General features: G+C 42.5%; 2 protein-coding genes across 2 annotated transcripts; one reads left to right on the top strand and one right to left on the bottom strand.

Annotated features, from left to right (window-relative positions):
* Nucleotides 1–25,480: 25,480 nt before the first annotated feature.
* LOC122236639 (programmed cell death protein 2-like) lies at nt 25,481–26,678 on the bottom strand. Its single transcript, XM_042978772.1, is given in 3 exon segments — nt 25,481–25,830; nt 25,833–26,231; nt 26,666–26,678. Coding segments are annotated over 3 exon segments (762 nt in total).
* A 4,786-nt stretch (nt 26,679–31,464) lies between these two features.
* Nucleotides 31,465–70,405, top strand: LOC102961163 (zinc finger protein 709). Its single transcript, XM_042977251.1, is given in 4 exon segments — nt 31,465–31,523; nt 66,855–66,963; nt 68,098–68,269; nt 68,659–70,405. A coding segment is annotated over 1 exon segment (645 nt). The 5' UTR covers nt 31,465–31,523; nt 66,855–66,963; nt 68,098–68,269; nt 68,659–69,173; the 3' UTR covers nt 69,819–70,405.
* The last annotated feature ends 1,684 nt before the right edge of the window (nt 70,406–72,089 follow it).

Below are 72,089 nucleotides of genomic sequence, written 5' to 3'. Positions count from 1 at the left end.
TTGGGGTCCCCGTGTCATTCAGATGACCCAAGTTGCTGGAAGCTGGGGCCTCCTCTGGGCTGGGGACCGGCCACCCCCAAAGCTGGGCCTGGTGGGAGGCGAGGGAAGGTGCGGTGGGGCCTCGCTCACTTGCAGGTGGCCTCCAGCCCCCGGGATCAGTGGGGACCAGTGGGGAAGGGGCTGGGGCCACCCTGGGGTGTCTCCCGAGGACCAGTGTTGGCATCGTCCAAGGAGTTGTGGGGTTAAGTGGGAACTGTGGAAACAGGAAGTCTGTGCAGGTCAGACTGAGGGAAGTCTCCTCGGGGTCAAGTGCCATTGGAAGGGTCATGAACACAGAGCGTGTAGGGGTCAGATCTTAAACTGGGAGGGTTTCCTCTCTGGTGAGAATTGTGGCCCCAGAGGAGGGGGTTCAGGGCGTGTGGAGCTCAGAGTTCAGTCCCCAGGGGTCTCTGGTCCCCTCCTTCCATCCCAGAGGACCGGTGTCAGCAGGGAGAGCTTGGCGCTCATGGGGGGACTGGGTGTCACCCTGTGCACTGGGGTGTCATGTGTGGTGTGGGCACCGTGGGTGACCAGTCTGAGCGGCTCCTGCTCTGGTGCTTGGCCCGTTGTTCCTGGAGAGGCTCTCGCTGCCCTGGGCATCCAGTGTGGGTGACACTTAGGACTTTTGTCCCTTGGCCATACCTCTTTGTGCTGGCAGCTTTCCGTGTCGTCACCCCCCAGCAGGCGTCACTCGACCTGATCTCTGTTGCGGGGCGAGAGGGGAATGTCAGCAGTGCCACCGGTGACGTGTGGCTGCCCAGGGCTCGTCTGTGTCTCTCGGGCGGGTGCTTGCGGCTCAGTGTGTCCGGTGAAGCCCTCCGTCCCGGGATGGTGGGGCGTGGGGTCTCCAGTTCATGTTTTCCTTTTGTGGGCTCTGCTGTTGCCGTCAGTGTGGTCTTGTCTCCAGGGTAAAAGCCTCGTAAGTCCTTCTGCGCTGGGGGGACATTGCATATTGTAGCTCATAAGTTACACGTTAGCAGGAAACGGGGTGCGGAGTGTGAACCACATGTCGGTTTTGGGTCCCGTTACTTGCGACTTCATGGCGTCCAGCTCGAGTGTGTGATGCGGGGTCTCCTGGACATCACACGTTGGTTTATCTGATTCCTCCAGGGCTGAGCATTTGTCACGTGTGGGTTTCCTCTTCCGTGGAAGCGTTTCCAGCGTGTTGTCTCCTGTATCTCACGTGTCTTCTTCCTGATGATCTGTTTCCTTCACGTCCTGGGGACATTCAGTCTGTTTCATTTCTGCCTGCTGTGTTTTCTCCAGGTCAGGGTGTAGCCTTTCTCTGGGTTGTCTGCGTGGATGCACCCTTCACGTTGTTAGTAGACTTGTCCTTCCCCGTCTCTTCCTGTGTAGACGACCGTCCTTTGTTCTGTGGGAAAACTCCTCCATCGCTCAGGTCTGATCACACGTGCTGGAACTTTCTGTCCGTGTGTTCCTCTTGTTTCCAGTTAAATCCACCAGACTCGGTTATTGCCCGTGAATCTGATGATCCCTTTTACCCTTTAGAAAACCAGTCTTCCCTGGCCCCCTGTGTCCTGGTGTCCCTGTCTCTGCCACCGCCCTGCGGCACTTGCCGTGTGGACATCCACTTGCCTAAATCAGGGGCGACTGATGTCTCCCCTTAACTATATCCTCATTACGGGAATCGATGGCAAGTGGGAGATACTTGTCCTGGGAGATAAGAGCATCCCCAAGTGCATCCTCCAGTCCAAGATAAGGAATGTGATCCCACCCGGTATTTCCACAAGTCCGTAGTTAAGCCTATGGAGTGGGGTACGCTGTGGTTTAAGGAGCGATTTTGAGATCCCAGTCACACAGGATTGGTTCAGGGTGATAGTTGAGTCATGCAGTTGTTGGGGAGTCCTTCCCATTTTCCGGTTGATCACAAAATCCTGTGTCCATGGGGTCCTGTCATTATCCCTCTAGAGACACAAGCATGGAGATTGTGTCTACATGAGCTGTATGGTGGTTTCTCTGAAGCTGACCTCAAGTTGTTCAGGATCGGTTTTCAGGACTTGAGGAAAAAGGGAAGATTGGTTTTTAATGACTTTAACTCAAGAGAATGGACGATGGGAACCCTAGTTTGGAGAACAGTAGCCAGAAATTTGAGGAAACCAGACGAATTCAGGACCTAGTCTGGTTTATAAGAAATAGTATCAAAGTCTAATACCTACAAAAATGTGTTACTGACACATAATTTTTTTTCTCTCTGCATTCACTCTTATTTCCAGAGATAGCCAAATCAAGAACAATTCATTTGTAAAACAAGTCCAGTTTTAACAAAATGGCCTACTTACTTACAAAAGTTCAGCAAGAACAGTGATTGCCCATTTCAGGGTTTGTTTGTTTGGTTCTTTCTTTCTTTTTTAGAGCTTGGTTTGCTTAAAATTTTTATAAGGAATTTCTAGATTGAACTTTTAATAGCCCCTTGAGGCCAGAAGACAAGTCAAATATTTTCTTATTAATATTAATAATTAATTAATATTAATATTAAAATATTAATATATTTTAATTTTTAAAAAATGTTTATTTGAGAGAGAGAGAGTCAGAGCATTAGCAGGGGAGGGGCAGAGAGAGAGGGAAACAGAATCTGAAACAGGCTCCAGGCTCTGAGCTGTCAGCACAGAGCCCGATATGAGGCTTGAACCCACAAACCGTGTGATCGTGACCTGAGTCAAGTCGGATGCTTAGCTGACTGAGCCACCCAGGTGCCCCTCAAATATTTTCATTAGACTTGTCTTCAAGACCTGTAGATTTATGTGATTTCCTCTTCTCAAGTTCCCCAAACTATCCTGAGGTTTCCTGCACCTGCCTGGTGTTGACTTTCTTTACTCACCTGGTAAGGCTGCTGGGAACTCTGTCAGCAAGGCATCAGGCAGTATTTCCAGGAGGCCTGATTGGTTCCAGTAAGTCTACCTTAATTCCTTCATGCTGTCTGCTTATTCTGAGTCTATGCAGGTCTCTGTCAAATCTAACATTCCAGTCAGAGCCTTAGTAAAATAACCAATGTGTCCAATGGTGTCCTGTTACAAGGAGAATACATTCTCATTGAACTTATGCAAAAGGAGGGAGGGAGTCAGCACTCAGATGTGTAGGAATGTGTTTGCTTGTAGATCAAGATGGCAGCTGGGTACATGGGAACTAAGGAGTTAAGGGGGGAATCTGACAGAAGCAAGGCTGCCGAGACTCAGCCAGCATCAGGAAAGGGTCCCAGCTGAGTCCTTCACATGTGCGGATTCACCACGGCCTAGCTGCCATTGCCATATTTGCCACTCGTTGGGAATAGACCTTGGGAACAGAGTGGAGAGGAGAGGAAAGGGGTCATCTGGCCTTACAGGTCCAAATGGTCCAGACTTGTTCACCCTCAGACCTACAGACCATACCGGGGAGCCCCTGAGATAGAGAAATTTGCTGCCTGGTGAGTAAATATGGTTGCACCTACCAAAGGGCAAAAAGAAAGTGGCGGGAGTCAGGGATCCCCCTGAAGGGCAAGAGGGGAAATCCCTCAGCCTGTTGGGCAAGGGCAGTGCCATAGACACCCCCTGGGACTGGGGATCCTCACCAAGGAGGAACCTCAGGTGGAGGTTGTCATCTGCCCAGAGAACACTAGAGTCAGTCCACCAAGGGAAACTCCCAGAAAATTCCTAGAAAATCCCAGGCGAGGCCCTGTACAGCAGAGGGTCCCTGTGAAGGCCATCAAATGTGGGGTGACCTGATCAGGGGGAGGCCCACAGGTCAGGTGGTGAGAGAATTCCCCCAAGGCAGAACAGAGGAGATGGAAGTTTACTGAATACCCTGCAAGGGAGCAGCAGGCAGGATGGCAAAGGAGAGACCGTCTGCCGGGAGGCGGTGCTGGGGGCTACAGTTATGGGGTCACGAGGGAGCATGGGAACCTTTGGAATGCTCCCTGTGTGGGACCTGTGCCCGGTTGTAAGTCGCAGGGGTTAGTTAGGGCCTGTGGCCATTTCGAGGCAGGTCACTCAGGAGCCCGTGTGCATTCAGCTGTGTGCTCACTGCGCCCTTTGCTGTGTATCTTTCCATCTCAGGCCTGTGCCTGAAAGCGGCCCATACACTGTGATTCTTCCTCCTGTGTTAACGTGAGCGGTGGCTGTGTCCCCATCAATCCCTCAGGGACTCTTCTCGTGCCCTTTTCCTTGAATTCTGGGCCCTGGGTTAAAAGTTTGAGCGGCCCTGCTGACTTCCAAGTTTCTTAAGGCCCCGGACTCGTCTTACACACCAGGTGTGCCAGGCGCCCGGGCCCTGGCCTGTGTCGGTGCCCAGAGCCCACCTAATCCGGGGAAAGGGTTGTGTCTGCCTCTGTCGGAAGAGAGGGGACTCCAGCAGGCTTCTTGCCCTTGTTCCTTCCAGGGCGAGAGCTGCTCACATCAAGCAGCCCTGGAATCTGAGTGTCCACAGCATCCTGACATTCTGGTCCCAGTTCTTGGAGCTGACGAGGCATAATCGTCTCAGAGCAAGCCAAGCGTGTGTCCTCCGGTCTGTGTGTGTTCCGAGTGAATATTTCAGTTTCTGTACAGTACTGGTCTGCTCAGATCTGTCTCAGTGTAAATATCCCAGTAAATTGGGTGTGTGTAAGTCTATGTTATCTGTTGTCCTCAGCCTCTGTTGTGACTCAGGGGTCCTAGGAATGGAGTGCAGCTCCCTGCCTGTCACCCTTCATCCTCCCACACACATGGGTGATGATGGAGCTTTGCAGCAATAGAATGTGTGGTATGTTTCAGGCCTCTGTGGTCTTTGAGGATGTGGCTGTGAACTTCACCCCGGAAGAGTGGGCTTTGCTGGATCATGGTCAGAGGAACCTCTTTAAAGATGTGATTCTGGAGACCTGCAGGAACCTGTCCTCCGTGGGTAAGGATGGCTCCATACCTTCCCTGGTCTTTTCAGGAAGAGGAAGAAAAGGTCAATATTTGCAAATTATATGAAACTGTACATAGAATATCATTAAGGCTTCACTAATTAGTATTAGAAGTAAGAAATGAATTTATAGAAGTTGCAGAACAGAAATATTGTAGAATCTGTGCATTTGTCTATTTACTACCAAGATAGCTGAGAAATTAAGAAATCAAACCCATGTTCGAGTAGTTCAAAAACAATAAAATATTATGTTAAAAAGTAACCAAGAAAGTTGAAAGATCCATACTCTTGTAGGTATAAAACATTTAATAAATACATTGAACATGACACAGTAAAGGGAAAGCTATACCATTATCATGGATTGTATGGACTAATTTTTTTGAAAATGCCTATACTATGAAAAGCACTGTATATATTCAGTGCAATCCCTATCAATCATTTCATGAATAGCATTTTTGAGAGGAGTAGAGCAAGAAATTCTAAAATTTGTATGAAAACAGAAAAGATTCCAAATAAAGCTATTTTGAGAAGGCATACCAAAGCTGAAGATATAACAATCCCAGATTTCAAACTACACTCAACAAAATAGTATAGTACTGGCACAAATCCAGACACTAACATCAAGGCAACAGAATAGAGAGTCCAGAAAGAAACCCAGGTTAAAAAAAAAGACTTTTTAACGTTTATTTATTTTTGAGACAGAGAGAGACAGAGCATGAACGGGGGAGGGTCAGAGAGACAGGGAGACACAGAATCTGAAACAGGCTCCAGGCTCCGAGCTGTCAGCACAGAGCCCTACGCGGGGCTCGAACTCACAGACTGTGAGATCATGACCTTAGCCGAAGCTGGTCGCTCAACCGACTGAGCCACCCAAGCGCCCCAAGAAACCCAAGTTTATATGGTAAAATAATCTACAAGGAAGGATCTGAGACTGTACAATGGGGAAAGGACTGTCTCTTCAATAAGTGGTGTTGGGAAAATGAGACAGCTACCTGCAAGGAGGTGAAACTGGGCAGCTTTGTACCCCTTACCTGAAAGGAAACTCAGTATGGATTAAACACCTCGGTGTAGGACTTGACCCCATACATGTCTTAAGACAAGATGGAGACGCTAAATTCATGGATATCAGCCATAGCATTATTTTTGTGGAATCATCCCTTCAGGTAAGGGAAACAAAAGGAAAAATAAAAAATTGAAAGAGGAACATAATACACATTTTCCCACAGAAAATATACAGATGGCCTCTTGGCACATGAAAAGCTGCTCAGTATCACTAATCCTCAAGGAAATGCAAATTAAAACCAGGTGAGCTAATGGCTAGTATGAAAGGAACAGGAAGTACAAGTGTTGGTGAGGATGTGGAGAAAGGGAAACGCCTCATTGGTGGGATTTCAATGGGTGCAGCCAGCTTGTCAAACAGTATGGAGTTTCCACAACAAAAGGAAACACAACAATACCGTATGGTCCGTAATTTCAGTTGTGGGTAGTTCACCAAAGGTAAAAACCAGGACAGTAAGATACGTGCACCCCCACGTTCACTGTGCTCAAGATACCTTAGCAACACAGGAGTCCTTCAACAGATGAATGGATAATGAAGATGTGGTATCTACATACAAGGGACTGTTCCTCAGTAATACAAAAGGGACGAATTCTTGATGTTTGTGACACCATGGATGGAGCTAGAGAGTATTACACCAAGTAAATAAGTCAGACAGAGAGACAAACAAAACAGGTTACTTATATGTGGAATCTAAATGACAAAATGAACAGACAACAGAAAATAGGAACAGACTTAAAACCGTAGACAACAAATTGGTGTTTGTGGGATTGGAATGGGATTGAGAGACAGGTGAAATCATGGAGGGGATTGAGAAGGACAGATTTGCACTTAATTGAATAAGTCATGGGAAGGAAAAGTAGAGCACAGGGAATATGGTCAATAATTTTGTAGTTTTGTATAGTGACAGCAATTACACTTCTTATGGTGAGCATTTTGTAATGTATGGAATCGTTGAATCCCCATGTTGCACACCTGACACGAATATATAGGTCAGTATGCTTCTACCAAAAATGAGTGAATGAATGAATGAATGAATGAATAATAAAAAGTCCCACAATTATCAGTCATCATGACTGTGAAGATGAAAATTGGGCCCATCTTCCAGATTGCTTGTTGTCCTTCAAACCCTCCCTCCTGCTGAGCTCTTCTCAGGGGCAGGGCAGCAAGCACACACACCATCTAATCTCCTAATGGCAGCTGAGCAGCTCAGGCAGGCTCCACCGAAGGCCTCTGTGCCCTCAGACTGGCCAACCCTCGGTTGGACCAGGTTCTGGAGAAGGGATTGGCGTTTGGATGCATCCATTAGAAATATGGCTCAGGCTTTGTATGAGCAGGGTGATGTTTGCCATTCACCTGTCCTCCCTGTTGGACTTTTTATCCATCGTAGCCCACGTGGCCAGTCTTTCTGTCTTCCTGTAGAGGTAGGGTGTGGATGTGTGTGTCTTGCCCAGTTCCTTCCTACTTGGCTCTTCTGATAATTCTTATCTCCACATTAGTCTGCATCTAGTTTGAAGTATTTCTGGATGAACGTGCTGCCATTTCAGACACTTTATTATCGTCAAAGTCCCAAGTCACAAGGGTCCTCAGAAATTTGGTCCATGACCATTCTTCCTCATGAAGTTCATTTCCATTTCGGGATCAGTATATGAATAGAAGCAGACATATGGCCTGTTTTTTAACCTTACGCATCAGGTCATTTCCACGAAATTCAACTAGGCTCCCAATTCTTGTAGTTTCTCCCAGTGAAGGTAAAATGAGTGGAATTCTTTGCAGAATGAGCCTCTGAGTGAAGAGAAAATACTAATGTTTACAAAAAATGATTCCCGTTCTGTGTTTGTAGAGAAGCAGAAATTTCACAGCAGTGGAGATCTGACCCAAATGCAGGAAGGGATTTTGAGGTGAGTGACACTTGTAAGGGAGGAATGGGGAATGTTGGCGATTGTGAGACTAGCCTGAAAGTAGAGAACAGGTGTAAACCTAGCGCAACAATCGTGTAGTCAAAACTTTCACAAAACGAAGTTTTTATAAATGCATTCTAGGTATTGATTATCTGAAAAACCATTGCGTTGTTAAAAATGGTCAGGGAAAACTATAGGTAAGAAACCCTGAATGTTATGACTCTGTTTGAGTCCTCAGGAGAACAGTAAGCTTGAACCATATTGCAAAACATGCAGACAGTGCCACAACCATACTCAGTCATTGAAAATGTCCATTATGTAGTCCAATAACAATTAATAAGCATCAATAGATCATTAATTATTAAAGAGATCACTTCTAATCACTATTCCCTTACCATGTATCTTCCTATTTTGAACAGCAGTCCTTTGTTGGAGAGTGTCTGTGAACGTTTTGAAGGAGATCAATGTGGAGAAACCCTGAACTCGATTACAAGTCTTACTGTGCATGAGGGGTGTCCTACTGGAGGCAAATCCTGTGAATGTGCTAAGTGTAGGGAAACCTTCACAGATGGTTTTTTCCTAGGGAATCTGCGAAGATCTCACCCAGGACTCAAACCTAGTCCCTGTGAGGAATGTTGCCCAGCCTGCAGCTCCATCACGAGCCTCAGCACTCATGTGCATGCAGACCTTGTAGAGAAATCCTATGAAGGTCAGGACACCGGGAGAGCATCGGAGACATACGCAAAGAGTCTGAGTAGTAAAAAATCTCTAGAGTGCAAGAAATGTGGAAAAGCTTTCACTTGCATTTCTTCTTTTCAGGGTCATGTGCAAAATGACCGTGTACAGAGGGTCCATGCATGTGACATGTGTGGGAAAACCTTCTTATATCACTCCTTCCTTACACGTCATATGAGAACTCACACTGGGGCTAGAACCTCTCAATGTCAGGAGTGTGGGAGAGCCTTTGGGTATAAGTCAAGCCTGCAAAAACATGTGAGGACCCACGCTCGGGAGAAACCCTATAAATATCAGCCGTGTGGGAAAGCCTTCCCTGGTCAGCACACCTTTCTTGTACCTGGGAGAAGACCTACAGGGGATGGATCCTGGGAATGTAAAGAATGTGGGACAACTTTCAAGATACGTCTACATTTTGAATGTCACATGACCACACACAATGTAGTGAAACCCTATGAATGTGGGGAGTGTGGCAAAGCTTTCAGGCATCACCCAAACCTGCGAGTACATATGAGGACACACACTGGGGAAAGACCCTATGAATGTAAGGAGTGTGGGAAATCTTTCCAGAGGTATGGTCATATTAAACGCCACATGACCACTCACAGTACATTGAAAACCTATGAATGTAAGGAGTGTGGCAGATCCTTTCGGGATCAATCATACCTGCGAGTACATATGAGGACGCACACTGGGGAAAGGCCCTTTGAATGTCAGCAGTGTGGAAGAGCCTTCCGGAATCACACAGACCTGCGAGTGCATATGAGGAGACACACTGGAGAAAGACCGTATGGATGTCAGCAATGTGGGAAAACCTTCAGATATCATTGGAATCTGCGAAATCATGTGAAGATACACACGGAGGAGAGACCCTATGAATGTCAGGAGTGTGGGAAAACGTTCAGGTATAAGTCATGCCTGCGAGAACATATGAGGACGCACACTGGGGAAAGACCGTATGAATGTCAGGTGTGTAGGAAAACCTTCAGATATCATTGGAATCTGCGAGAACATGTGACAATACACACAGGGGAGAGACCCTATGAATGTCAGGTGTGTGGGAAAACCTTCAGGTATAACTCATGCCTACGAGACCATGTGAGGACACACACTGGCGAGCAACGCTATAAATGTGTGCATTGTGGAAAAGCCTTCAGTCGTAAGTGCACCCTTGTACTACATACTGTGAGAAATCACGCAGGGGTAGAAACTTGGAATGTAAGGAGTGAGGGGAAGCTTTCAGGAAACATCGACCTCTGAACATTACAGGACCACACACAAGGCAGTGAAACCCTATTAGTGTCAGGAATGTATCAGAGCCTTCATGTATCACACTGATCTATGGATACATACGCAGAAACACACTGGGGGAAAACCCTGTAAATGTCAACACTGTGGGAAAGCCTTCACATCTCCTTGAAACTTGGGAGCACATATGAGGACACATGCTTGGGAGAGATCCAATGAGTGTCAGCAGTGTGGGAATACCTTCAGGTGCCCGTCACTGTGGAAGTACACATATGGACACATGTTGGGGAGAGACCTTTTGAGTATATAGAGTGTGGGAAAGTTGTCAGCTGCAAAATGTTCAAGGTCATTTGAAAACACACAGCGCAACTAAACCCTATGAATGCAAGAGGTGTGGGAAGGCATACAAGTTCTGCTCATCTCCTCAAGTGCATATGAAGAAACACCCTGGGGAGAGATCTTGACAAATCACCGATCCCTTCAAGAACACACCAGGCTGCACAGTGGACAGTAAGCCTTTGTATGTAAGGACTCTGGTAAGACCTTCGAGTGTCCCAGAGACCTGCATGTACATGTGATAACCCTGAGTGGGCAGAACCTTACGAATGACTGCTCTGTGGGAAAGCCTTCAGTTGTCCCTCTTCCCTTCGAGGACACACATAAACTTAAGCACCATGGAAAAGCCTTCAGGTGTCCCAGGAATCTGTGAGCACAGACACACTGTGGCATAGCATTTATCCTCCTTTAAATTCTTTTTTTTTTTAATTTATTTTTGAGACAGAGAGAGACAGAGCATGAACAGGGGAGGGGCAGGGAGAGAGGGAGACGCAGAATCTGAAGCAGGCTCCAGGTCCTGAGCTGTCAGCACAGAGCCCGACACGGGGCTCGAACTCACAGACTGTGAGATCATGACCTGAGCTGAAGTCGGATGCTTAACCCACTGAGCCACCCAGGCGCCCCTATCCTCCTTTAAATTCTTATTGAAAATGCGAGCCAGTACAATGGAGATGATCCTGAATGGACACAATTTTGGGAAAACTTCAGGTATAGAACTTCATGTATTTTGTTCATGAAAATTCAGGCGGGAGAGAAATATTTTCATTGTTGTGATTATGCTTTTGAGTTTCCAGATGCCTCTTCCTTGATCGGGACCCTAAGTGTATGAATTCCTAGTTCGTGTCACTGATATGAACACTGATGGTTTTAGGTGGCCTTCTTTGTTCTCTACATCTGTGTGACCTAGATGTTGTTACCTCAGGCTTGAAGTAATCACACGGTTATGTACCACATGTCTCTTTCCCATTACAATGTCTTTTGGACTGGATGTGATAAAAAGGTGTCTGTTGCTGGTGTGTACATACAACTTTATATACTTCTACAAAAAGTCTTGGATTATACATTCCAAAAAGTTCCTGTTAAATTATCATGACATGAGACCCCTCATTGTTTAAAGTTATTTTCTGTCCTCTGTTGTGATACCGGAATAATCTGGTTTTGTGTCTGCTCTTCTTTTCAGTCTTTATTAATGAAAGATACATTTTCACATCACTTCTCTTTTTCTTCAGCTTAAAAATATTTTTTAAATGTTTATTTTAGAGAGAGAGATAGAGTGAACAAGTGGGGGAGAGGCAGAAAGAGTGGGAGACCCAGAATCCAAAGCAGGCTCCAGGCTCTAAGCTGACAGCACAGAATCCAATGCAGGACTCAAATCTATGAACTGTGAGATCTTGATCTGACCCAAGTCAGACACTTAACCATCTGAGCCACCCAGGTACCCATTTTTCATGAAGTTTAAAATTATGATATTGGTTTAGCTTTACTGGGACTAATTATTGGTGTCTTTGGTTGATTTTGTTGCAAATTATGACTTTGAAGGACATCCCTTTGCACCATGACTCAGTTTCGCCTTTTTGTTTCCATGAGCAGTGACTGGAGTGGAAATACAAGTGGGGTTCTTTCCTCTTTCCCCCAGGAGGTAAAGTCTGTTGTGGGTTGGGGACGGGTGTCCATCCTCCTGTCAAATCCCTGTCTCCGGGTTTCCCTGTGATCAGCTGAATCCTACCTGGTGAAAGGAGGGAGGACCACCACGTCCAGGGGTAGTAAATCTTGGACTGGAGATCAGGGGGCTCACCATGGTCCCGGTAGGTAAACTCAAATCGAACTAGGCTGAGGACACTTTAGTGCAAAGAACCAGGTGCAGTCTCAGAGATCCTCCAGCATCTTCGGTGAAATGGAACCAGGCTTTGCTTTTTTGTGTGACAGAGATGGAGCAAGAAAGCCCACTGTCCGGATCCAGCCCCTGTGGTGAAGGACAGATTTGCTGGCTCAGTTCCCCATGGCCTTGTTCCTCAACTCATGGATGCTCAGAGTGTGGGCCACCCACAGTTGAGGGGCCTGTGGAGAGGACAGTGGCCTGGATAAAGTCTGGGTAGGAAAGGGGTGTTGTTGGACAGTGTCAAATGAAGAATCCGAATTGAGTAAGGAGAGCCCTGTATTGAGCAGAATGATTGCATAGCCTGGGTGGGGGGATAGGCACTGTTGCACTGGGGGCAGGGGCCTTGTAGTGGGAGCAGAGTTGCTGTTGTATTAGGGGCAGTGACTACATCAGTGGGAGAACACGATGAGCATAAGACCTGCAGGTGTCTGAAGGCAGGAAAGGAGTAAACAAACCAGGCATGAGCAGGTGTGGTGCTGACATGGTGGTTCCCTGAGGCCAGCCTGTCCTCCTGTCCCCCAGGAGGGGCTGTGTGTGGCTCAGCCTGAGAGCAAGCCCATGTTAAGGGTCTGGAGGAAGGAGAAAAGCCAAACCAAAGTGGGACTAGCCAGCTTTTGTGCCCCTGTTCAGTGGGACAAACAGCTGAGCTAATCATGGATGAGCCACAATGTGTGGACTTGGGAGGTCTACACCTGGTCCTATCATGGGTGAACAGGGGGACTTCCTGTGAGCCTTCTCCTGGTCTGATGGGGGAGGGGCCCTCGTACATCCTGCTGTTTTCCATACCCAAACAGGTGGGGGAGGGAGTGCCTTTCCCTTCCACTGAGGTTTTCCAGGGAGAACAGGGCTCAGGTAGGTGTCTGCATGTCACCTGTCACCTGTGAGTAGCACAGTCCCTGTCTAAGCACTGATGGCTTTCTTTTATGCCAGCCTCATGTTTAGCAGGTGTAAAGTTACTGAATTCTTTCTGCCTCCTTTCTTCCCCTTCAGGGCAGAGGGTAGTAAATGTGTCAGGTCTTTCCTGTTCTTGCTGACTCAGGTTAGTCTGAGACTTATCCAGAGAATGTTCACTGGGGAAAAGTGTCTCAGAACAAAAAATGCATGGATTTCCACACCTTCATGCCAAGTGGGTGTAGTCATGGATTAAAAGGATTGAACGAAACGCTAGTGACTGTTCCATGCAGAGTAGAGTTAAAAAAAACCCACTTCCTGTTCATTGCTGGTGGTTGGAGATACATGCAAATTCTGTGAAGTGGGATGTATTCAGTCTGTCTTCCAAATTGCTATCATGTGGATAAAATTAAAAAGTAAGTTCTGAAAAACATGGTTTCCTTTTTTTTTTTTTAACCATAACATGCCTGAGAATTTACCTTCTTTCTTTTATCTTGAACACAGGGAGAAGCAGTGATGCTGCATGTTTTTCTTCATACTCTGGGATGAGGTCTTTATGTCATTGAAATGACCCAGGGTGCTCAATTGCTCAATACAGGTCTCAAGTTCATCTTTTGCTTTTGTTGGCAGTCCTGCTTAGTGGTTTCGTGTCTCCAAAAGTAAATGCATGTAATTTTTACACATTGTGGTAATGGCATATTGTAGATTGAGGGAAAGTTAAAATTTATGAAGAAATGTGAATGCAGTGTGTGAATCACACATCAGTGCTGATTCCTTTCACTTGTGGCAATGGGTGTTAACTGGCTTTATTTTCTCCAGCTGAAGTATGTGACACGGGGTCTCCTTGATAGCACACATTTATTTTTCTAATTCCCCTGTGGCTCAGCATTTCTCATGTGTGGGGTTCCCTCTTCTGTGGAAGCATTTACAGTGTGTTGTCACCTGTAACTCACGTGTCTGCTTCCTGATGTCTTCTGTTTCCTTCACGTCCTGTGGACACTGATGCTGTTTCATTTCTAAGTGTTGAAAATGTTTTCTCCAGGCCATGGTGTATGATTTCTCTCTGTTGTCTGTGTGGATGGGCCTTTCACATTGTTAGTAGACTTGAAATTCCCCAACTATTCCTGTGTAGGGTACCTCCTTTTTAAAATATTTATTTTAGAGGGAGAGAGAGAAGAACATGTGCATGCCCTTGTACATGCCAACACCAGAGATGGACAGAGAGAGAGGGGGACAGAGAATCCAAAGTAGGCTCTGTGCTGACAGTAGAAAGTGATGTGGGGCTCAAACTCACGAACCCTGAGATCATGACCTTAGCCTATGTTGGACACTTAATTGACAGAGCTATTCATGTACCTCTAGATTACCTTCTGTTGTTCTGTGAGAAAACTCCTCCATCACTCAGATCATAATTACACATGTTGGAAGTTCCTTTCTGTGTGTTCTATTTGTTTCCATGACAGTTAAATCCACATGACTTGGTTAATGTCCATGAAGTTGATGAGAGAAATGAGTCCTTTCTTCCCTTAGATATCCAGTTTTCCCTGGACCATGTGTCGAAATGTCCCCATCTCTGCTGCTGCCCTGTGATGACTGCTGGGTGTACATCCACTTGTGAACCAGGGGTGCCTGTCTCTGTAGTCCCTTTTGTCCATCAGGGTTTTGTCTGTGTGTTAATGCCAGTTGTTCTAGTTAGACCAAGATACATCTAGGATTTAGCTTCCTTTTTTTTTTTTTTTTTTTTTTTTTTTACCTCCAAAATGACAAGACAGGAATTCAACTCAAAAGAAAGAACAGGAAGAAATCATGACTAGGGATTTATTCAGCACAAATACAAGTAAGATGTCTGAACTAGAATTTAAAACAACGATTATAAGGATATTAACTGAGCATGATAAAAGTCTAGAAGACACTAGAGAATCCCTCATTGCAGAGATGAAAGAACTAAAAACAAGTCAGACTGAAATAAAAAAAATGCTCTATTAGAGATGGAAACTAGTTGAGATCCATGACAGTAAGGATGGATGAAGCAGAGGGATGAATCAGTGATATAGAAGACAAAATTATGGTAAGTAATGAAGCTGAAAGGAAGAGAGTAAGATAGGTATTGAATCACAAATGAACACTTAGGGAACTAAGCAAGTCCTTAAAGCATAATATTCCTATCAGGGGAGTCACAGAAGATGAAGTGACAGAAGAAGGGGCAGAACAGTTATTTGAGCAAATTACAGCTAAAAAGTTTGCCTAATCTGGTGAAGAAAAAACAGACCTCAAAATGAAAGAAACGCAGAGAACACTCATTAAATTCAACAAAAGGAAGCCATCACCAAGACATATCATAGTCAAATTCACAAAATAAACAGACAAGGAAAAAATCCTGAAAGCAGCAAGGGGGGAAAAAGTCCTTAACGTACAAGGGAAGACAGATCGGGTTCAAAGCAGGTCTGTCCACAGAAACTTGGCAGCCCACCAGGGAGTGGCTTGATATATTAAACATCCTGCATGGGAAAAAAATGCAGCCAAGGATACTTTATCCAGCAATGCTATCATTCAGAATAGAAGGAGAGATAAAGATGTCCCCAGACAACCAAAAACTAAAGGATTTCATGTCCACTAAACTAGCCCTGCAAGAAATATTAAAGGGGACTCTTTGGGGGAAAAAAAGACCAAAAGCAACAAAGACTAGAAATAAACAGAAAACGTCACCAGAAACACCAACTTTGCAGGAAACACAATAGCACTAAGTTCATATCTTTTAATCACTCTGAATGTAAATAGACTAAATGTCCCAATCAAAAGACATAGCGTATCAATGCATAAAAGAGAAGACCTATCTATATGCTGCCTACAAGAGACTTGCAGACAGAAAGGCACATGCTTGCAAGTGAGGAAATGCAGAACCATGTATCTTGCTAATGCACATCAAAAGAAAACTGTAGCATACTTAAATACCTATGTATCCAAGGATTTATATACATGCTTATAGCAGGCAACATAGATTTTATTTTTAAAATTTTATTTTTATTTATTTTGACAGAGAGAGAGAGAGAGAGAGCAAGCAGGGGAGGGACAGAGAGAGGGAGAGAGAATCCTAAGCAGACTCCACACTGCCAGTGCAGTGCCAAACATAGTACTCAAACTCGTGAACTGCGAGATCATGACCTGAGCTGAAGTTGAATGCTTAACTGAGTGAGCTGCCCAGGAGGCCTAGAGAAACTGGATTTTCAACCAAAAAACTAGAACAACAGATGAATAAGTGCATTACATCATAATTAAGGGGCTTATCCATCAAGAAGATCCATCAGTTATAAATATTTATACCTGCAACTTGAAAGCAGCCAGAGACAGAAAACAATTAGTAGCAAATTAGTTGTTTGTAGTAAACTCATTAAGCGGCATCTGGGTGGCTCAGTCAGCTAAGTGTCTGACTTTGGCTCAGGTCATGATCTCATGATTTGTGAGTTTGAGCCCTGCATTGGGCTCCATGCTGACAGCTCAGAGCCCGGAGCCTGCTTTGGATTGTGTCTCCCTCTCTCTCTGCTCCTCCCCTGCTTGCACTCTGTCTCTCTCTCTGTCTCTCAAAAGTAAATAAACATTAAAAAAAAATTTTTTTTAAGGCACTCATTGATAATATAATAATGGTAGGGGATTTTACCCACAAGTAGCAATGGGCAGATTAGATAAGAGAAAATGAACAAGGAAACAGTGGCTTGACACACCGGACTGGATGGACTTAACAGAAATATTCAGAACATTTCATCCTAATGCAGCAGAATACACGTTCTTCTCAAGTACACATGGAACATTCCAGGGTAGATCACAAATAAGCCATCAAGAAGTACAAAAAGATTGTCAACGCTATGAAACTTGAAGTCAACCAGAAAAACATTTTGGTAAGGCCACAAATACATGGAGATTAAAGAACATCCTACTAAAGAATGAATGGGTTAACCAGGAAATTAAAGAAGAAATAAAAAATTACATGCAAGCAAATGAAAATGAAAACACGGTAGTCCAAAACACTTGGGATGCAGCAAAAGTGGGCCTAACAGGAAATTATAGTGCAATACAGGGCTATCTCAAGAATCAAGAAAAGCCTCAAATACACAACCTAACCTTATACCTAAATGTGCTAGAACAGGAACAGTAAATAAAGCCTAATGCTGATACAAGATGGGAAATAATAAAGATCAGAGGAGAAATGATATAGAAGCAACAACAAAAAATTAAACACATCAATGAAACTAAGAGCTGGTTCTTTGAAAGAGTTAATGAAATTGATAAGCCCCTAGCCAGACTTATCAAAACAAAAAGGGAAAAGACCTAAATAAGTAAAATCACGAATAAAAGAGATTATAACTAACACTACAGAAATACAAACAATTATAACAATACTATGAAAAAGTATATGTCAACAAACTGGACAACCTGGAAGAAATGAACAAATTCCTAGAAACATATAAACTACCAAAACTGAAACAGGAAGAAATAGGCCCATTACTAGTAATTGAACTAGTAATAAAAAATCTCCAAAGTGGGGCACCTGGTGGCTCAGTCAGTTAAGCATCTGACTCTTGGTTTTGGCTCGGGTCATGATCTCATGGTTTTGTGTTTTCAAGCCCCATGTGGGGCTCTGTGCTGCCAGTGTGGTACTTTCTTGGGATTCTCTGTTTCCCTCTCTCTCTCTGCCAGTCCCTCATTCATGCTGTTACATAGTGTCTCTCAAATAAATTTTAAAATGTCAAACAAAAGAAACAAATGTCCAGAGCCAGGTGGAGTCCCAGGGGAATTCTAGCAGATATTTAAAGAAAAGTTAATGCCTATTCTTTTCAAACTGTTCCAAAACATAGAAATGGAAGGAAAACTTCCAAACTCATCCTATGAGGCCAGCATTACCTTGATTCCAAAGCCAAAGACCCCACTAGAAAGGAGAATGACAGGCTAATATCCCTGATGAACATGGAAGCAAAATTCCTCAACAAGATGCTAGCAAATTGAATACAACAGTACATTAAGGAATTATTTAACATGACCAAGTGGGATTTATTCCTGGGCTGCTGGGATGGTTCAATATCTTCAAATCAACCTATCTGATACACTACATTAATAAAAGAAAGGATAAGAACCATATGATCCTATCAGTAGATGCATTTGACAAAATATAGCATTCATTCTTGATAAAAACCATCGACAAAGTAGGTATATATGGAACATACTTCACATCATAAAAGCTATTTATAAAAGACCCACAGCTAATATCATCTCATGTGGGAAAAACAGAGAGATTTACGTCTATGGTCAGGGTGAAGACAAGGATGTTCATTCTCGCCGTTACTCTTTAACCTAGTTCCGGAAGTCTTAGCCTCAACAATCAGACAACAAAAAGAGATAAAAGGCATCCAAATCAGCAAAGAATTGAAACTTTCACCATTTGTCCATGACATGATAATCTATGTAGAAACCTGAAAGAATGCCAAAAATATAAGAATATATGTATTCAGCAAAGTCACAGGATATAAAAAATGTACAGAAGTCTCTTGTATTTCTCTATACCACTAATGTAACAGCAGAAAAAGAAATCAAGGAATCTCTCCCATTTACAATTGCACCAAAACACTAAGATACCTAGGAATACTAACCAAAGAGGTAAAAGATCATACTCTGAAAACTACAGAAAAATTGTAAAAGAAATGGAAAAGGACAGAAAGAAATGGGAAAACATTCCATGCTCATGGATTGGAAGAACAAACATTGTGAAAATGTTGACACTACGCAAAGCAATCTGCACATTAATGCAGTTCCTATCAAAATACCATCAGCATTTTTCATAGAGAAAGAGCAAATAATCCTAAAATCTGTATAGAACCACAAAAGACCCTGAATAGCCAAAACAACCCTGAAAAAGAAAAGCAATGGTGGAGGCATCGCAATTCCAGACTTCAAGCTATGTTACAAAGCTGTAGTCATCAAAACAGTATGGTACTGGCACAAAAATAGACACTTAGATCGATGGAAGAGAATAGAAAATCCAGAAATGGACCCGCCACTCTATGGCTAACTAATCTTTGATAAAGCAGGGAACACTATCCAACGTGAAAAGACAGTTTCTTCAACAAATGGTGTTGGGAAAGCCAGAGAGCAACATGCAAAAGAATGAAAATGGGTCACTTTCTAACACCATACACAAAAATAAATTCAAAATGGAGGAAAGACCTAAATGTGAGACAGGAAACCATCAAAATTCTGGGGGAGAACAGAGGTAGCAACCTCTTTGACCTCGGCTGTAGCAGCTTCATGTTGGTGGGGGCAAGGGAAACAAAAGGCAAACATGAACTTCTGGGACATCATCAAGATAAAAAGCTACCGCACAGCAAAGGAAACAAACAACAAAACTAAAAGACAGCTTAGGGAATGGGAGAAGAGATTTGCCAGCAACATATCTGATAAAGGGTTAGTATCCAAAATCTATAAGAACATAGCTAACTCAGCACACAAAAATCCCAAGTAACCCACTTAAGAAATGGACAGAAAACATGAACAGACATTTTTTCCAAAGAAGATGTATGAATAGCTATCAGACACCTAAAGAGATGCTCAACATCATTCATCATCAGGGAAATACAAATCAAAACCTCAGTGAAAGTGGCTCTTGGGTGGCTCAGTTGGTTAAGCATCCAAATTCAGCTCAGGTCACGATCTCACAGTTCATGAGTTCAAGTCCCGAGTCGAGCTACGGGCTGACAGCTTGGAGCTCAGAGCCTGGAACCTGCTTTGGATTGTGTATGTGTCTCTCTCTCTGCCCCTTCCACTTGCACTCTGTCTCAGGAATAAACATTTAAAAAAATTAAAAAACCACGATGAGATACCATTTCACACATATCACAGTGGTTAAAATTAACAACACAAGAAACAACAAGTGTTGGGGAGGATGCCGAGAAAGGGGAGCCCTCCTGCACTGTTGGGAATGCAAATTGATGCAGCCATCCTGGAAAACAGTATGGAGGTTCCTCAAAAAGTTAAAAATAGAACTACCCTCAATCCATAAAGTGTATTTACCCGATGGATACAAAAGTACAGATTCATAGAAGCACATGCACCTCAATGTTTATAGCAGCATAATCAACAATAGCCGAACTATGGAGAGAGCCCTAGTGTGAACTGACTGATGAATGGATTAAGAAGATGTAGTATAGGGGCGCCTGGGTGGCTCAGTCGGTTGGGCTTCCGACTTCCGCTCGGGTCATGATCTCGCGGTCTGTGAGTTCGAGCCCCGCGTTGGGCTCTGTGCTGACAGCTCAGAGCCTGGAGCCTGTTTCAGATTCTGTGTCTCCCTCTCTCTCTGACCCTCCCCCGTTCATGCTCTGTCTCTCTTTGTCTCAAAAGTAAATAAACGTTAAAAAAAAATTAAAAAAAAAAAAGAAGATGTAGTATAGAGGCATCTGGAGGCTTAGTTGGTTAAGTGTCTGAGTCTTGGTTTGGGCTCAGATCATGATCTTACAGTTCATGAGTTTGAGCACTGTACCGGGCTCTGTGCTGACAGTGCAGAGCCTGCTTGGGATTCTCTGTCTCCCTCTCTCTCTGCCCCTCCCGTTTGCGCTCTCTCTCTCTCTCTCTCTCAAAAAAAAAAAAAAAGATGTGGTAGATATATACAATGGAATATTACTCAGTTATCAAACAGAATGAAATCTTGCCATTTGCAGTGACGTGGATGGAGCTAGATGTATTATGCTAAGCAAAATAGTTACAGGAAGACAAATACCATGATTTCACTCATGCGGTTTTTAAGAACCAAAGCAGATGAATATATGGGAAGGTGGGGAAAACAGAGAGGGAAACAAACCATAAGAGACACTTAACTCTAGAGAACAAACCGAGGGTTGATGGAGGGAGGTGGGTGGGGAATGGGCTACGTGGGTGATGGTTCTTAAGGAGGACACTTGTGAGGAGCACTGGATGTTGTATGTAAGTGAGGAATCACTGAATTCTCCTGAAATTAATATTGTACTGTATGTTAACCAACTAGAATTAAAAAAAAAATTAACGAAACAGTCTTTTGTAAAGAGGCACACTTAGATTCCTGAAACTATTTGGAAGTATGTAGAGGTACCCATTAAAATGTGTATCAAATACAGTGCTTTAGAATTATGACTTTCTAACGTAATTTTCAATAAAACAGGTTTGGGGAGATTGGATATTCCCCATAAAGGATGTTGTAGTTCTAAATTATCTTTGGCTATGTTGGTTCATTTTGCTAGAAATGCACATTAGGAGAGACCTTGGTTTCCAAACCTAAAACTGTCCAGGGTCGCGGTTGGGGGTCCCTGCACAGTGTTTTGATGACTGAAATCCATTTCTTGGTTGTTTTTTCTAGAAAAATAAAAATTTCTTAACACTGGTTTCTACAGGAGTAGCCTCTTTGCAGAAGAAATCAGACTGAAGTCGAGTGCATTTCCATCAGGCACAGTTCCAAGGGGAACAGTCCGGTTCTGAAAGGTAGTCAGAATAAAAGCCAAATGGGTTCTTTCAGAAAGGACAAACCCATAAAACAGATCTGAAATAACCCTGGACAGCATAGTCACAGAGTGTGGCTGTGATCTGAGGACAAAACTTACATTCCATTTCAGGTTGTGGGAAACCATGAGCTCAGTGGGCTCTGTGAGACCTGCATCTGTTTGCTCACGAGCTCGGAGTGGTTTGGGTCTTCCATGGGTCCACTCGTGATCACCAAGTAACGTTAACCTTAGAAAGAAAACTGTCTTTATGACCATGCTAGTGAGTGTAAATGGGTCTCTGCTTGTAGTTTGATGAGCATTCCCCTGATGACTGTCTAGCATCTTTTAATGAATCTATTGACCATTTGCATATCTTGTTTGTAGAAGTGTCTGCTGAAATGTTAGGTGTGGACTTTTCCTAGCTGCCCCTTACCTGGGTGAGGAAGTTCCCTTCCGTTCTTGATTGGCTAAGTATTTTTGCCAGAAAGGGTGGTGGGTTTAGTCAGATGTCTTTTCTGTCTGTTGACGTGATCATGGGGGTTTGTTTCTATTATTTGTGTTCATAAGGTTGATGACTGCTATTTTCTTGCTGAACCAACCATTTTATTCCCAGATAAATCCCACTTGGTTAAGTTGTAGAATCCTTTTTATATACGACTGGTTTTGGTACGGGGACCAACTGGCCTCATAGAGTAGGTCAGAAGTGTCTGAGCACACACACATAAGATTATTTTCTAAAGCTTTGTCGCCAGAAACTTTGTGTTTTTTAAATTTTAAGTCTGTTTATTTATTTTGAGAGAGAGAAAAAGCACGGTTGGGGGAGGGGCAGACAGAGAGGGAGAGAGAGAATCCCAAGCAGGCCTCCCACTGTCAGCGCATAGCCTGATGTGGGGCTCGAACTCATGAAACCTGAAATCATGACTGAGCCAAAGTCAGACGCTTAACCGACTGATGACCCAGGTGCTCCTGTTCCCCAAACTTTCTACAACATTCTTTTACACTCAGATTTTGTCCTCAGATTGTTGTCATTTTAAGACAACCTCATTTTAAGACAAAATTACTTTCTATCTCAACAAAATGTATTCCCATCCCTTACGTCTTTCTTACCATCTCCTTCTTTACTATATGCAGACTTGTTTTCCTCATTTCCATCAGTCATAATTACATTGGTACAATTTTAACACTTAGAAACCTTGTTCTCCAGTAAAACTAATTGTAAACTGTCTATTACACCAGGATTCTTCAGATGACATACTTATGACTACATCTTACAGTTTTTAGCAATGTGCCTTTTTTGTTGAACAGTCTTATAGTGAGGTACAAAACTTGTTTTCCAGTTATCCTGATCATCTTTGGTTTCTCTGCAAGAAGAAGCCAAAAGCTCTTAAAACTTATGCTTGATAATTAACATGTCAGTGTTTTATCTTCTTTAGAAAAGACTGCAGTGCTTAAGTGACTCAGTTGGTTAAGCATCTGACTTCGGCTCAGGTCATAATCTCACAGTTTGTGGGTCCGAGCCCCATGTCAGGCTCTGTGCTGACAGCTCCAAGCCTAGAGCCTCTTTGGATTCTGTGTCTCCCTCTCTCTCTGCCCCTCCCACTTGCACTCTGTCTCTCTCTCAAAAATACACACTTAAAAAAAAAGACTTATATGCCCAGTGAATTCTACCCGATTTATCATTGAACTTAGGGAAACTTCAAAGTTTCAGGTTATGAAAGATTTTGAAATCTATCTTAACATTTACCCAGGAGAACTTCATGAGATAGACAAAATGGACTATGATTTTAAGCTATCTTTTCCTGACAAATTACAATAAAGATAATGTGAGCTCATTTGATGTTTAGTAAACCTTGGTAGAATATAAGTGTTATGTGTGATGTGGATAACTCTAACAGAATGTCTATTTAATTATATCACAACCTTACATTAGCTTTAATACCAAATAGATTGTAACTGTGTCCACATAAGTCAATCACATTGTTCCCCATTGTCAGTTTTTACCTTGGGTACCCATACATTATTCTAAAGGTGACAGATTAAGTCCATTAGAAGCCCCCTGTTTGGGGCGCCTGGGTGGCTCAGTCGGTTAAGCGGCTGACTTCGGCTCAGGTCATGATCTCGTGGTCCGTGAGTTCGAGCCCCGCGTCGGGCTCTGTGCTGACAGCTCAGAGCCCGGAGCCTGTTTCAGATTCTGTGTCTCCCTCTCTCTCTGACCCTCCCCTGCTCATGCTCTGTCTCTCCCTGTCTCAAAAATAAATAAACGTTAAAAAAATTTTTTTTTAATTTTTTAAAATTTTTTGTGGTAAGAGACACAGAAGGTGAATGCATGACGATAAACAGATCAATCCAACAAGAGCATAACAATGGAATATAACTACACACCCTGCAAGGAACACCTCAATACATAAGCAAATATTAATAGAAATAAAGGCAGAAAATGACAGTAGTACAATAATTGTAGGAGAATTTAACACTCCACTAATGTGAATGCGTAGAACATCCGGACTGATAATCAGTAAGTAAAGGGTAGATTTCAGTGACACATTAAATAAACCTGGTGGACTTAACAGATACATGTGGACAATCCACCCCAAGCAGCAGAATACACATTCTTTTCAGGTGCACATGGAACATTCTCCAGGATAGATCATGTGTTAGGCCACAAAACAAGTCTCTAATTTTAACAAGACTGAAATCATACCAAGCATGTTTTCCATGCACAGCAGTATGAAGTTACAAGCCAAGTACAAGAAAAGAATAGGAAAAAGCTCAGTCAGGTGGAGGATAACAGCATGCTACTAAAAACCAACAGGCCAACAGAGAAATTAACATGGAATCATCAAATACTCGGAGCCAGATAAAAATGAATGAATGCCGTGATGGAAAATTTTTTGCACGTGTAGCACACACAGTCCTAAGAGGGAAGTGCATACTGACACAAGCCTACCTCAGGAAACAAGAAAAATCTCAAACATTCTAACCTCACACCTAGAGTAACTAGAAAAAGAACAAGCAAAGCCCAAGTCACAGAGAACAGAGCAGAAAGAGATGAAATGGAGATTTAAAAATAGAAAACATCAAGACAACTAAGAGCTGGTTCCCCACCCCCTTTTTTGGTCTTAATTAGCCCATGAACCCATTTTATTGTAGAAAGAAACAAACATACAGATAAAACAATTATTTCACTTAGTCCCACTATTCGTAGTTAATTAGTTCACACCGAGTATGTGTCTTTCCAGATTTCTGTGGACAAACACACATATAAATACTTTTACAAAGATACAAACATACTATGAATATCTTGTTGTCAGCTGAAAGCTGTATGTTTTTTCTAATACAAGTTGCTTTAAATTTTTAAATATTTATTTAGTTTTTGAGAGAGAGAGCATGAGCGCGGGAGGGAAGACAGAGTGAGACACAGAATCCGAAGCAGGCTTCAGGGTCTGTACTGTCAGCACAGATCCCAACATGGGGCTAGAACCCACAAACCGTGAGATCATGACCTGAGCTGCAGTTAGACGCTCGATCAGTTGAGTCACCCCGGTGCCCTGTAAATCTGTATCTTATTTGATGTGCATATAGGTCTGTATCATTAAGACTCCACTGGGGCTCCTGGGTGACTCCATCTGTTAAACATTTGACTTTGGCTCAGGTTATGAATTCCCAGTTCATTAGATCAAGCCCTGCGTCAGGCTCTGTGGTGACAGCTTGGAGCCTGGAGTCTTCTTTGGATTCTGTGTTTCCCTCTCTCTCTGCCCCCACCCACATTCTCTCTCTCTCTCTCTCTCTCTCTCTCTCTCTCTCTCTCTCTCTCAAAAATTAAAAAAAAAAAAACATTAAAAAAGAAAAGACTGCATTACTTTCTGCTGTAGGGACCCACCAAAATTTATTGAATTACTTGTCACTGGACCTTTTTGTTTCACTAATATTTACATATTGTAAACTCACCTAAAACAACATCTTTGTCTCTGGTATAGGTATTTCCTTAGGATACAGTCCTAGCACGGGAATGGTAAGGTCTAAGAGATTATGAGAATTTGTAAGGCTTTATGACCTTGTCTTCAGATGTGTCTGTTATATCTTGCTTCCAAACCAGTTCCTCTGTGTAGCCAATCCCCTGTCTACAGCTTTCAACACAGGTGGAGACAGCCAGAACACCCCAATCAACACTCCTGCCGAGTCTGTTGGCCTTTAGGTGGTTGAGCCGCTGAGGCATGACCTGGAATTCAAATATTCTCTTGGCCCCACAGGGGCAAACTGGAATATCCTTTTCTTGAGGGACATTTTCACCAGAGATCCAGATGGGTGCAATCCCTCTGGCATATCTAAGAATCTGCTCTGGCTCTAGGGCTATTTTAGTTTTAAACTTCTGGAATTTTTATCTTCCTTGGGTTCATGTTTTGCCATGGAATCCAATTCTTCATCAGGTGCTTCACCCATGCTTCCTGTAATTTCTGCTTCCCTTCCCTTTTCAACATCTTCAAGTGTAACCTCATCTTCTGTTCTTATTACAATTTCAAATTCTGATTGTCTACAAGCCTGCTTATGTCCCCATCTCCAGTCTGGAGTATGATGCTCCTTACTTCGGTAACGTGCCTCGTGACAGCTGGAGCATGTTTGGGGGCTTAAACTGCCACCAACCCTGCAGAGATGAACCCCAGACTTGAGCTGGAGGCACACAGACTCTCCTGTCTCTGGAGGAGGGTCCTCAGAAGGTGGCTGATATGAGTAAAAGTCATTTTTCCTGGGTAGCTGATTTCTAAGAACTTGCTTGGGAACTGCTCACTGCAGCATCCATGCTGGCACTGCTTCCATGAAGCTCTGCTCAGCTGGTCTGGCTGAGGTGACAGCCATGGAGAAAGAGTGGCGGACTGCTCATGTGCTTGCACTCTTAAGAGCTGGTTCTTTGAAAAGATACAATTGATAAAATCTAACAAAACTAATCAACAAAACAAAAGAGAAGACTCAAGATCAGAAATGAAAGAAAATTACTGTCGACACCACAGAAATAAATGGATTAAAAGAGATTACTTGGAGAAATTTTATACCAACAAATTGCACAATGTAGAAGAAATATACACACATTTAGAGGCTATAATCCTCAAGAGTAGATCAGGATGAAACAGAAAATGTAAACAGATCTATTACTAGAAACAAAATTGAATTACTAACCAAACCACTTCCTGGAAAAGTTCAGGACCACCCAGACAACCTCTCAGGGGCATTCTACCAACATATATAGAAGATGTAGGAGCCACATTACCCAAACTATCCCAGACTGTAGAAGAGGGAGGAATACTTCTAAACTCTTTCAAGAGGCCAGAATTCCCCTCATATTAGACACCATACAAAAAAATTATAATATATAATATAATATGTCTACATATTAGACTACTACATATACAGACTACTACATATTAGACATCTGTACAAAAAAATTATGGATGAATTTCCCTGATGAAGATGGATAGAAAAATACCAAGCAAAATATCAGCAAACTGAATTCAAAATACATGCAAAAGAGCATTCTCCACAATATAGTGGGGCTTCAGGGATGCAAAGATTTTTTTAATATACGTATATCAATCAACATGAGATACCACGTTAATGAAATAATTTACAAAAATCATATGATCATCTACATAGATGTAGAAAATCATTAGACAAAATTCAACCTCCATTCCACTGTTTTTTTTTAAGTTTATTAATCTATTTTGACAGACAGAGTGAGTGCGAGGTGGGGGAGGGCAGAGACAGAGGGAGAGAGAGACCCCAGGAAGGCTCCCTGCTATCAGCGTGTAGAACCCACCAACAGCGACATCATGATCTCGGCTGAGACCAAGAGTCAGAGATTCAACCGACTGAGCCACCAGAGTGTCCCGATCTCCATTCCCAATAAAAACTCTCAAAATGGGGTGTACACAAGGAATGTACCTCAAAGGCCATATATAACAGACTCACAGCTAACATACTCAATGGTGAAGAGCCAGAAGCTTTTCCTCTAGGGTCAGGAACAAAGCAAGGATGTCCACTCTCACCACTTTCACTCAACATAGTCCTGGAAGTCCTAGCCATACTAGTCAGAGAAGATAAAGAAATAAGAAATATGCAAACTGTTAAGAAGGAAGAGAAAATTATCAGTATATGCAGATGATAAGAAACTATATATAGAAAGCCCTTAAGACTTTAAAAAATTATTAGAAATAATAAATGAGTTTAGATTCATTACAGAATACAAAATTAATACACCCAAATCTGTTGCATTTCTATTTCTAATAAAAAAATAGCAGATGAGAAATTAAGAAAACAAACTCATGTTCAATGTCTTCAAAAACAATAAAAGACAGTGAGTAAATGTACCCAATGAAGTTGAAAGACCTGTACTCTGAAAGCTATAAGACATTCAATGTACAAAATTGAAGATGATAAAATAAATTCAAAGATATACTATTGTCATGGATTGCAAGGATTAATATTGTTAAAAATGCCCATAGTATGAAAAGCACTCTACATATTCAATGCAATCCCTATCAACATACTAACAGTATTTTTCAAAGATCTAGAGCAAGAAATTCTAAATTTTGTATGGAAACAGAAAAGATTCCAAATAACCAAAGCAGTTTTGAGAAAGCATACCAAAGCTGAAGATATAACAGTCCCAGATTTCAGACTCTGTTAAACAAAACAGCATAATACTGGCACAAAAGCAGATACAGAGCTCAAGGCAACAGAATAGAGAGTCCAGAAGTAAACCCATGTTTATATGGCCAGATTATCTACAAAGAAGGAGCTGAGAATATACAGTGGGGAAAAGACTGTCCCTTCAGTAAGTGGTGTTGGGAAAATGAGACAGCTACCTGCAAGATGAAACGGCCAGCTTTGTACCCCTTACCTGAAAGGAAACTCCGTATGGATTAAGTACCTACATGTAAGACTTGAAACATGTACACCTCTTAAGACAAAACAGAGGTGCTGAACTCATGGATGTCAGCCTTACCAATATTTTTGTGGAATTATCCCTTCAGTTAAGGGAAACAAAAGGAAAACTAAAAAATTGAAACAGGAGCATAACAGACATTTTCCCACAGAAAATATAACATGCCACTTAATGCATGAAGAGCTGCTCAAAATCACTAATCATCAAGGAAATGCACATCAAAACCACAACGAACTATCTCTTCACAGAAGCCAGAATGGCTACTATCAGAAAGATAAGAAATAACAAGTGATGGTGAAGGTGTGGAGAAAAAAATCTCCTTATTGTTGTTGGGATTTAAATTGGTGCAGCCACCTTGGAAAAGAGTGTGGAGTTTCCACAAAAAAGTAAACACGATTACTGTATGTCCATAATTCCACTTCTGGGTAGGTAAACTTACCAAATTGGGGTGCCTGGGTGGCTCAATCGGTTGAGCATCTGACTCTTGGTTTGGGCTCAGGTCATGATGTTATGGTTACTGGGTTTGAGTCTTGCATAGGTCTCTGCGCTAACAGTGCAGAGTCTACTTGGGATTCTCTCTCTTGCATTCTCTTTGCCCCTTCCCTGCTCGTGCTCTGTCTCAAAATAAATACACACGAAAAAAAAATTTTAAATACAAATAAATTTTTTAAAAGCTTGCTATGATTGGGGCACCTGGGTGGCTCAGTCGGTTAAGCGTCCGACTTCAGCTCAGGTCATGACCTCACAGTTTGTCAGTGCAAGCCCCACGTCAGGCTCTGTGCTGACAGCTTAGAGCCTGGAGCCTACTTCATATTCTGTGTCTGTCTCCCTCTCTGCCCCTCCCCCACTCACACTCTGTCTCTGTCTCTTGCTCGAGAATAAATAAACACTAAAAAATTTTTTTAAAAAGCTTGCTATGAGGGAAGCATAATGATGAAGGTATGGACATATAGAAGTATATTCAATAGGAGTCAAAGTCATCACTTAAGACAGAAGTTCCGTTACCATAAATTTCATGTTTTTTCACATTAAACAACTGTCCAGGGACATGTGCGTTATCAGAGCATCTCAGTTCCAGGCCACGGAAACAGTTCTGCTGAAAATCCCCAGCCCTGAAGAGCCTGTCCTGGATAATCCGAGAGTGAAAGAAACTCAGGGAGAAATCTTCATGAACTTGCATTCGGTAAGGTTTCTTAACTTACAGGATAATCACAAGGAACACAAGAAAAGTAGGTAAATGAGGCTTCAGCAGGATGAAAGTCTTGTGCATCAAAGGTCATTATCGAGAGATTGAAAGGACACCCATAAAATGGGAGAACAACCTTGTAAATCACATCCATGGTAAGATTTTATCATTCAGAATACACAAAGAAGTCTTAAGTGAATAACAAAAACGTGGCCCAGTCAGTGAGCAAAACCTTGAACAGCCATTTCTCTTAAGATGATGCACAAATGTCTAATAAACACATGAAACGATCCTCCCATCAGGACGATGCGAGTCAGAACCACGATGAGACGCCACTTCCCACTCACGAGGACGGCTAGGAGCCAGAATCCAGAAAAGAAGCGGCGGCCAGGATGTGGAGAAAGCGGAACCCTGTGCTTGGCTGGTGGGAGTGTCAGGGCAGCTGACGTGGAAAAAAGATTGGTGGTTCCTCAAAAAGTGAAACACAGAACCGCAGTGTGACCCAAGTGTTCCAGCCCTACGTAAACGGAAACACTCAGATGTGTGCCCACGAATGCCAGGTGCAAAACTGTGCAGACCCCGCAAAAGAGGGACACGTCCCAAGTGTCCCCCAGTGTGTGGATGGATGAACAGGGTGCGGCGTATCCACAGGACGGACGGTGATTCAGCCCCAGAGAGGAATGAAGGACAGACACAGCATGCACGTGAACGTATGGTGACAATGTTATACCACGTGGAAGACACCAGCCACACCAGGCCACATGGTGTGAGTCACTTACCTTAAATAGGCAGAGTGGGCAAATCCGTAGAGACACGAAGTATTTCAACAGTGCCCAGGAGGCATGATTTCCTGGCTATTGTGGCCTTTAAATTTGTTTAGGAAAATGGAGATATAAGTCACATCCCATAGGGCTCACACATGTTTTTACATGTTTATTTATTTTGAGAGAGGGAGCAGGGGTAGGGGCAGGGAGAGATGGGGACAGATCTGAAACGGACAATATACTTAAGCCCAATATTGGGCTCCGACTCACTAACCAGGAGCTCATGACCTGAGCTGAAGTGCTTCGCTCAAGCGACTGAGTTGCCCAGGTGCTCCTGTGCTCACACTCTTAAGAGTAAAACTCAGTGTTCTTCCCTCCCCTCCCCTCCCCTGCCCTGCCCTGCCCTCCCCTCCCCTCGCGTGTTCCCAGGCTGTCCCACATCAACCCACCACCTGAAGAAGGAAGTGGAGCGTTTACATTCCACATCCACAGGGACTGATTACAAACTGTATCTGCCGTGACTTTCCTTGCAGAATATAACGCACACCTGAGTGTTGTAACGTGTCACACCTGTGGCTGTGCCCGGGCGACCTTGCCTTCCGCTTGGTGACGTCACCGGTCACTGAGCTGTTCTTAAACACAGTGATCCAGTGTGGACCACGGACACAGGGTCACCGGGCCCTTCTGTTCTGTCGCATCCTAATCCAGCGCCGGACAAGGGAGCCTCCGCAGAGAAACGGAGTCAGATTCCCGGGACAGAAGAAGGATGCGGCGGGGGAGGGTGGGGCGGGGGTTCAGCTCGCCCGGAGCGAATTCCGCTGGGAGTGGAGCTGGGTGCGGACTGGGCGCAGGGGGTGGGACACGTGTGTACCGCCAGCCTGTCACTCAGGGGGCAGGAGGCGGGGTCTGGGGGAGCTGTCCAATCTGGGGCCCCAGGGGCCGTGTCAGGGTTACCCTCCAATCAGACCGTGAAGGGCCGCAAGCTGTCCTATCACGGCGCGGGGGCCGCAATTATATCCCGGGAGCCGTCCAATCAGGCTCGGGGGCGGGCGCGATCCCACCTCGTGGACGTGAGTCCGCGTTCCTCGCGGGCTCGGGCTCCTCTGCGCGGGGCTGGCACCCGCCTGGGGCCGCAGTGCCGAGTGGAGGACGCGTCGAGAGCCCGGAGCGGAGCCGCCAGAGGGTGAGTCCCGCCCAAGTGAGACCCGGAGGGGCTCGTTCCCACCGGCAGGAACCCCTGGGAGGGGCCGCGGGCCCGGGTCTCCCAGACCCCGGGGGGTCTGGACCCGATTTTCAGCCCTCGTCGTTGGGGTGGGGTTCCGGCGTTCTGTCCCCTCCCCGCCTGTTGGTTCTGGGGTCCCCTCCCGATTTTCTGCCGTGGGTCTCGGGTTGGGCTCCAGGTGTCCCGTCACCTCCCCGCGTGCGGGTTTTCCTGTGACCACCTGAGTCTCTTGCTGGTGGAAGGAGGAGGGGACCACCACGTGCGGGGGCAGTAAAACCTGGGAATCGGGGTCGGGAAACTCACGATGGACCTGAGAGATAAATTCAAATCTGCGCCTGGCTGAGGACGATTTATTACAATCAATTCCAACAGGACCAGCTCCCATCTCAGGGACCCGCCAGTGAAACAGAACGAGGCTTGGCTGTTCTGCGAGAGGGGGATGGGCAGGAAGGCCCAGTGTCAGGATCCCGCCCCTGCGGTGGAGGAAGGCCTCAGTGGCTCAGGTCCCCAGGGCCTTGTTCCTCAGCTCAGTGGATGCTCAGAGTGTGGGCCTCCCAGAATTCAAGGGAGGACAGTGGCCTGGGTAAAGTTTGGGTGGGAAAGGGGCGGTGGTGGACAGTTGGTCAAACCAATGTCAAATGAAGATTCCCAATTGAGTAAGGATAGTCCTGCATTGAGGAGAATGATTACAAAGAGGGGCGAGGGGACTGTTGCACTAGGGGCAGGGGCTTTGCAGGGGGACGGTGTGTGTGTGTGTGTGGGGGGGGCTGTTGCATTGGAGACAAGGGCTGTGCAGTGGGGCGGGGGGCTGTTGTATTAGGAGCAAGAGATACATCCACAGGGAGGACACTGTGACCCTAAGACCTGCGAGTGTCTCAAGAGTCGTGTAGAAGGGAGGAGAGGAGGAAAGAAACCAGGCATGAGCAGGTGTGGTGCTGACGTGGAGGTTCCCTGAGGCCAGCCTGTCCCCCTGTCCCCGGGAGGGGCTGTGTGTGGCTCAGCCTGAGAGCAAGCCCACATTCAGGGGCCTGGAGGAAGGAGAGAAGCCAAAGCAAAGCGGGACCAGCCAGCATTTTGTGCCCCTTGTCACGGGGACAAGCAGCTGAGCTGATCGTGGATGAGGCACAAAGTGTGGATTTGGGGGCTTTGTGCATGGCCCTGTCGTGGGTGAGCCAGGGGGACTTCCTGTGAGTCTTCTCTCTCTCTCTCTGTCTCTCTCTTTTTATATTTATTTTATTTATTTTGAGGCAGAGGGTGTGAGCAGGGGGAGGGGCAGAGAGACAGGGACAGAGAATCCTAAGCAGGCTCTGAACCCTCAGCTCAGAGCCTGATGTGGGGCTCGAACCCACGAACCATGACATCACCACCTTAACCAAAATCAAGACTCACTTGATTTAACACTTAACCAACTGAACCACCCAGGAGCACAGGGCTCAGGTAGGCGTCTGCAGGTCACCTGTCACCTGTGAGCAGCGCTGTCCCTGTCCAGCTCAGCACTGATGGCTCTGTCCTCCGCCAGCCTCGCGTTGAGCAGGTGTAAAATGCCCGAGTTCTTTCTGCCTCCTTTCTTCCTCGGGTTACTGGGGGGGCTTTATCCAGAGAGCGTCCCCTGGGGAAAAGTGTCTCAGGACAGAGCTGTCCTTCTCCATCAGGGTTGGGGGCTCCACGCCTTCATGCTGTGGTGACTCCAGTGTCCACAAGCACTTAAGACCTTTGTGCCGTATTTGCAGGTGGATGATTTTTCTGTTGTAGTGTGTGAGTGTGCTGTCCCTGGGGACTGCTGTTGTTTTCCTTTCTTTGCAGCTCTACCTCTGTTCTCATCCCCAAGCAGTGCATGGCTTGATTTTGCCCCTGTTGAACTTGCAATAAGGGAGTAATCCTAGAATAGTCTTTGATGTCACGGGAGCGTGTGGTTTCAGAGCCCTGCTCCGTCTCACCTGGGCAGGTGTCTGAGGCTCAGGTGGTTCGGCCAGCGTACTCCTTTCTAGTGCTTCTGTGCCTTGGGGCACCTCACGGTTGGTCAGTGCTACTGCCTTCATTCTTATTTTTGTCTCCAAGCGCACAATGCAACTAACATTTCTATACTTTAGGGAAAAATTGTGGGATGGTACGTTGTGGCTAACTTCAGTTTACCAGGAAGTGCTGGTGGGTCGTAGGAGTTGTGCCCTCTGTTCCTCCACTTTGTGCCTTCCATGTGATTGGCAGCACCTAGAAATGCCTAGCATGTTTCTTTCCATCTAACATGTGAGCCAGGATCTCCCTGTTTTGACATATAGTCCTGACTTATAATTAAGGTAGTGCAGGCATTTTCTCCTGGAGGGTGGTTTATACTTTCACTCTCTTTATTCAGTGCTACTGAATGGGCTCTTTTTTTTTTTTTTTACATATTTATTTTGAAAGCGAGCACCAGGGAGAGGGGGGAGAGAGAGAGAGAGAGAGAGAGAGAGAGAGAGAGAGAGAGAGAGAATGAATCCCAAGCAGGCTCCCTACCGTCAGCACGAAGCCAGAAGTGGGGCTTGAACTCACGAACGCGTGAGATCACAGTCTGAGCTGAAGTATGACAGTCAACTGACTGAGCCACCCAGGCACCCTCTGGGCTCCTCTTAATTTTAAGACAATCATGATTATCAGTGCCTTCCTTTAGAAGTTACTCTTCTTCCCTTTATATAAGGTAACCTTGTAATAGGAAGTCCTAGAACACTTGTGTTGACATTCTTCTGGCCTACTGCACTGTCCCAATTCTTTGGTTATTTAAATGCCTTAATGTGTTTTAGGGAAAGTCTCTTCCCCCTTTTTCTGTAGAAAACTCAGCTATTTATGGACATTTGCCTTCAATTTCAGGCTTTCAAAGTAGTTTATCTTTTTTAATGTTTATTTTTGATAGAGACAGAGCATGAGTGGGGGAGGGGCAGAGAGAGAGGGAGACACAGAATTCAAAGTAGGCTCGAAGCTCTGAACTGTCCACACAGAGCCCTACACAGGGCTTGAATTCAGAACCGTGATATCGTGACCCGAGCCAACGTCAGACGCTTAACCAACTGAATCACCGAGACGCTCCTTAAACTAGTTTTCCATAAACTCAAAACTAAAAAGTCCAACCTGGTTTGGATTTAATGGAATTTCATTAAAAGTCTAGAGTTGCTGTTGTGGTGGTGGGTGGTTCTCTTTCCGAGATCATGTGCCATCCTTCCATTTCTGCCTTTCCACTTTGGTGTCATCCAGTAGCATTTTATGATCTTTCCTTTATGGTCATTTTGTGTTTTTATTAGACCCTGCATCTGCAAAGCCTCTGGTTTTCCTATGTCTTTCAACTTTACTCAGAACACCAGCTCTGACCCTTCTGGTCACTGCACTGGTAGGGATTTGCCCCACCTCAGGCAATGCTGGGCACCAGCTGGGTGTCCTACAATCTAACTCAATTCCAACACTTCCTACCTTGAGACAGTGTCAGACCCCACCAGAGAGGGGCTCAGTCCCATAAGACTCCCCACTCCACATGCCTACTGTGGTTAGTAGAGCTCTAGGTTACCCACAGCTGCCCCTTGGCTATGGACCAGAGGTTCCCATGATCCCCTCCTTGGATTTATTTGCCAGAGCATCTCACTGAACTCAGGGACCAAACACTTAACACTTTCCAGTTTATGAAAGAATATGATAAAGGGTACAGATGAACAGCCAGAGAGAGAGGTGCATAGGGGAGGACTGGGAAGGTCCTGAGCCCATCATCTTCCAGGTGTGGTTCAGATTACCCCGGTGGATGCTTTCTGAACCCCATACTGTTGGGATTCTAAAGGCTTCCTCACCTCAGCATACTCAATGATTAACTATGATTCCAGACCCTCTCCTGAGACTGGAGGATGGGGTGTAGGGGTGAGAATTCCAGGCTTGCAGTCATGGCTTGATCTTTTTTTTTTTTAAAGTAAATTTTATTTAATTTATTTTTTAATTATTATTATTTTTAATTTATATCCAAGTTAGCATATAGTACAACAATGGTTTTCGGAGTAGATTCCTTAATGCCCCTTACCCATTTAGCCCATCCCCCCCTTCCACAACCCATCCAGTAACCATCTGTTTGTTCTCCATATTTAAGAGTCTCTTATGTTTTTGTCCCCCTCCCTGTTTTTATATTATTTTTGCTTCCCTTCCCTTGTGTTCACCTGTTGTCTCTTAAAGTCCTTATATGAGTGAAGTCATATGATACTTGTCTTTCTCTGACTAATTTCGCTTAGCATAATACCCTCCAGTTCCATCCACATAGTTGCAAATGGCAAGATTTCATTCTTTTTGATTGCTGAGTAATACTCCATTGTATATATATATATATATACCACATTGATTGTTTTGTGGATATTGAACCAGCCCTGTGTCCCATGTATAAATCCCACTTGGTTGTGATGAATAATTGTTTTTAAATGTATTGTTAGATGCAGTTGGCTAATATCTTGTTGAGGATTTTTGCATCCATGTTCATCAGGGAAATTGGTCTATAGTTCTCCTTTTTAGTGGGGTCTTTGTCTGCTTTTGGAATCAAGGTAATGCTGGCTTCATAGAAAGAGTTTGGAAGTTTTCCTTCCATTTCTACTTTTTGGAACAGCTTCAAGAGAATAGGTGTTAACTCTTCCTTAAATGTTTGGTGAAAGCCATCTGGCCCTGGACTCTTGTTTTTTGGCAGATTTTTGATTACTAATTCAATTTCTTTACTGGTTATGGGTCTATTCAAATTTTCTATTTCTTCCTGTTTCAGTTTTGGTAGTGTATATGTTTCTAGGAATTTGTCCATTTCTTCCAGATTACCCATTTTATTGGCATATAATTGCTCATCATATTCTCTTATTATTGTTTTTATTTCTGCTGTGTTGGTTGTGATCTCTCCTCTTTCATTCTTGATTGTATTTATTTGGGTCCTTTCCTTTTTCTTCTTGATCAAACTGGCTAGTGGTTTATCAATTTTGTTAATTCTTTCAAAGAACCAGCTTCTGGTTTCATTGATCTATTCTGTTTTTTTTTTTTTTTTTTGGTTATGATAGCATTAATTTCTGCTCTAATCTTTATTATTTCCTGCCTTCTGCTGGTTTTGGGTTTTATTTGCTGTTCTTTTTACAGCTCCTTAAGGCGTAAGGTTAGGTTGTGTATCTGAGATCTTTCTTCCTTCTTTAGGAAGGCCTGAATTGCTATAAAATTTCCTCTTATGACTGCCTTTGCTGCATCCCAGAGGTTTTGGGTTGTGGTGCTATCATTTTCATGGACTTCCATATACTTTTTAATTTCCTCTTTAACTGCTCAGTTAGCTCATTCATTCTTTAGTAGGATGTTCTTCAGTCTCCAAATATTTGTTACCTTTCCAAATTTTTTCTTGTGGTTGATTTCGAGTTTCATAGCCTTGTGGTCTGAAAATATGCACGGTATGATCTCGATCTTTTTGTACTTACTTAGGGCTGATTTGTGTCCCAGTATATGGTCTATTCTGGAGAACATTCCATGTGCACTGGAGAAGAATGTATATTCTGCTGCTTTAGGATGAAATGTTCTGAATATATCTGTTAAGTCCATCTGGTCCAATATGTCATTCAAAGCCATTGTTTCCTTGTTGATTTTTTGATTAGATGATCTGTCCATTGCTGTGAGTGGGGTGTTGAAGTCTCCTACTATTATGGTATTACTATTGATGAGTTTCTTTTTTTTAAAAAAATTTTTTTTTTCAACGTTTATTTTATTTTTGGGACAGAGAGAGACAGAGCATGAACGGGGGAGGGACAGAGAGAGAGGGAGACACAGAATTGGAAACAGGCTCCAGGCTCCGAGCCATCAGCCCAGAGCCCGACGCGGGGCTCGAACTCACGGACCGTGAGATCGTGACCTGGCTGAAGTCGGACGCTTAACCGACTGCGCCACCCAGGTGCCCCTTGATGAGTTTCTTTATGCTTGTGATTAATTGATTTATATATTTGGGTGCTCTCACATTTGGCGCATAAATGTTTACAACTGTTAGGTCTTCTTGGTGGACAGACCCCTCGATTATGATATAATGCCCTTCTGCATCTCTTGATACAGTCTTTATTTTAAAGTCTAGATTGTCTGATATAAGTATGGCTACTCTGGCTTTCTTTTGTTGACCATTAGCATGATAGATGGTTCTCCATCCCCTTATTTTCAATCTGTAAGTGTCTTTAGGTCTAAAGTGGGTCTCTTGTAAACAGCATATAGATGAGTCTTGTTTTCTTATCCACTCTGTTACCCTATGTCTTTTGATTGGAGCATTGAGTCCATTGATGTTTAGAGTGAGTACTGAAAGATATGAATTTATTGCCATTATGATGCTTGTAGAGTTGGAGTTTCTGGTGGTGGTCTCTGATCCTTTCTAATCTTTGTTGCTTTGGTATTTATATACCAAATATACTGGAGAGGTCCTGTTAATTCCCCAGAGTGTTGTGTCTGTTTTGCCTGCTTGCCCAGACTTTGTGAGACAACTGTAGTTTTACCCCTAAGAACTGTGCCATAGACCTGGCGTGACTTATCCCAGTAGAAACCCTTCTGAATGAAAGTAATCAGAGTGGCCACTGGATTTCAGATGAGGACGAATCCCAGGCCAGGAGTCACAAGCACCCAGATGGGAGAGTCCCTTCCAAGGAATCTGCCCCTGGTCCCAGCAGAAATCAGGATACCAGAGGGAAGAACGTCAGAAGGACTATAGATAGTCCCCCATCTGGGTCACCAAATTCGTAACTGAACCAACAGGGTTTTTCTCCTTGGTGACTCATACATAGAAAATACATCAGGTGAGTGGCCACACAAAGGAAACTTTATTGGCAGCCGATGCAGAGATCAGATCATGGAGAATAATTTCCAAAGCCCTGACTCCCTGGAGGAAGGGTGGACGGGCTCCTCTGGTTTAGGGCTGGGATGGATATTTCCATGGGGAAGCCTCGTCATCCTGTGTGGGGCGGGCAGGAGGGGTGCTACGGGTGAGCCTTAGGGCAGCAGGCCTGTCCCCACGTTGTAGGTCATGTAAACGAGGTTGTGCTCCTCCCCCAGGGGAGACTTTAGTGTGATAATGAGGTAAAGGTAATTGCCAGTCACTCCAGAGGTCACTCCAGGTCCATTTGCACAGGCGTGAGTCTGGGACAAGACTGTCCAGGCAGTCAGTGTCACCTGAGGGGTGGTTTTAGGTTTCATTTGCCTGAGATAAACCAGAAAGAAGAACTTAAGGAAAAATGTGGGACAAAGGGCAGTGAGTACAAGGGGGTGGACAGTAGAGGTCAGGGCTTGGGGTGTAGCTGGTGACAGTATTTGTTTGCAAAGGTAAAGTTTAGCTTAACAGAGAGTCTTTTCCTATCTGGAAGCACAAACATTAGGTAAACATGAATGTTCCCTGGCACCTGGGGGGCTCAGTTGGTTAAGTGTCCGACTCTTGATTTCTGCTCAGGTCTTATGGTTCATGAGTTTGAGCCCTGCATTGGTCTCTGTGCTGACAGTGTGGAGCCTGTTTGGGATTCTCGCTCTCCCTCTCTTACTGCCCCTCCCTGCTCTCTCTCCCTCTCAGAATAAAGAAATAAATTTTAAAAAACAGTAATGTTTTAAACAAGAGGCATAAAAACTAGAATCCTCCTCCTTAGTTCATCCCATCCTGTGTTATTCTTGCTGTGTTGGAATCTGGTTTTCCCACTAGTTCCAGTAATGCTTACACAGTTCAGTTCCCTGATTCTATGGTTATCAGAATCCTGTCTTGTCAAAAGTCCTTTCCACAAATCCCCTTGAAAATGAAGCACTTTTGCAGAAGCATCAAAGCAAAACAATAGCTGTAAATGACAAAAGACTACATACAATATGGCCATGGTTGAAGATCTGATGAGAAGCTTTGAATGTGGCAGACATGGACATTTGGTTATTTCTGTGACACTCACAACTTCAGTAATTAGAATTACAGGTGCTTCCATACCAGGGCATATCAGATTTCTGGGAGTTTCATCTAATTTCTAGAACACTTATATACCCACACAAATACAGCCTAAAGAAGGCTTAATATTACTTCTTATTTGACAGAGCTTCCCATGTAGTTTAATGTATCCAGTAAGTCTACTTCAACATAAATCCTCTAGAATGTTCCAGGAACCCTTCTGGGGAAATCCCAACTTTTTTTCCATGTCAAGAAGATTTAGAATTTGATTTGGGGAAGTTTATCAGAAACATCAAAAGGAGTTTTAAAGCACTTGGTCAAGTAGAACCATAGGTCACTGTGAAACAACATGTTGGTTATTAACCAAAATGACAATAAAATAAAGACAAATACAGCAGATTATGTGGTTGTTGGCAAAACTTAACTTTTAATATTCTTAAGTAATCAAAGACCTGATAAACACAGGAAATTACGTTGGTGAAACAGAATCCTTGTTTTCTAGGCATGACCATTAGAAGATTAAAAAAACCTTTCATAATCTTTTATCAAGAACACTACAATAGTTCAAAAAAACTTAATTTTCTTTTATCTGTTAAAAAGATAAAGTTCCAGTTTTACCTAAGTGCACTATTGATATTAAAGCTTATTTTGAAAATCCTTATAAGAAATCCATTCGATCTTATCTGTTTTGATCACACATAAAATTCGTTTTCCAAGATTCCTTTTTCATAAGCCTACAACTTCCTGTGTCTATTTTAGCCAGTCCCTTGTTCTCTCCCATTCAGAAATAATCAGCTTTACTTTAGAACAAAATTACTTTTGTTTCCCTCAAAAAAAAAAAAAAGCATTTCCATTCCTCATACCTTTTCTCACCAAAAACATTCTAGTTTCTTACATAGAGAGTTGATGCTGTTATTATTTCTAGAATTAAATATATATTATATTTCTTTAAAAAATTTTTTTTAACGTTTATTTATTTGTGAGACAGAGAAAGAGCATGAATGGGGGAGGGTCAGAGAGAGGGAGACACAGAATCCGAAACAGGCTCCAGGCTCTGAGCTGTCAGCACAGAGCCCGACACGGGGCTTGAACTCATGGACCGCGAGATCATGACCTGAGCCGAAGTCGACCGCTTAACCGACTGAGCCACCCAGGCACCCCAATTATACTTCTTAACTTTTAGAACCTCCAATTACTAGTGAAAACTAATCAGTGAGCAATTGTGAGCTGTTTATTACATCAGCATTCTTTAGATTGGCAAACTTATGAATATGTTTCATAATTTCTAGAAACATATGCTTCTTACTAGTATGATCTTTCAGTAAAGCATCTTTCAGATAAGATGTGTTTATCAACAGACTCAAAATTATCTTTTTGTAATAAGACAAAAGTTAGGTAAACTTGGACTTGTTTAGCAATTAAATGTTTTAGCATTTTATTTGCAAACATTTATTATTCAGTGAACTCCCATCACTTAATTTAACATAGCAAAATTCTTAGCTTTACTTTATCTTTCTATCTATCTATCTATCTATCTATCTATCATAGCAAAATTGTAAGAATGGGAGTTACCAAAGAGATTTGGAAAGCCATTTAAGCAGACATACTGTAAAACATAATTATTACTAAAAAGTTCACCTAAAACTTCTTACATCTATCTAAATAATTTCCTTCTGGCAATTATGTTTAGATTATCCAGGGACTCTTCATGAAACGATGAAAAAAAAAATCAGCCATCATTCTAAGTTATTTTTGTTGGCAAATTTTGCGACAGAGTAAACATGAACTTATTTGATGAGTAAACGTAGGTAGGATAAAAGTTGTCTATTGAATGTTATTAACTAAAGACATGCTTATTTCAGTTAGCAAACTTCAATTAGCTTTTATTTATTAAAGATTAATCCTAGATCATATGAAACTGAGAAACATTTGGATTAGTTTTTATATTTCTGAAAGTTTTAGAATAGCCACCCCTTATCAGTTCTTGCTTTCAAACCAGACAAACAGAACTATTCCACAAATTAATTTTGGCAAAACCATCCAGAAGCAGAAAAATACCATACAATGCATACATAAGCATATATGAACAGATGCAGAGACCTTATAGTCCCTAAGATTTGTGGAGGTGTTTCATTTGTTCAATTTCCAATTACTTCCTCTCCCTCTTTGTTTGTGATGAGAAACCTCTCCCTAAAGTTTGCACTTCAAAGAATGGCTCTTAGATATTAGAAAAGATGGGTAGAAAGTCTACATGACAGAGGCACAAAGAAAGTGTCCAAGTTTCTCCAAGGACTTTGGTTTCTCAGGACAATATGAACCTTTGGAGATAAAGAGGGGAGGTTTGGGAATTGGCCAAAATGACAGGCTGAAGGAGTTTGCCTTGTTTTTGGATAATTCTTGGGCCGTAATTAAAGATAAGGACATTCGCAGGGCACCCGGGTGACTCAGTTAAGCGTCAACTTCGGCTCAGATCATGATCTCATGGTTCATGAGTTCCAACCCCGCGTCGGGCTTTGTGCTGTCAGCTCAGAGCCTGGAGCCTGCTTTAGATTCATTCTGTCTGTCTCTGTCTCTGTCTCTGTCTCTCTCTCTCTCTCTCTCTGCCTTTCCCTCCCTTGTACTCTCTCAAAAATAAAACATTAAAAAAATTTTTTTTAAAAGATAAGGACATTTGCTCTCAGTTCCTCAAAGAATTGCACTGCAACTCAAATGACATCTTGGGTTGATCTGCCCATCCAACTACATTATCCTCAGTTTACTTCTTTCTCTCTGGGTAGCTGGTTTTATTTTACCTTAGGAGAGAAAGGCTAAATTCCTATCAGGCTGAAAATATCAGCTTCCAATGTTGCCAACTTTTGACCACAGAGCTACTTTAAAAAAATTCTTTTGAAGATCGTGTCAGTTTTCAGCCCAAACAGTAAATAACTGCTGGCAGTATTGAGTAACTTATCCCCGCCCCCTCCAAAGGAGGATGCAAAGGATACTGCCTTCTCAAGATACAGAATCACTCCCAAATTTAGCCATAAGGAAGAAGTGACAACCTGCGTGTCCCAGGCAGGCAGACAAAATGAGCCAAGCAAGGAAGCAACAGCTATACCTGGGAGAGAAAGGACCAATAACCAGTGGGTCTGGATTTGGAAAGGAGGAGGCATCATGGAATTTTATCGTCGTATCCTACCAGCCCCTGAACATCAGCCTTCAGCTGGTCATTTGTGGGAGAGCCCAGGAGAAATTCTAGTCCTCTGTTCCCTCTGTGATGGTGGTGGTGGTGGGGGGTGAGTAGCCACTGATTTTTCGAACTCCTCTCTGAATTTCGTATAATCTACTGAAAAGATCCGCTGCTGTTCAGAGGACAGGAATTCTTTGGGTAGGGGCCCAGGACAGATCCATAAAGAACGTTACAGAGGAAGACCAGAAGCTGGCAAGCCCTGCCTGTCCCGGGTGCTTCTGACTTCCAGCATTTGCCTGAGAAACCTGCATACCCCCAGGCCTAGAGAATGAAGGGAAGCTAAAACAGGCAGATGGGGCCGCATTGTGATAAGGGGAATTGGCACTGAATTTAATTTTTGTTCTAATTTCTGTTCTTCATCTTAAGGGACTCCCTAAGGCTAGTCATTACATTTTTTTTTTTTTTTGTGCTAGGTCTCTCCACAGGTGCCAATAAATTGATTGTTTAGGATGACAACTCTTCTAAGGTTTTTTTTTTTTTTTTTCTCTCAAATATAGCCAATTCAAAGGATCCATCATCTGGTCATTGATGAGTGGTATCTGTCAATAGCGATTCAAACCATGAAGGCTTTTTGTGGCCCAAAGAGGCCTCACACAAGAGACTATGAAATATGCAGTGTTTACAAGATCCAGAAAGCTCATTCCCAGAGAGTGTAGGAAAGCAAAGGCCTTCATTCATAGGCAGCAGTGATGGTGTAGTCCAGTTCCCAGGAGAACATGAAATGCCTCCAGCCACAAACCCCCTTCACTGGGCAGGTGCTCACTAACAAAGTAATGACGATTGAAATGACAAAGACCCCTCATGGACTGGGACCCTTTTTTTTTTTTTTTTTTTTTTTTTACGTTTATTTATTTTTTGAGATAGAGAGAGAGACAGAGCATGAACGGGGGAGGGGCAGAGAGAGAGGGAGACACAGAATCAGAAGCAGGCTCCAGGCTCTGAGCCATCAGCCCAGAGCCTGACGCGGGGCTCGAACTCACGGACCGCGAGATCGTGACCTGAGCTGAAGTCGGACGCTTAGCCGACTGCGCCACCCAGGCGCCCCTGGACTGGGACCCTTGATGACAATTCCCCTGAGACTTGGCATGGCTAAATTGTGCTGCTTGGAACCCCAGCCTATTCAACGAGATGCGATGTTGCACCCCATTAAGTGTACCATCCAGATGGTGGAGCCCAGAAAGAATATTCTCAGTGGTCACAAAACCATATTCTCAGGATATAGAACAAGGCAAAAGTTTTTTTTACATGCACATTAACAGCTTTAGCTGAATCTTGGGTCTCTCAGAGCCAAACTACTACCTCTCTCCCTGTGCCTATCAATTGTGTGGCTTTGGCTTTCAGATGTCCCTTAGCAGCAGACTTTCCCTCATGTGCACGTTAACCCATGGCAGAGTTTGTCCAGAAAGACGTGGTCTGGTGAGAGCAGAGCAGTCACCAGTCTGGGACACAGGCTTGGACAGCAGCCTCACGTGCAGAGTTCTGCCCTGTGGTTTCCCTTATAACAAACAACACAACAGAGAAAAACTAGGACCATCTCTGAGAAAAAAAGGACCACTAGAGTTGCTAATCCCAGGGAACCAGTTTCACAGATAAGCTCTCCTGCTAATCTAAGTTTAGAAAAGGAAAAAAAAAAAAAAAAAGGAAGGAGACTCACCACTGCTTCCACTGGACTGTGTAGGTAGACACCCAAGACTCCGATGTAAGAATTCTTAGTTTTTGCCAGCTCTTCTCAGAGGTCCCAGGATCTTTCTACTGCAACAGGTGTGGGGTGAGCAGCACCCAGATAGTGAGGTCTCCTGGCTGGCTTGCCAAAAGTGTTGGGGAGGAAAAATTTTCCTGTACCCTTCAAAGGTTCTTCTGGCTGGTGTAAGAATTACATTGACATGGGACACATTAATAGGAAGAAATCAAACTTAATTTTGTAACATATGGGAACCTAACATACAAGAGAAATTCAAAGACAGGTAAAATGAGGTATGTATGCCATCCTGAGCGTAGGAATGGGATAGGGGCCTGGGGCTTCAAAGGGGAGGAGGGCAAATTCACAGGTCAATAAGAAGAGATGTTTGGGGGCACCTGGGTGGCTCCGTCAGTTAAGTGTCCAACTCTTGATCTCGGCTTGGGTCATGATCTCATGGTTTGTGAGTTTCAGCCCCATGTTGGGCTTTGCACTGACAGCACAGAGTCTCCTTGGGATTCTGTCTCTCCCTCTCTCTGCCCCTCTCCTGCTGTCTGTCTCTCTCAAAATAAGTAAACAAACTTAAAAAAGCAGATGTTTGGTAATCAGATGTTTGCCTTGTCATACAGATAGGTCACTCAGATAAGATTTATCTTTTTAATTGACTCTTATCTGGGAAAGGCCCCCAACTTGGATTTTTCTAGGTAGTTAAGGGAGGGACCAAAGTTTCTCTTCGGGCATTAGACTCACAGGGTCTCTATTGCCTGCAGCTCAGAATAGTCCTTGTGCAAAAGTGGCCTGTTTTAGATTTGATCTGAATCCCTTCAGGAGTGAAATATGTTGAGTAAATCTAGGCCGGCCAAATAGAGGCCCTGAGCTTCTAGGATGTCATTTATCATCATCTCTATTACATTGGGGATGGGAGAATTAGTGGCAGGAACATATGCATCTAAACTTCCATTGTTAGAGTCCATTCATTGCCAGCCAGTTTTAACCTGGCACATTAGGCTACTGCAGGGATTGGGGGGGGGGGGCGGCTAATGACCTCAGGATTAAGTGTGTTTCTTTTTCTTAGGTTTGTTTATTTTTGAGAGAGAAGGTGGGGGGGGATCAGATAGAGAGAGGGAGAGAGAGAGGGAGACACAGAATCTGAAGCAGGCTCCAGGCTCTGAGCTGTCAGCACATGTCTTACACTGTGCTGCATTTACTGTTTGCAATGGCAGAGGCAGTTGCTAATGCCAGTTGGCATTCCCTATGGATGATTAGAAGCATGACCCAATCCATCCTGTCTGTGGTGCCAGCTCTGATTTTTTAAGTTAGCATTTGTTAGGTGGAGCCCAGAGCCCTAGGGTTTCTAACGAACAGTCCTGGTTCAGCAAAAATCCAAGGGGAACTGAAGTAGAATTGATCACACACAGCTCTAGAAGAGGTGCATGGCACACTTGAGGGGCCAGCTGGGAGGTCACTGCAAGTGCCAGCAGAGTGTCTCCTGTAGACAGAATACAGTCAGGTCATGTTTCATGATGCATTCTGACCACCTCTGCCTTTTGTTGTGTTGTATGGTCCTTTCACACTTAATGTCATCATCGATGTGGTTGTCCTGTGTCCCCATTCACTCCTGGTGTGTCTCGTGCCTTTGTTCCTACACTCCTCTACTACTTTGTTTTGCATTAATATTTTCCAGTAAAGCATTTCAATTGGTTTAATTACATTTTTCAGTATTTTTTCTTTTTTAAAACTTGGTTGCTTTATGATTGCCATATACACCTAATCAGATCAGCTTCAGATTTAGGATTGCTCAACTCCAGTGAGGTACAGAAATGTTACTCCTAGGTAGTTCTCTTCCCCCCTTTATGAGACATTACTTCTCTATATGTTACAAAGCCAACAATGCATGTTTTAATGTATACTTTATCATCTTGAATCATTTTCACCTCTTTTCCATTACAGTTTTGCTCCTACCACCTCCTTTGTGCTGTTATTAGGAAGTAGATTACAAATATGTAATACATCATATGTGTTATACACCCAACGATACATTATAAACATTCTACACCATTGCCTTTGAAGTCAGGAAAGTTAAGGAGAAAAATATGCATTTATGTCACTACATTTATCATTTTTCTTTATTATTTTAAAAAATTTAATGTTTATTTTTGAGAGAGAGAGAGAGAGAGAGACAGCATGAGCAAAGGGGGTGGGGAGGGATGAGGGAGAGGGAGACACAGAATCCAAAGCAGGCTGTAGGTTGTGAGCTGTTAGCGCAGAGCCCGATGCAGGGATTGAACCCATGAACAGCGAGATCATGACATGAGCTGAAATTGGACACTTAACCAACTGAGCCACTCAAGTGCCCCTGTTCTTTATTTTTTCATGTGGATTCAACTTTCCATCTTGGAACAATTGCTATCATTTTTTTGTTTTGTTTTATTTTTTTCTTTTTCAAGTTTTTATTTAAATTCCCATTAGTTAAGATACAGTGCAATATTAGTTTCAGGAGTAGAATTCAGTGACTCATCACTTACATACAACATCAGGTGTTCATCATGACAAGTGGCCTCCTTAAAAAGTGCCCTCCTTAATACCCATCACCCATTTAACTCATTCCCCTGCCCACCTCCCCTCCAGCAACCCTCAGTTTGTCTCTATAATTTAGAGTCTGTTTTCTGGTTTGCATCTCTTTTTTGTTTTTTCTGTTTATCTGTTTTATTTCTTCAGTTCCACATATGAGTGAAATCATATGGCCTTTGTCTTTCTCTGACTTATGTCACTTAGCATAATACTTTCCAGCTCCATCCATGTTGTTGCAAATGGTAAGATTTTATTCTTTTTTATGGCTGAATAATATTCCACACACACACACCCCACATCTTTACCCAGTCATCAGTCGATGGACACTTGGGCTGTTTCTATATCTTGGCTATTACAAATGATGTTGCTATAAACATTGGGGTGCGCGAATCCCTTTGAATCAATATTTTTGTATCTTTTAGGTAAATAGTAGTGCAATTGCTGGATCATAAGGTAATTCTATTTTTAACTTTTCGAGGAAACTCCATACTGTTTTCCAGAGTGGCTGTGCAGTTTGCAATCCCACCACTAGTGCAGGAGGGCCTCCCTTTCTCCACATCCTTGCCAACACCTGTTGTTTCCTGTGTTGTTAATGAGGTGTGAGGTGATACCTCATTGAATTTTATTTTTATTTCCCTGATGCTGAGTGCCATCAAGCATCTTTTCATGTGTGTTGGCAATTTGTATGTCTTCTTTGGAAAAATATGTATTCATGTCTTCTGCCCATTTTTGAAAGTGGACTATTGGTTTTCTGGGTTCCGAGTTTTATAAATTCTTTATATGCTTGGATATTAACCCTTTATCAGATATGTCATTTGCAAATATCTTCTTTCATTCCAAAGGTTGCCTTTTAGTTTTGTTGGTTGTTTCCTTTGCTGAACAGAAGCTTTTTATCTTGAGGAAGTTCCAATAGTTTATTTTTGATTTTGTTTCGTTTGCCTCAGGTGACCTATCTAGTAAGAAGTTGCTACAGCTGATGTCAAAGAAGTTACTGCCTGTGTTCTTCTCTAGGATTTTGATGGTTTCCTGTCTCACATTTAGGTCTTTCATCCATTTTGAATTTAATTCTGTGTATGGTGTAAGAAAGTGGTCCAGTTCCATTATTCTGCATGTTGCTCTCCAGTTTTCCCAACACCATTTGTTGAAGAGACTTTTTTTTTCTTTGGATATTCTTTCCTGCTTTGTCAAAGCTTAGTTGACCATACAGTTGTGGGCCTATTTCTGGGTTTTCTATTCTGTTACACTGATCTGTGTGTCTGTTTTTGTGCCCGTACCATTCTGTCTTGATGACTACAGTTTTGTAATATGACTTAAAGTCTGGAATTGTGATGTGTCTAGTTTTACTTTCCTTTTTCACAATTGCTTTGGCTATTTGGGATCTTTTGTGGATCCATACAAATTTTAGGGTTGTTTGTTCTAACTCTGTGAAAAATGCTGGTGGTATTTTGATAGGGATTGCATTAAATGTGTAGATTACTTTGGTTAGTACAGACATTTTTAAAAAATGTTTATTTATGTTTGAGAGACAGAGTGTGAGCAGGTGAGGGGCAGGGAGAGAGGGAGACACAGAATCCAAAGCAGGCTCCAGGCTCTGAGCTGTCAACACAGAGCCTGATGCAGGGCTCTAACTTACAGACTGCAAGATCATGACCTGAGCCGAAGTTGGATGCTCAACCTACTGAGCCACTCAGGCGCCCCATTTTCTTTCGTCAGTGTTTTATAGTTTTCAGAGTACAGGTCTTTTCCCTCTTTGTTAGGTTTATTCCTAGGTATCTTAGTGCGTTTGGTCTAATTATGAACGAGAATTATTCCTTAGTTTCTCTTCCTGCTGCTTCGTTATTCGTATAAAAATCCAGTACATTTATGTATGTTGATTTTGTATTCTGAGACTTTATCTAATTAATGTATCAGTTCTAGCAATTTTTTGTGGAGACTTTTGAATTTTCTATATAGAGTGTCATGTCATCTGCAAATAGTGTAAGTTTGACAACTTACTTGCCAATTTGGATACCTTTTATTTTGTTTTGTTGTCTGTTTGCTGTGGCTAGGACTTCTAGCACTATATTAACTAACAGTGGTGAGAGTGGACATCCCTATCTTCTTCCTGACCATAGAAGAAAAGCTCTCAGTTTTTTCCCATTGAGGATGATGTTAGCAGTGGGTTTTTCACATGTGACCTTTATGATGTTGAGTTATGTTCCCTCTATCCCTACTTTGTTGAGGGTTTTTATCATGAATGTATGTTCTACTTTGTCAGATGCTTTTTCTGCATCTATTGAGAGGATCATATCATTCTTATTCTTTCTTTTATTAATGTGGTGTATAATGTTGGTTGATTTGTGAATATTTAACCACCCTTGCAGCCTAGGAATAATTCCCACTTGATCGTGAATGATTCTTTTAATGTACTGTTGGATTCAATTTGGCAGTATTTTGTTGAGAATTTTTGCATCTGTGTGCATCAGGATACTGTCCTGTAGTTCTCCTTTTTAGTGGAATCTTTAGTTTTGGAATCAGGCTAATGCTGGCCTCATAGAATTAGTTTGGAAGTTTTCCTTCCATTTCTATTTTTTTGGAACAGTTTGACAAGAACAGGAGTTCACTCTTTCAATGTTTGGTAGAAATCCCCTGTGAAGCCATTTGGTCTTGGACTTTTGTTTGTTGGGAGATTTTTGATTACTGATTCAGTTTCTTTGCTGGTTATCAGTCTAAGTTTTCTATTTCCCCATTTGGTTTTGGTAGTTAACATGCTTCTTACATGCTTTTACATGTTTTTATCCATTGCTTCCAGATTGTCTGACTTCATGGCATATAATTTGTCATGATATTATCTTATAATTGTTTTTATTTCCGTGATGTTTGTTGTTATTTCTCCTCTCTCATTCGTGATTCTATTCATTTGGATCCTTTCTCTTTTTGATAAGTCTGGCTACGGGTTTATCAATTTTATTAGTGTTTTCAAACTACTAGTGTTCCTTGTTTCATTGATCCGTTCTATAGTTTTTTGTTTGAAGTTTCTGTATCATTTATTTCTGCTGTAATTATTATTTCCCTTCTGCTGGCTTTTGGCTTTGTTTGTTGTTCTTTTTCTAGCTCCTTCAGGTGTAAGGTTAGGTTATGTATTTGAGATTTTTATTGCTTCTTGAGGTAGGCCTGTATTGCAATATACTTTCCTCTTAGGACCACTTTTGCTGCATCCCAAAGGTTTTTGACCATAGTGTTTTCATTCCCATTTGTTTCCATGTACTTTTTAAATTTTCTTCTTTAATTTCCTGGTTAATCCTTTCATTCTTTAGTAGGATGTTCTATACCCTCCATGAATTTGTGGTCTAAATTTTTTCTAATGGTTGATTTCAGGTTTCAAGTGTTGTGGTCTGAAATTATGCAGATATACTCTCAATCTTCTGTACTTGCTGAGGCCTGATTTGTAACCTAGTATATGATCTATTCTGGGGAATGTCCCATGTGCACTGCTTTAGGATAAAATATTCTGAATATATCTGTTAAGTCTTTCCCATCCATTGTGCCTTTCAAAGCCTTTGTTTCCTTGTTGATTTTCTGATTAGGTGGTCTGTCCACTGATGTAAGTGGGGCGTTAAAATCTCCACTATTATTGTATTATTATCAACAAGTTCCTTTATGGTTGTTATTATTGATTTACATATTTGGGTGTTCACAAGTTGGGGGATAAATATTTACAATTGTTAAATCTTTTGAAGGATAGATCCCTTAATTGTGATGTAATGCCTTTCTTCATCTCTTGTTACAGTCTTTGGTTTAAAATCTAATTTGTCTGGGGCACCTGGGTGGCTCAGTTAGTTAGGTGTCTGACTTTGGCTCAGGTCATGATCTCATGGTTTGTGGATTCAAGCCTTGCATTGGGCTCTGTGCTGACAGCTCGGAGCCTGGAGCCTGCTTCAGATTCTGTGTGTGTGTTTCTATCTCTGCCACTCTCTAGCTTGTGTTCTGTCTCAAAAATAAATAAACAAACATAAAAAAAAAGAAAATCTAGTTTGTCTGATGTAAGTGTGGCTACTCTGGCTTTCTTTTGATGTCTGCATGATAGATAGTTCTCCATTCCGTTACTTTCAATCTGCAGGTGTCTTTAGATCTCAAATGAGTATCTTGTGGGCAGCATATAGATGCTTGTTTTGTTTGTTTGTTTGTTTGTTTGTTTGTTTTGACACAGAGAGAGTGCAAGTGGAGGAGGGGCAGAGAGAGAAGGAGGCACAGAATTTGAAGCAGGCTCCAGGCTCTGAGCTGTTGGCATCGAGCCGGATGCAGGGCTCAGACTCATTGATCATGAGATCATGACCTGAAGTCAGACGCTTAACTGACTGAGCCACCCAGGTCCCCCTAGATGGGTCTTGTGTTCTTACCCATTCCGATATCCTATGTCTTTTGATTAGAGCATTTAGTCTATTTACATTCAGAGAAATTTGTCATTGTTTCTGGGGATATTTCTGTTTCTTTCTAGTCTTTGTTACTTTTGGTCTTTCTTTCCCAAAGAATTCACTTTTAATATTTTTTGCAGGGCTGGTTTAGTGGTCAGTAATCCTTTAGTTTTTGTCTGGGAAATTCTTTATTTCTCCTTCTATTCTGAATAATAGCCTTGCTAGACAGAATATTCTTGACTGCAGATTTTTCCCAATCAGCACATTGAATATATCATGCTACTCTCTTCTGGTCTGCCAAGTTTTGTGGAGAGACCTGCTGCTAACCTTATTTGTCTTCCCTTGTAAGTTAGTGACTTCCTTTGTCTTGCTGAATTTAGAATTTTTCCTTATCTCTATATTTTGCAAATTTACACCATGTCTTGATTTTGATGTGAGTTCTTTGTGCCTTCTGGATTTGGATGTCCGTTTTCCTCCCCAGCTTAGGGAAGTTTTCAGCTATTATTGCCTCAAATAAACTTTCTGCCCCTTTTCTTCTTCTTCTCCTGGGACTCCTATGATATGAATATTATTACATTGGATCAAGTTACTGAGTTCCCGGAGTCTACTCTCAATATCTATCATTCTTCTTTCTTTATTTTGTTCAGCTTCATTTTTTCTCCATAATTTTATCTTCTATATCACTTATTCATTCTTGTGCTTCTTCCATCCTTGTGTTCATTACACGTACATGGTTTCAAATTTCAGTTACAGCTGAAATCCTGACTAGGATCTCAAGTTCTTTGTTGCTTTAAATTCAGCATCAGGCATATTATTTATGTCTGCTTCAGTTAGATCCCTGGCCATGACCTCTTTTTATTCTTTCTTTTAGGATGAATTCCTCTATCTTAGAATTTTGTCTAGGTCTCTGTCTTCTTCTCTGTGTTAGGAAAGCCTGTGTCCTCCTCCTGGGCCAGCAGTACCTGCAGAGCACAAGGAGGTGGGACTTGGTGTAAGCAGGTTAGGTAGCCAGTGTTGATGCTGTGCTGTTTACTGAAGTTGGTTTATGCTGAGGGGTGGGGTAGGGAAATGGCACCAACCAGTTCTTTTGCCCCTGAATTTGCTGCTCTCAGGGATGCCCTCCCAGAAGAGTGATCAAAGGTGCCCTAGGTTTTTTTCAGATCGCTATTCTTACACTGCCTGTGTCTGGGTTGCTTGTCTCCCTGGAGTAGTGCAGTGTACTTTGGGCTCTGTCCATAGCTGGCTGATGTTTATTTTCTTTAAAAATTTTTTTAAATGTTTATTTTTGAGAGAGAGTGGGGGAGGGGCAGAGAGAGAGGAGGAGACAGAGAACCTCAAGTAGACTCTGCACTGTCAGCACAGAGCCCAGTGTGGGGCTTGAACTCACAAACCAGGAGATCATGACCTGAGCCAAAACCAAGAGTCGGATGTTTAACCGACTAAGCCACCCACGTGCCCCACAAGCTTGCTGACTTTTAAAATTACAAATTTCAGGGACCTGGTGTGGCAGGGACCTGCACTGGTCCTATGGGAAGGGTCTCGCCATGCTGGGATTGATGCAGGTTTGACTCAGAAAGACAGCCATACCAGATCACAGGGGCATGGCATTTGGAGCAAGCAGGCTAAACAGCCAGTGTCCATTTAACCACCCCTCAACAGGTGTCTCTGTGCCTATGCTGAGGGGTGAGGGAAATGGCACCTGTGGGCTCTTCTGTCCCTTGAGAGGTGACTCTGCGAATGTCACCTCTCACAGATGCACTCCATAAAGAGGAAAGTCTCTCCCTCTGCCCCTTTGGTGATCCTGAGATCATACAGTCAGCCCCAGGATTGTTTGCCTGCCTTCTCTCTAGGAGTAGGGCAGTGGTCTCAGGTCTCTATCCCAGAGAAGCATGCCAACCTCTGAAACTCCAGTCTTTGAGCCCTGCTGGTCCGCTCCTCTCATTTTCCCAGACAATGGTTTTGGAGAAGTGTTCTCCTTGTCCATATGCCTGTGTGATCAATCTTCTCTCACCTTTCTCTGCAACCGAGGCTCCCTTTCCTCCATGGCACCCGCCATCTGTTTCTCCCCCAAACCACATCTCCACCCTTCCTAACTTCCTCAGTGTGGCCTCGCCTCTCCCTCTAGTTATGTGCAGTTTGTTCCGTCAGTCCCCAGATTGATTTCTTAGGTATCCAGAGTGATTTGATGCTATCTACCTGCATTAGAGGGATGAGGCAAGCCTGGAGTCCTCCTCCTATGTTGCTATATTAGCTCCATCCTTCGATTGCTACCAGTTTAAGGAATTTTCTTAGTATTTTCTTATAAGGTGCTTCTCTTAGGAAAAAAAATTCTTAGATTTTTGTTATTTGGAAACGTGTTAATTTTGCCTTCACTGTTGGAAGTTAGCTTTCTGGATGCAGATTCTTTATTGGCAGCTGCTCATTCTCTCAGCACTCCACAAATGTTATTCCATTCCCTTTGACCTCTGCTGTCTCTGCTGAGGATCAGCACTTGTCTTATTGTGGTTCCCTTTTAGGTGACAGGTTTTTCTCTCGCTGCTTTCGTGATTCCTCCTCAGGCCTAACTTCCACAATTTTTACTACGATATATCTGCTCGTGGATCTATTTGCAGTTTTACTCTTTGGAATCAGTCCTTTGAGCGTCTAGATGCGTATTTGATTTTCAATAACTTTGGATCATTTTTAGCCATTATTTCTTAAAATTTTTTTTTAATATTTATTTTTGAGAGAGAGAGAGTATGAGCAGGGGAGGGCAGAGAGAGAGGGAGACACAGAATCCAAAACAGGCTCCAGGCTCCGAGCTGTCAGCACAGAGCCCGACGTGGGGCTCAAACTCATGAATGGCGAGATCATGACCTGAGCCAAAGTCAGATGCTCAACCGACTGAGCCACCCAGGTGCCCCATTTTAGCCATTATTTCTTGAGTATTTGTTCTCTCCTGTCCTTGTATGGCCATCACATGTATGTTGGTACACTAGGCAGTACCCCACATTACTTCCACATTTTTATTCTCTCTGTTCTTTGGATTGTATAACCAATCAGTCTGTCTGCAAGTTCACTAATTAACCTGACCGTTTTAAACTACCATTAGCCCTTGTAGTGAATTACTTTCTAACCCAGGGAGTTGATGGTTCTCTGTGTCAGGTCTCCAACACCAACCTCAGATATGAGGACTCACTCTGAGGACTCAGGGAAATATTTATTCCACAGAAGGACTTATTTCAGAAAAGCTGTTATGCACAGTGCTGCAGTTTATTACTGGGAAAGGGTCTGTATTGAAATTAGTGAATGGAAAAGGAACATGGGGCGAATCCAGGAGATATCAGGCTCAAGGTCCAACTCATCCCCTCTCAATGAAATTGTACAGATAGAGCTTAATGTGTGACAACATTTGTGAAATATTTGTAGTCGGTGAACCTTGGAGGCCTTGGATTTTATTTGAGGATTGGTCATGGGCATGCCCATGTTGCTGGTCTTAGCTTCTTAGCATCCAGTTCCTCTAGAAGTCTGATACAATGTGCCCCAAGGCCCCGGGTGTACAAAAGGAGGCATGCATCAGAAATCACACTGTTAAATACTTGGAGACTAAAGAACATCCTACTAAAGAATGTATGGGCTGACCAAAAAGTTAAAGAGGAAATTAAAAAGTACAGGAAGCCAATGAAAATGATAACACCATAACCCAAAACCTCTGGGACACGGCAAAGGCAGTCATAAGAGGGAAGTATATAGCAATCCAGGCCTTCCTAAAGAAGGAAGAAAGGTCTCAGATGCACAACCTAACCTTACACCTTAAAGAGCTGGAAAAAGAACAGCAAATAAAACCCCATACCAGCAGAAGGCCGGAAATGATTACAGCAGAAATCAGTGCAATTGAAACCAAAAAAACAAAAACAAAAAAACGGATTAATGAAACCAGAAGCTGGTTCTTTGAAAGAATTAACAAAATTGATAAACCACTAGCCAGTTTGATCAAGAAGAAAAAGGAAAGGACCCAAATAAATACAATCAAGAATGAAAGAGGAGAGATCACAACCAACACAGCAGAAATAAAAATAATAGAATTTATGAGCAATTATACGCCAATAAAATGGGTAATCTGGAAGAAATGGACAAATTCCTAGAAACATATACACTACTAAAACTGAAACAGGAAGAAATAGAAAATTTGAATAGACCCATAACCAGTAAAGAAATTGAATTAGTAATCAAAAATCTGCCAAAAAACAAGAGTCCAGGGCCAGATGGCTTTCACCAAACATTTAAGGAAGAGTTAACACCTATTCTCTTGAAGCTGTTCCAAAAAGTAGAAATGGAAGGAAAACTTCCAAACTCTTTCTATGAAGCCAGCATTACCTTGATTCCAAAAGCAGACAAAGACCCCACTAAAAAGGAGAACTATAGACCAATTTCCCTGATGAATATGGATGCAAAAATCCTCAAAATTAGCCAACCGGATCCAACAATACATTAAGAAAACTATTCACCATGACTGTTGCAGGGAGTATGGCCGGAGTCGCAAAAGAAGAGTCTGCAAGCAAAATGGTTAAGTGAAGGTCCTCATACTCGAGTCGGAATGAGGCCCGACTCCAGAATGAAGCCCCCTTTTACTAGGGAAACTGCTAAAGGCTACGTGCATAAAGTCAGCTCAGCAAGTGCATTAATCAACTTAATGGTTTTGTTTTTCAAGGTTGAATTTCTAGATAATTGTTCTTTATGAAGCCAGGAAGGGTCAGGCGTGCAGGAGGATCCGGCCCTGGACAATGCTAATGCCTCAAGGCATTCCTTAAGAGCAGCAGGCACGTTCAGCTGTGAAAACATGTCCTAAGGCCGTGCACCTGCTCCAGCCTTTCCCTTTTGAAGTCTTTTCCTTTGATGTTTTTCTCCTACATCTCCCACATCTTCCCCTTTTTCTTTCATTTGGCAAAGCTGAACTACAAAGACAGAGGCTTGTGAGGCATATTCTTGGCTTCGTCATTGGCCTCTTCTCCAGACTAGGTATGTCCAAATAAGACAAAGATTAATATAAGAATACCAATCGCAGAAAAGCTTAAAGGTTTTGTATAATTCATTGGATTCAATTCTGAGATTCAATTAGTCATCTCAGCTAGAGAGGGAGCACCAGAAAGCCTCTCAAGTTTATTTTTGAATGTATCATAAATGTCCTTTTGCAATTGGGCTATATCAGTGGAGGTATTACCTTAAGAAGGTGTCGATGCACAAGGTCCCATGATATCTTGGACTGATTATATACATGGAGAGTGACACAAAAGGTGGTTACGTTCCAATCACATTGAAGCTTTACCTGTTGTTGTAAACTAATCAGTTGATCTCCTAGAAAAAGAACGGCTTGTTGCAAGTCAGATAATTGGCTCTCTAGTTGGCTATCAATCAACCGTTGGCTGTTCCATAGTCTTTCTGAATTTTGATGCCAGTGTTGTACAAAGTGGGTAGTTTGTACAGTCTGGTGCAGCGCAAAACCAGCTGTAGCTGCAATAGCTATCATCCCAAGTACAGCGGTTACCAGTAAAGCTACAAATCGTCAGGTGCGATGTAATACACGTTTCAATATTTCATCTATGAGAAACATTTCAGGGGAGTGTTGCCAAGACCAATCCATAATTACAGGCATCCAAACCCGATCTCATGCCTTAAGGATATATAAGCTTTGTCTCTCCTGTTTAAAGGAATAGAATTAAGACAAGTATAAAAAAAGTAATCATGGCAAGTAAGAAGATTGTTTTCAGGGTCCCAATGAGGCATACCTAACATAAACAGAAAAGGAAGTCTGACACACGCTTGAATTTTATGAGTCTCATTTAATCTAAAAGAGAGGGAGAATTTACTTGAGACATTAAGCAGCCTTTCCAAGAGGACATGCCTAATGATCCAGTACCAATTTTCCAAAGCTCGGAATGAACTGGCCCATCAGGTAAACGTGGGCTGGGGGGGGAGTCATCTCTCCTTCATGCCATACAGTGGGTTCAGATGTTATATCTGAAAGGATGTCATGATATCGACACCATCAGAGCTCTTTTTTGGAGTATTTGGTCTGAGCAGAGCCTACAGGGGCCCAATCAATGATGACGTTTCCTTTGGAAGTATTAAGAAGAACTCTACCAACTTCTCCTCTACAGAGCTCCCAATTAATCCGTTCCTCAGGATTTATGGTTTTTCTTGACATCGAGGCAATTTAGGAGGGTAATTGTATGTAGTTTTTTGACTTCTCATGGAGACCCCTTGTAGTAAATACAATATGGGGACATTAGTCCCACTGGGTATTTCTGCTATCCATGCCTATGAATGAAACACAGTGGTCACCTGTTCCAAAGCATATAGGTGGCCCATCTGCACCTACAGAATATTCAGGGATTACTTTTCCTTCTTCTGGTTTAAATGGACCTCTATTATCATAAGGTCCAGGCAACCAGACTGAATCATTTACGTAAGCCTGGAAAGAGGGATCATCCTATGCAATTAATCTATTAAGAGGTGGATTTGGAATATAAGCCCAATATGTGTGATTCTCTTTAGCACTCCCAGTTAAAGTAACAACCGACATCATGGCAATAAACAGAGTAGAAGTCTTAAGTGTTCCCGTTTTTTGGAGGATCTGTTAGGCTTCTTGAGTCATCTTCACTTGTCCCCATGTTGGAGGTTTGGCTCTCATTGTATTTTTGGTTCTTATTTCTACCTTCCTTATAATCTTGGGTTCCAGGCTTAATTCTTCCATATCTTCCTCCAGTGGTCGAAAACTGTCGAATCTTTTTCTCTTCGTCCAACTGTTCATATCGTGGTTTTGGTCGCCAGGCTGGAAGCCAGGTATCTCTGTGGATACAAGAGCAAATCCTTGACCCCATAATTTAACATATCCAGGCACCATTGGTTATTATCATTTTTCCAAAATATCGGTTATGAAAGGGGTCTGGTATTAAAGATTGTGTGAGGTTTTCCGGCTGCGGTGAACTCTTGTTCACCTCTTAAATCCAAAAAATTAAGTGTAAGTAATGTTTTCATTAACTGATTCTTTGGATTCAAGGCCATATCCCCGTTTTTGTTTTTGTAACATGGTTTTTAATGTATGATCAGTGTGTTCAATAATGGCTTGACCCTGTGGATTATAAGGAATGCCCCATTTTTGGCAAAATACAAGGAAAGTGTGAGAAGTATAAGCCGGGCCATTATCAGTTTTAAGATTCCGGGGGAGCCCCGTCGTGCAAGCGCTTCTGAAAGATGCTGTATAACGTGGGCTGCTTTTTTCCCTGTCAAAGGTGTAGCCCATATAAAACCGGAATATGTATCTAATGATACATGTACATATATGCAAGGCGGCCGAATTGCAGAACATGAGTAACACCCATTTGTCATAAGTCATTAGGTTATTGACCTCCGGGATTAACCCCCTGGGAGTATGGAGGAATGACAATAGGCCCACAAGTAGGGCAGTGTGTGATGATTTGTCTAGCTTGTTTAAGGGGAATAGAAAAGCGTTTACTTAGGCCTTTAGCATTAAAATGAGTAAGATTGTGAAAATCTTGTGCTGTAATAACAGGGGCTGTCAATAAGGAATCCGCTGTAGCATTTCCTTCTGCCAAGGGGCTGGGGAGGCCAGAAGGAGATCATATGTGAGTAATGTATATAGGATGGGATTGGTGCTGAAGATAGTATTGGACCTGAAGGAATAAGTCAGACAATTCTGAGCCATCTGAGTAAATATTAATGATTTCCAAATTTTCAATCACTTGATTAGAATAGGCTGAATCCATTAAGATATTGATGGAGGAGGGAACGTCTTTAAGCAATAGAATATGGCAAAGTGTTCAGCCTTTTGTACTGAGGCATACAGGGATTTTACACATTTAGAAGTAGGATCATAATATGCAGAATAGCCAGACTTGTTGGCATCCATGAAGTAATTAGGTCCATTTACAGGTACTGATTGTACAACTCGAGGCATGATGAAGGAGGTGGTTTTGATAAATCCAATTAATTTGGATTTAGATAATGGTTGTCGATGGGACCTATATAATCTGCAACTCCCAAGTTGCCATGAAATGCACTGTCGATATGCCATGGATATTTGTGCATGAGATAGAGGTACTATGATTGTCTCAGGGTCTTGGGCTGTTATTTCCCGAAGTCTCTCTCAACCTTAAAAATTAACATTCCTATTTTGCCTAAATATGTAGATAATTTTTTAAGGGCTTTGTTGGCTAGAAATATCCATTCCATGATTCCATTAGCCTGCCAAAGCACTCCTGTAGGGGGATGGGGTGACGGTAAAATTAACAAAGAGACGGGTAGTGAGGGGTTAATTCGAGGAAGCTGACTGGAAGCAATTTTCTGCTCAATCCACTGTAATTCTTGGGATGCTTCTGGAATTTTCCAGGGCTATTTAAACTGGAATCCCCTTTAAGTAGATCAAAAAGATGAGTCAGTTGATAAGTAGGTATGCCCAGAGTAGGCCGTAGCCAGTTAATGTCTCCTGATAACTTCGGGAAGTCATTTAAAGTATGCAAAGTATCTCTACGAATTTGAACATTTTGAAGCATTATTGAATTTTGTACTAATTTTTGACCTAAATGGAATAAGGGATCTTCAAGCTGAATTTTGTCTTCTTCAATAATAAGGCCATATTCTGAGAGGGTTGTCTGAGCTGCTAAAAAGAGTGCATATAAATCATGTCATTCGGGTAAAGCTAATAGGATGCCATGCATGTAATGGATGGTCTTAACATGAGGAAACTGAGATTGTAAATATTGGAGAGGTTCTGCCACAAAGAGCTGACAAAGAGTGGGAGTATTTAACATTCCTGGGGGTAAAACCTTCCATTGAAATCGGCTTATGGGCTCTTCATGATTAACCACAGGAACGGAGAATGCAAATCGCTCAGATTCTTTAGGGCTTAAGGGAATGGAGAAGAAACAATCCTTAAGATCAATAACTATAATTTTCCAATCTCAAGGGATAACAACAGGCGTCGGAAGGCCAGGCTGTAGAGCCCCATTTGCTGTATGATTTTATTTATGGCTCAGAGATCACTCAGCATTCTCCATTTCCCAGATTTTTTTTTTTTTTAAATAACAAAACCTGGAGAATTCCAGGGACTAGTTGAGGGTTCAATATGTCCCGCTTCTAATTGTTCGGAAACTAAAGATTTTAAAGCTGCCAGTTTTTTTTTGAGAAAGCAGCCACTGCTCTATCCATATGGGCTCATCAATAAGCCATTTTAAAGGCAGCGCATATTTTTGTTCTCTGGCAGTGGCCGTTAGGGTAAATTTGGATATCCTAGCCCTACGGTTTTATGTTTGGGGAAAATATCAAGGGGTGTTTTAATGCCCGTTGATTTTTACCTAATCTCCTCAATGCATCATATCCCATGACGCACATTATATTTTTACTTTGAGTAGATATAGACGGGATATTAATATATGCACCCCATTGTTGAAGTAAGTCTCTGCCCCACAGATTAATGGCAATGTTAGCCACATAGGGTTTAAGAGTTGATCCTTGGGTCCTTCACATCTCATAATTTGTTGGCTTCTTTTTATTCCCCCTAAAGAGCCAAGTCCTGTAAAACTTACGGGTACGTTGTCGACGGGCCAAGATGAAGGCCATAACTTTTCAGATATGATGGTTAGGTCAGCTCCAGTGTCCACTAATCCTATAAAAGATGTATTATTAATTTTAAGATGTATTTCAGGGTGAGGATCTTTCAAAAAAGTTTGCCAATATAGTTGTTTGCCAGTACTACCAAAACCTCCATTTAGAATAACAGGATTGCTTTGGCCCCCTATATAAGGAAGAATAAGTAAGTGAGCAATTTTATCCCCTGGTTGAATAGTATAAGGGTTATCGGTCGATATCATAACTTGAATTTCATTTTCATAATCACAGTCAATAACACCAGATATACATGAATACCTTTGAGTGTAAGACTACTCCGTGTAAAAATAAGGCCTACTGTGTCTTTTTCCAAAGGCCCATAAACCCCTGTTCTAACTTTAACAACACCTAAAGATGGCTATGAAACAACCGGGGAATAGCAGGGAGATCGAAGACAGCACTCCCAGTTGTTGCATGACGGAGGTCTGTGACCCGTCGGTGTTGCGGTGTTGAGACCCATTGCTGACTGGATAAAGGCTCATTTTGTTTGTTGGGCCCTGAGCTAGGCCCCGTGAGAAGTTTCCCTGATTTTGATCAATATTAGAAGATTGAAGAGAATGCCCCATCTGTGTGATATTTGGAATGGCGCCGATTGGCCCGATGATGTCCTTTTCACAATAAGGACATAAAGCAGTTGGAGGTATCGATATGGGTAGATTATTAGTACTGGTACTATTATCATAAATTTGTCCTTCATTTTTGACAGTCTTTCTTCCTATGGCTGATTTTCCCATAACCAGAGCATTCGGTATTAGATTTAAAAGGGCCCATCCCGGGGCGCCTGGGTGGCTCAGTCGGTTAAGCATCCGACTTCAGCTCAGGTCACCATCTTGAGGTCCTTGAGTTCGAGCCCCGCGTCGGGCTCTGGGCTGATGGCTCAGAGCCTGGAGCCTGCTTCCAATTCTGTGTCTCCCTCTCTCTCTGCCCCTCCCCCGTTCATGCTCTGTCTCTCTCTGTCTCAAAAATAAATAAACGTTAAAAAAAAAAATTTAAAAATAAAAAAAATAAAAGGGCCCATCCCTTTTAAAGTAGGTTCATATTGTAAAGTGGGGTGCCCAAATCAGCACATGCTTTCACATAGTCAGCTGTGGACCCAGCAGCTGCTCTTACCGGATGGACGAAGAACTTGTTGGCATTCCAAATTAGCATTATCGTAGGCACAATGGGAAGCAACAAATCCCTTAGGCCCTCTTGAGGAATTGTTTTCCAAAACATCTCTTAATCTTGCTAAAAAGTCAACTTAAGGTTCAGTAAATGAAGGGGTAACCTCGCCTGGAGTAGCTATATGTGGCCAAGCCATCTTGCAACAATTTTGTACTTGTTGTGTTGCTTGATCACTCATACCACATTGATCTCTTAGTTGAGAATATTCTCCTTGTCCAAAAAGTTGTTTTTTGTCAATAGGAATATCATCATGAAGGTTTCTTTCCCCTTGAATCTTAGCCTGATCTTCCCACCGAGTCATAAATTATAAATATTCAGCACGGGATAAAACAGTTCTAGCCAACATTTTCCAATCTTTAGGGATCAAGCGTTCGGTCTCAGCAAATGCTGAAAGTAAGCCCTGCATAAGGGGAGTTAATTCTGTATTGGGCACAAGCCATTTGAAGATCCTTCAGGATTTTTACAGGGATCTGAGAATATTCAGCATTGTAGACTACATTAACATATTGTGCATTTGGCGGGAAAGCATTCAGAGTAAATGGAAATAGTTCCGATACCGGTTGTATCAATTCTAAATCTCCTTCCTCTTTAGCCTTTATCAACCCTCGCATCAGAGGTGTAATGATAGGGCCCTCATGCTCCCTGGGAGGAACTAATATGCAGGGCTGGTTATTAGAAAAAGGATTGAAAGTAACTGGACAGGCAGTTTTTTGTTTAATATGAGTAGGAATTTTTGTATCCTCAGGTAAAGGAGGGGGGGTATACTTTATTATAAGGGGGGGGCAGTAGCCTCCAAATTATCATTTGTGGGTGGTGGCAGAGGCCATCCTGGTAAAGTATTTTCCTCAGGTGCTACAGCCTTGATTCCTTCAGAAGGAGACTCATCCTCAAAACTATTGGATGTAAAATCCGACTCGTCTCCTTCTTCCGGATGAGTTTTCATTTAGGTGAACCTATATTTTGTTCTGTGTCAGATGTAAAGGCTGTAAAGCCATCTCAATTAAGGAGCATAAAGACCAGACTTTTAAGGAAATGGTATCTCCATTTTGATGAGTGCATCTAAGCATTTTCGTAATCAATCTCCATTGTTTAAGGTTTAAAAGATTTTTTCCAGAAGGGGTAAATCAACAGCAGTGTTTTCTAACCAACTACCAGGGCTCATCAAAAGTTCCCCTTTTTACTTTCACTCCTGAAGTTTGTAATAAAGTACAGAATGATTTAGAGTAAGCCTCTTAATCATGAGATTGGGAGTTTCCTGTAACTTCACTATCCCAAAGCTGAGATTTACCTGTCCTACCGCTCCACTTTGGTCCTTTGCGACTGTAAACCAAAAGTAGTCTCGAAAACTGTTTGCTGCACTGTATCCTGCCAACTACACCAGATGTTGCAGAGAGTATGGCTGGAGTCGCAAAGAAGAGTCTGCAAGCAAAATGCAGTTAAGTGAAGGTCCTCATACTCGAGTCGGAATGAGTCCCCGACTCCAGAATGAAGCCCCCTTTTACTAGGGAAATTGCTAAAGGCTACGTGCATAAAGTCAGCTCAGCAAGTGCATTAATCAACTTAATGGTTTTGTTTTTCAAGGTTGAATTTCTAGATAATTGTTCTTTATGAAGCCAGGAAGGGTCAGGCGTGCAGGAGGATCCGGCCCTGGACAATGCTAATGCCTCAAGGCATTCCTTAAGAGCAGCAGGCACGTTCAGCTGTGAAAACATGTCCTAAGGCCTTGCACCTGCTCCAGCCTTTCCCTTTTGAAGTCTTTTCCTTTGATGTTTTTCTCCTACATCTCCCACACGTGACCAGCTGGGATTTAGACCTGGGATGCAGGGCTGGTTCAATATCCACAAAACAATCAATGATTAATCAATCACATCAATAAAAGAAAGGACAAGAACCACACAATCCTCTCAGTAGATGCAGAGAAAGCATTTAACAAAATACAGCATGCTTTCTTGATAAAAACCCTCAAAAAGTAGGGATAGAAGGATCATACCTCGAGATCATAAAAGCCATATATGAAAAACCCAATGCTAATACCATCCTCAATGGGGAAAAACTGAGAGCTTTCCCCCTAAGGTCAGGAACACGACAGGAATGTCCACTCTTGCCACTGTTATTCAACATAGTATTGGAAGTCTTAGCCTCTGCAATCAGACAACACAAAGAAATAAAAGGCATCCAAATCGGCCAGGAGGAAGTCAAACGTTCACACTTCCCAGATGACATGATACTCTATATGGAAAACCCAAAAGATTCCACCAAAAAAACTGCTAGAACTGATCCATGAATTCAGCAACATTGGAGGATATAAAATCAATGCACAGAAATCTGTTGCATTCCTATACACCAAGAGAAATCAAGGAATCGATCCCATTTACAATTGCACCAAAACCCATAAAATACCTAGGAATAAATCCAACCAAAGAGGTAAAAAATCTATACACTGAAAAGTATAGAAAGCTTATGAAAGAAATTGAAGACACCAAAAAATGGAAAAATATTCAATGCAATCCCTATCAAAATAACACCAGCATTCTTCACAGAGCTAGAACAAACAATCCTAAAATTTGTATGGAACCAGAAAAGTTCTCAAATAGCCAAAGCAATCTTTTTTTTTTTTTTCAACGTTTTTTTTAATTTATTTTTGGGACAGAGAGAGACAGAGCATGAACGGGGGAGGGGCAGAGAGAGAGGGAGACACAGAATCGGAAACAGGCTCCAGGCTCCGAGCCATCAGCCCAGAGCCTGACGCGGGGCTCGAACTCACGAACCGCGAGATCGTGACCTGGCTGAAGTCGGACGCTTAACCGACTGCGCCACCCAGGCGCCCCGTAGCCAAAGCAATCTTGAAAAAAAAAAAAATCAAAGCAGGAGGCATCACAATCCCGGACTTCAAGCTGTATTACAAAGCTGTAATCATCAAGACAGTATGGTATGGGCACAAGAACAGACACGTAGATCAAGAATAGAGAAGACAAAGCAGGAAAGAATATCCAATGGAAGGTCTCTTCAGCAAGTGGTGCTGGGAAAACTGGGCAGCGACAGGCAGAAAAATGAATCTGGACCACTTTCTTACACCCTACACAAAAAGAAGCTCAAAATGGATGAAAGACCTAAATGGAAGACAGGAAGCCATCAAAATCCTCGAGGAGAAAGCAGGGAAAAACCTCTTTGACCTTGGCTGCAGCACCTTCTTATTCAACATGTCTCTGGAGGCAAGGGAAACAAAAGCAAAAATGAACTACTGGGACCTCATCAAAATAAAAAGCTTCTGCACAGCGAAGGAAAACAGCAAAACTAAAAGGCAACTGACAGAATGGGAGAAGATATTTGCAAATGACATATCAGATAAAGGGTATCAAAAATCTATAAAGAACTTATCAAACTCAACACCCCAAAAAAAATCCAGGGAAGAAATGGGCAAAAGATATGAGTATACACTTTTCCAAAGAAGACATCCAGATGGCCAACCGACACATGAAAAAATGCTCAACATCACTCATCAACAGGGAAATATAAACCACAATGAGAACCTAACTCACACCTGTCAGAATGGCTAACATTAACAACTCAGGCAACACAGATGTTGGCAAGGATGCAGAGAAAGAGGATCTCTTTTGCACTGCTGGTGGGAAACAGCCACTCTGGAAAACAGTATGGGGGTTCCTCAAAAAATTAAAAATAGAACTACCCTATGAGCTAGCAGTTGCACTACTAGATATTTATCCAAGGGATACAGGTGTGCTGTTTTGAAGGGGCACATGCACCCCAATGTTTATAGCAGCATTATCAACAACAGCCAAAGTATGGAAAGAGCCCAAATGTCCATCGACAGATGAATGGATAAAAAAGATGTGGTATATATACAATGGAGTATTACTCGACAATAAAAAAAAAAAAAATGAAATCTTGCCATTTGCAACTATGTGAATGGAACTAGTGGGTATTATACTAACCATAATTAGTCAGAGAAAGACAAATGTCATAGGACTTCACTCATATGTGGAATTTAAGATACAAAGCAGGTGAACATAAGGGAAGGGAAGCAAAAATCATATAAAAACAGGGAGGGGGACAAAACATAAGAGACTCTTAAATATGGAGAACAGAGCATTAATGGAGGGGTTGAGGGTGGGGGGATGGGCTAAATGGGTAAAGGGCAGTAAGGAATCTACTCCTGAAATCACTGTTGCACTATATGCTAACTAACTTGGATGTAAATTTAAAAAAATAATCATATTGTTAGCATGAGCTCTGCCACAGCCCAAGGCCCCACCTATATGCACAGAGTTACCATTGTATTTCAAGGGCTTGCATGTTTCCTCCCAGGAGCTGGTCAAGGGCTAGTCCTAAAGAATGTGCTTTAGGACTCAGTTTAATGAGTTCTAAAGGATTATTGAAATAGGTTTGGATAATTGAACTCTGTTACCCTTTTACTGCATACTTTCCAACAGAAGTATTTATTTCATATGCATGGCATATCTGTCTGGGGCCTAATGATAGAAAGGAGTAAGACAAGAGTGGTCATAATAAATGTAGATTTAAGGTTGATTCCTTAGTGGCTCAAGAAAGCCTATTAGCAGTCAGGTCACGTATTGTGAGACCAGAAGTTCCGTTTTGAACCTTCTATGAATCGATTTAGTTCCCCAGTGCTTTCAGACTTACCCTTCTTCCTCCACACACTTGAATATGTCAGGACTCAGTGGTCTTTGAGGATGTGGCTGTGGACTTCACCTTGGAGGAGTGGTCTTTGCTGGATTCTGTGCAGAAGAACCTCTACAGAGATGTGATGCTGGTCTCAGTGGGTAAGGATGGCTTCAGGCCAACAAATATCTCTCATCTGTGCTTTTCTTAGGTTTGAAATGTGGAAAAGGAATACACTGGTAAATAAGACAGATGTGGTCACAGCCATCACAGATCTAGAATCTAATCATGTCTCCATGGTAGTGGAAATGTATTCATTAAACTGAGGGTTTATCAGTGTGGAGGTTCCTCAAAAAATTAAAAATAGACCTACCCTATGACCCAGCAATAGCACTGCTGGGAATTTACCCAAGGGATACAGGAGTACTGATGCATAGGGGCACTTGTACCCCAATGTTTATAGCAGCACTCTCAACAATAGCCAAATTATGGAAAGAGCCTAAATGTCCATCAACTGATGAGTGGATAAAGAAATTGTGGTTTATATACACAATTGAGTACCACGTGGCAATGAGAAAGAATGAAATAGGGCCCTTTGTAGCAACATGGATGGAACTGGAGAGTGTGATGCTAAGTGAAATAAGCCATACAGAGAAAGACAGATACCATATGGTTTCACTCTTATGTGGATCCTGAGAAACTTAACAGAAACCCATGGGGGAGGGGAAGGACAAAAAAAAAAAAAAAAGAGGTTAGATTGGAAGAGAGCCAAAGCATAAGAGACTCTTAAAAACTGAGAACAAACTGAGGGTTGATGGGGGGTGGGAGGGAGGGGAGGGTGGGTGATGGGTATTGAGGAGGGTACCTTTTGGGGTGAGCACTGGGTGTTGTATGGAAACCAATTTGACAATAAACTTCATATATTGAAAAATAAATAAATACACATATTTAGAAAAAAAAAGAGCAATGAGTTTGGAATAAAAACTTGAGTCTTTTCCAAAAAAAAAAAAAAAAAAACCAAAAAAACAACTGAGGTTTTATTTTTGTCTTGGTTTAGAAGCCCTGAAGCTCTTTTGGTTTCAATAGTCTGGGTATTGCCTTCATGTGTTGTTTTGGTTCACAGAGAGGTTTCTTCTTGGAAACCTTGTGACAGTCATTACTAGTGTACTATGTTGACCCCTTTTGCCTACCATTGATGAAGTTTTGAAAGCACTAAAGTCATCAAAGTCTTTCTTTGCTCAGAAGTGTCTTCTTCCTCTAATATGTTCATTCACCTTTTTGTTTCTGATTACAAGACACTGTTTAAAGCCAGTGGGTTGGTTCCACAGGATGCACTTGAGAAAAAAATATCTAATGAACAGAAAATGGCGAAATTCACAAGAAATAATTCTTGTGCCTACGTTTTAGAAAAAATTGGGAAGACCATAGCATTGAAGATCAGCATGGAAACCATGCAAGACATCTGAGGTGAGTTGCGTTCACAAGATAAAAAAGTCGCAATCCCAGGACAGAATTTTAGTAGGTCATGAACTTTAAAAAAAAAAAAAATCCAGCTCCAAATCTATTTATTTAGAATTTTAAGAAAGTTTTCAAAAACTTGACTGAGACATTGAATGTTTGAAGCATAATTCAGTTAGAAATGATTCTAGGAAGACCCCATCCATAACAAATAGTAATGAACAGTGAACATGCTGAGGTCACTTCCAGGGCATTTAATGAACTCTAAGACAATCCACAGAGGGTAGAAAAACTTCCTGTATACTAAAATGAAGTTAGTCATCTAGTTATAATACTTACTAGTTGCTAATAACAAATCACTAATAAACATAACATTGATAATGTACTTCTTTTAACAGAAATCCTGTGACAGATTCTATGAAAGCAATGAAGGAAATCAACACAGAGACACGTGCAGCCACTGTCCCCATCTTAATTCCCGCAAGAATATTTCTACTGGAGTAAAACTCTATGAATGCACCAAGTGTGGAAATGGCTTCATACATCTTTCTTCCCTTAAGAGGCATGTCAGATCTCACTGTGGGCAAAAAACATATCCATGTCAGGAATGCAAGCAGGCCTTCATTTGTCCCACATGCCTGAGAACTCACACTGGAGAGAAACCCTATGGGTGTAAATTATGTGGTAAAACCTTTCCTTATTTCTGCTCCCTCACTCAACATATCAGGATTCACACCACAGAGGAAAATAATGAATGCAAGCAATGTAGGAAAACCTTCCATGAATTCTCCAGTCTCACTAGACACATGAGAACTCACACTGGGGAGAAGCCATATAAGTGCAAGGAATGTGGGAAAGCCTTCATTTATCCCTCAATCTTTCAAAGACACATGATAACACACACTGAAGCCGTATGAATGCAAATTACTTGGAAGAGACTTTTACCATTCTTACTCCCTCACTCAACATAGGAAGATACACACTTCAGGGGAAAACCTATGAATGCAAGTGGTGCAGGCAAGCCTTCAGTCAGTTCTCCAGTTTTACTGGGCATGTGCAAATGCACACAGGAGAAAAGCCATATAAACGTAAGGAATGTGGAAAAGGCTTTATTTATCCTTCAGTCTTTCCAAGACACATGATAACACACACTGGAGAGAAGCCCTATGAATGTGAGTCATGTGGGAAAACTTTCTGGCATCCCTACTCCCTCTCTCAACATATAAAGAGTCACACAGGGGAGAAAACCTATAAATGCAAGCATTGCGGTACAGCCGTCCCAGAGATCACCAGTCTTACCAGACACACGAGAACTCATACTGGGGAGAAGCCATATAAGTGAAAGGAATGTGGGAAAGCCTTCAGTTATCCTTCAACCTTCCGAAGACACGTGATAACACACACTGGGAAGAAGCCCTGTAAGTGTAAACAACGTGAAAAACCCTTCAGTTATCCCCAGTCTTTTCAAAGACACTAAAAGACTCACACTAGAGAGAAGCCCTATGAGTGTAAGGAGTGTGGGAAAGCTTTCAGCCCTAAACCTTCCATATACATGTGAGAGTGCAAATTGGGGAGAAGCTGTTTAACTGTGGGCACTGTGAGAAATTGTTCAGTTCCCCCAAGTCCTTCCAGGGGCATGTGAGAACCCACACTGGAGAGAAACCTTACGAGTGCAAACAGTGCGGGAAAGCCTTCAGTTGGCCCTCAACCTTTTGAGAACATGTGAGAATTCACACTGAAGAGAAACTGTATAAATGTAAAAATTGTGGGCGAGCCTTCAGTTCTTCCAGATTCTTCCAAGGCCACGTGCGGACCTACACCAGAGAGAAGCCTTATGAATGTACACAATGTGGGAAAGCCTTCAGCTGGTCCTCGTCCTTACAGAAGCACTTGAGGATGCACACGGGAGAGACACCCCACATGTCAACAGTGTGGGAAAGCCTTCAAGTGGCCCTCATCCTTTCGAAACTATGTGAGGATGCACACTGGGTAGTAGCTCCAGAAAGGCATGGAATATTTGAAAAATTAGTTAAGTCATACTTTTTAGAGGGGAGTTCCATAATTGTAAGTAATGTTGGAAAACCTTGCACTGATTTATATATAATACTCCAGGAAATTCATGCCAGGAAAGAAATATAGAAGATATAAATATGGTATTGTGTTTGTCATTACCTCATTTAAAAAATGGACCCCTGGGGCGCCTGGGTGGCTCAGTCGGTTAAGCGTCCGACTTCAACTCAGGTCACGATCTCCCGGTCTGTGAGTTCGAGCCCCGCGTAGGGCTCTGGGCTGATGGCTCGGAGCCTGGAGCCTGCTTCCGATTCTGTGTTTCCCTCTCTCTCTGCCTCTCCCCTATTCATGCTCTGTCTCTCTCTCAAAAATAATAAACATTAAAAAAAAAATAAAAATGGACCCCTACGAGTGCCTGGGTGGTTCAGTTGATTGAGTGTCTGACTCTTAACTTCAGCTCAGGTCATGATCTCACAGTTCGTAGGTTCAAGCTCTGTGTTGGGCTCTGTGCATGGAGCCTGCTTGGGATTCTCTGTTTCCCTCCCCTGCTCTCTGTCTCTCAAAATAAATAAACTTAAAAAAATGGACCCCTCAATAGTGAATTTTCAGTTCTTTCACAAAAAAAAATGTTCATGTGAGAAATAACTCTCCAAGTCTTTCAGCTAGAGTGCATAAGTTTGAATAGTGTTCCCCCAATTTTCCCATTTATTTTTCTTTCTTTGTAGTTTATTTGAACCATAGTAATTTCAAGTGCACTTTTAATGTTACAGAAAGGTGCTTTTTTTTTTTAATGTTACAGAAAACTTAACTCTTCTGTATTGTAGGTAAGTGCCTGACAGTACATCCACTTCAAAGCTCCATCTGGAATAAACCTTGCTGGTTGTATAATACAATTGCCAATAGAACCAATAGGTAGGGAACCACCCTCCACCCTTGACCCCAACATATGTAGAATACCCGGTGTGCATGCTCTCTGTACTCACAACCTTGCTATGTGGCCCAGGTGTGCTATGTACTCTCCAGGACTTGTATTAAACCTAGTTCTTGTAAGTTCCATGATGGCCTTTGTGAGGTGCATCTTACAGTCATATGAAGAACCACAAGGAACAGTCCAGTCACAACACTAGCTCTGGATGGGACATGTCTGTGGGGGCTCACCGCAAGTAGTATGGCTCAGGGGAGTGCCCCCAGGCATTCCTAGCCAATAGCATGGCTACTGACAGGCTGAGATTAACAAAACCGTAGTTTTTCTGTATCGTTAGAACAACAGAACTTTAGCTATTTTCTTACTGTTCTAGTATGGCACATAGTGGATATCACTTATTTTTCTTACTAAAATAGTCTTGTTTGATGCAAAATTTGGTAAGTATGCAAAACTCTACAAAGAGCAATCTTTATCTCCTGCAATTTTCTCTTTTCCTTACTTCTCCGCGTGACCTGGACAGTAAGTTTTGAATTAAGAATAGAGACCTGTGACATAATGAAATGTATAGATGGAGTTGGAGATGGTTATACCGGATTTCATTACAGAAATGTGGGTAAGTCTGGGAATATTTCCCTAAATGTCTTCCCCACAGACTTCTCGGTTCAAATTCATTAACTGTCAAATATGCATGAGACATACAAAAAGCAGACTGGACACTGAGTTCTAGACTATTGTAGTGATTCCTGCCCCTTTTAATCAAGAGTACCCTCAAAACAGACAGCGAGCACTTGACTCTCATTCTCAGGCTGTCAGCATTTCCATGTGATCCCCCAACATGGATACTAAGAAATGTTCTTTTTTACTTTTCACTCTGGGGATATATTAAAAAATCCC

Source organism: Panthera tigris, chromosome A2 (assembly GCF_018350195.1).
Source record: "Panthera tigris isolate Pti1 chromosome A2, P.tigris_Pti1_mat1.1, whole genome shotgun sequence".
Lineage (NCBI taxonomy): Eukaryota > Metazoa > Chordata > Mammalia > Carnivora > Felidae > Panthera > Panthera tigris.
This window is presented reverse-complemented; position numbering and strand designations above follow the sequence as displayed.